This window comes from Acyrthosiphon pisum, chromosome A2, assembly GCF_005508785.2.
Source record: "Acyrthosiphon pisum isolate AL4f chromosome A2, pea_aphid_22Mar2018_4r6ur, whole genome shotgun sequence".
In the NCBI taxonomy this organism is placed as follows: domain Eukaryota; kingdom Metazoa; phylum Arthropoda; class Insecta; order Hemiptera; family Aphididae; genus Acyrthosiphon; species Acyrthosiphon pisum.
The window spans coordinates 11,855,273-11,927,361 of record NC_042495.1 but is presented as its reverse complement, the minus strand read 5'-3'; the positions used below and the strand labels follow the sequence as shown (position 1 = coordinate 11,927,361).

Below are 72,089 nucleotides of genomic sequence, written 5' to 3'. Positions count from 1 at the left end.
TATCAACATCAGCTGTTAATAACTGATCAGGATTTGATATACGGTTGTCCAAATTATTTATCTTGTAGTAAGTATATCCTCTAAAAATGATAAACATAACATTTTGTTTTTTTTTTGTAAAATGTTTGTATAAAACTACCTTAAATATTCATCATATAGGTGAAGTGACAACCTAGTTCGAAGTCTAAGCTTCAATTCGCCAATACTCCACTGTAAATTGTAAAATTATGAATATTATATTCTCAGACCGTTAGTCGGTTCATATATATTTATATTTACCTTTAACACATTATTGACTAAAGAAATCTGCAAAATAACCAATTATTAAATACTATTATGAATTCACTTTAACAGTTTTAGAAAAAAAGTCTACTTACAACTGGCATTCCGGCAAAAAAGTATAACAGTTGTTTTTTAAATAATGTTGTATCCATACTTATAATTGCTGTTTCAACAACCGTTCCCGTCTGTATCATCCATATATCACTATAAGATCTGGCTATTAGTGATGCAGCAACAAGTATGAGGAACCCAAATTCTGGAGATGTAAAGCCAGGAATAATGATTTTCAAAATATGAAAGAGTTGTTTAAGAAAGCGGCCATTGACGTGTGCTCGATTTGCATTCTTTGTTTCTGCTGATTTCTGCGCAAGTAATAATATTTTTAGAGGAATTATATGTATGAAATCCTGTTTGTCTATTATTTAAAATATTTTTAAAATTAAATACAGTATACACATTATTATTATTTTTTTTTAACACAAATAATCCTTACATAAAATGACACATTAAACCATTGAAACAAAGTAAGGGTTCTAATTGTCGAGCTGTAATAACTTATTGTTGAAAGCTAAACAAAAAAATCTAAAATTTGAATCCTATAGAGATGGCTCTTTCAACGGGTAACAAAGTACACAGGATCAGTATAAAATAAATATTAGTTATTTATTATATACATTTAATTAAAATAAAAAAATATTAATAACATGTTTTTTTTATGAATAATAAATAAGTACTTGGTGGAAAAAATATTTCTTAAAACCCATATGGATAACTTAAATAATCCAAGGTTAGTAGGTAGTTACAGATTTCAAAATATGGGTAAGGATCTACATTTCATATATTTTGAAATAATACATTTTAAAACAGGTTAAGCCTGTTACACAAATGTTGATTGTCATTTATTCAATAGATATAATTATACCAAAATACATAATCTTTTAATATTATCTTAATGATTCTTCAATAAATAAATAGCTATATTATATTATGATATTATTAAATTAACTAAATTATTTCATTAGGATAAATAAAAACAGAACCTAAAAAGTGTAAAATAAAATAAGTATTGACATCTCAGTTTCCAACAAATAACTGTTGATAAAAAAAATATTCACTAAAAAAAAACTAAACAAACTACAATATTAAATTTAATACAAAATATTTTGTTTTATATGGTATGAAGTTTAAGCATATTATTTACATATATAATGCTCCCCCTACACTAAAATATGGTCAGAGCTTAAACATTGTTATTGGGAGTTTCCACCCAAGGATCATTTTAGAAGATGAGAATAAAAGCATTACCTAGACAAAATAAGTTGATATTGCAACAATATTAAGGCTCACACACAGTGGCGTATCCAGGGATGGGTAAGCCCCCGAAAATTGTTAAATGATAACCATGTTATCATTAATACATTTTTTTCAGATAAAATTTGTCAAAAATGTATTATATCCCCTACCAAAAAAAAATTCTGGATACGCAGTGGCTCACACACCTGTCTAGTGAGTAGTATCTATCATCCTATTATTATGAAAACAACAGATATCATGAATGGAATTAATGAGGGTATTAATTGGGAATAATACATTTAATAATAATTTAACTAATTGTCTAATGTTTCCTTTATTCTTAATTTTAATTTAACGACTAAGTATATATCCTTAATCCATAAGATATTGGTTATTGAGTATCTACCTAATTGGTATTTCAATATTAATATTAATATAGAACAGTAGCAAATTGAGTTTGTTTTACTTAAATAAAATAAAATATATATAATATACGGATGATTTCGCATCATGCTCTCCCCTGAGTCACTTAATTTTTCTTCATTAATGCAGTTATTCAAAATTTTATTTTTGGAATTTAACAATGTACTTAAAAACCATATTTTCAAATTCTTGAGATTTTATGTACTACTTAAAGAGATACAAACTTCTATTTTTCAAATGAGGCTCCCATTCATACTGTTAATTATTATTTAGCATATAATTTTGCTAAAAATGTTGACATAATATCAAAATAAAAATTCAAGATATTACTAAGAATACTGAATGAAGGCTTTTAAAAGGTATTTATAAGTAGTTTAAATTACTATTCATTCTAAATTGTTGGGGTATTTATTTTAAAAGCTACCTATATTTATAGTTTAAAATTCTAAAGCAAGATATTTTTCTTAAAATATCTATACAGAATGTATAATTCAATAGTTAATGTTTATTATCATGTCCATTTAAAGTAACCCAATGCAATTTTAGATTGCTCTTATTTTCTTCATCCTAATATTTATTTATAAAACCATGTTAAATTTTAATTTATAAATGGTAACTTATTTTTTTGATTAGATAATCTGAAGTAGAATGTTTCACTAAGAATATTGAATTTGAATAATAGTTCTTTGTTAATAATTATTATTTTACATTTATGATAAGAGGAGTAGTAGCAAGGGTTACCCCACAAAATGTCTGATGCACCGCTCCATCTAAACTTAAAAATTTAAATGCCATACAATGACCTCAATGTATTCTTTGCTAATGAATTCAATATATTTGTAAATTCAATGAAACGTGAATAAATTAACATTTGAAACAACACTTCAACAAATATTTATAACTTGATACTGCTAAAGTGTTATTACTACTAGTCTATTACTAGGAATGCAAATTTCTAAGAAAGGTTATGTTAATCCTATAGATTTTGAATGAATTAAGTGAGTTAAAAAAACAGTTATAGGAAATGAATTAACTTATTTTTAACTAGGTATATTATATGGTTTAAAACATTTTGAATATTTCATTATTTTATTCAGAATTGTATTTATTTTATAAATTATATTATTATATTATGTATTATTCTAAACGTATGTATATTTAGGTAGTACAAAAAGTAATAATAAAAATAATATTAAGGAATAAATAATTTTTTTTTTGTAATGTAGGGGCCTATTATAAATTATTTAACTAAGTTTAAGAATAATCCAAGTAGTTCTAACTTCTAGCAGTCGATAATATTATGTATGTTTAAATTGCAAACTATTGCAATTTATAGGTACTTTAATTGTTATTATAAATAATAATTGAACTTACATCAACTATGAGGTACTTTATGTCATTCTCTGGAGCTCTCCTATTAAAACATTTAAAAAATGTAGTTACCAAATACATAGGTATAATATGTACATTGATGTTAAACAAATTATATTAGAAACTAAGATATGTACCTCTTAACCGGCTTCTTGCTCTGGAGAGCATATTTCTTTAACAGAAAAATCAACAAAGGCACTCCGGCAACGGCACTTCCGATTATTGCATTTTTTTGAGACACGTATTTGCTCAAAACTGGAGCCATGATTCACACAAACGAGCTATTAGTATATTCTTGGATATAACGTCATGAAAAATTTAAAAATTTAAAAATATTATTGTTTGGTAATTAAATTAATTTAAAAAAGTCAACTAAAATTTAAACTACAAGAAAACTACCTGTGGTTGGTACTCACTGCATACTGAACGTCCATACGTAATACGCAAAAATAATAATAATAATAATAATAATAATAATAATTTATTACGGACGAGGGAGATTGGAGATTGTTGTGTGGCTAATATGAAATTACACTATGGTAACAGTGGTGGTGGTGACCCATAACTCTAACGAGTTCGGAGTCAAAGACTAACGGTCTGCATTATTTCAGCTGTAGCGTTTTGTCCAATCGTGAAAACTGAAAATGAATGCAATACAAGTTTGTCAGGTTCCACCACTACTAAAAATTGAAAAATGTTAACGTAAAAAACAACTACAACATTCACAAACCTATACATTGATAAAAACTCGTACTACGCTACTGCCTAATAGGTAGGTGGTAGAGGTACTCGGAACTACCGACAACAAAGGCACGAAGCAGAAAACAGAAAAAAAAATACAAAAATAATTTACCGTTTAAATGTCGCTTATCTCCTTTACTCGCCGTGATAAAAAAAAATCTGTAAAATATTAAATTTTTATCATGTTAATAATAATTATAATTATTAATAGAAAGATTCTATCTTAGTCCGTGGTAATAACAACTATTATTGGTAGGTATGTTTATGTTTTTATTCGACTGACTGATAGGAGATAACGAACGACCGGCATGAAACAGTCAGGGGCAAAGCAATCCCACACACACGGTCGTCTACAGGTGGCCCTGCCTTCTCACTGTTTTAGTTCGATACTAAATTTTTTATTAAAATGTACCTATATTAAATTATATAAAATATTAAAATTTTAGACCATGTATTGATATGTTTTGTTTGCCCTCCCTGAAATATTTTCAGCAGACGACCTTTATGTTTATCCTAACCATAAACATAACACATTTTTTAAACTAGGTATATACATACCTAGTTTTAAGCACTCTTTAATGATTAAAATTTAATCTCTATTTTTAGGCTAAACATCTTGGATTGCTATTATTTCTAAGTTTTCTGCAGATTTTAATTTTTTTTTCTTAATAAGTATTCTAACGAGTAATTTCTGAGTTATTAATAAGTATAATATACCTACTAAGAATAGTAAGGATATAGTATGGTTCTTAAAAATACCTAGTCTTACAAAAATATAAAACAGTAATGTTGGATCTATAGTATTTATTATAATTTATGGCCTGTAGGTACTCTTACAATTTTTACAAAACTTTAAATGTTGATGACTATTGTCTATTTGACTATAAATTTTAAATATATGTGGCCCCAAAAGTCCAAACCTAACCAAGGATGTCAGAGCACTATATATGTTTTCTCTCTTTGGCCCACGCGCAACATAGTAAATTGTATATGTTCACAATAATGATTATAATTACAATAATTTCTAAGATTAGAGTGAAATTATCTCTTATCAAATCGAAATGTAAGATTATTATATAGGGAATCTTATAGGCATTTTTTATATTTTAAATTTTAAATGAGTTATGAGTATTTTAAAATATATTGTAAATTGTTTGTACATAATAAAATACTTATAACTCTCTCTAAAATAAAAATTTAATAAAAATCCTATGATATGCCCAAGATAATACCTAATCTTACCTTTACAGTTTACATTCTATAAGAGATCATTTCACTCTAATATAAGAAATGTGTATGATTATAATTTATAATTATTATTGTGAAAATGTGAACATCAAATATGCAGGTGAGTCAGAACTCAGAGAGAGAAAACAAATCGTCCCCTGACATCCTGTTAATGCACGAAAAAATAACTAGGTACTAAAAATCTACTCGTTTGATCTTTGATTTGGATACATCACAAAAACGTCATCTACTCAATAAATTATTTACAACAAAAATGGTGATTATTCTCATTAAAAAAAAATAAGTTTGTATAAATTGTTCCTAAAAAAAATAGGGGTACCTATAATTGAAAATATTATAAATAACTAATAAGTTCATTAAGAGGTCGCCACACATTTGTTGTCTCCGTCCCACAAGTGCGTAACATAGAAAATTTACGCTCAACAAATAACATTTAGCCTCATTTGTGGAAATGTAGAATTTTACTATTTTCTTTATGCCAAAAATACCCTACCAAATTGTACAGATTTCAAGGGAAACCATGTAGATATTGAATATCTGATATTCCTTATGAGTTATGATAAACATTCAACTCTGGTTTCTAATTTCACAAAGTACCTATACCTATTTAGTATTTATTCAACTAAAATTTAAATATTGTTTTAATAATTGTGAAATAATTTATATTATATTACTTACTTATTAGGCATAATTTTATTATAAATACAATTGTAAGTACTAAGTAATAATAACAAGTTGTAAGAGTTTCCTACAATTGACATATAAACTGATGATTTTATAAACACTTAAGTTAAACCACTCAACCTCATTCGACCTACCTAATAGGTATCAAAATGTAAAATATTAATTATGAAAACTATATTTGTAAAATTACAGTGAAACATGACGTAGGTAGGTAATGAAATAACCGATAAAAGAATTGTTGATGTATTGAATAAATACAAAATAATATACATGAAGGTGTAATTTTATTGACATGTATTTTGTATCAGAAGATCAGTTTAAGTGTAGATGTGCAATATATAAAAAAAAAAGGTGGACAAGTGGGTACCGCTCTGCTGTATAGTAGTTGTAATGGATGTGTAAATGTGTTATATTTGAATCAGAGACTGGAACCTTTATGATTTTATCGGTTTGGGTTCTCAAAAACCCCAAATTTCGGTTTTGGTTCTGGTTTCGGTTTTTAAAAATATCAAATTTCGGTTTCGGTTTCGGTTAATACCGGTTTCAACCCTTATTATTTGACTTTTTTTTATCAATTAAGTAAGTACTATAATATAAAAAAAGAACATAATATTAATAACCTCTTTTTAGTGTTAGGTATTTGTAATTAGGTGTAACTATTTCAGAATTTAGGTAATATTATAAAAAAATGAGTTATTATAAAATAATAAATTAAAATAAATAAAAAATTATTATTAAAAAAAAAAATAAGAATACATTTTTAACACACTTGGACGACCCATGTTTCAGTTTGATATAATAATTTATAACTTATATATAAAAATATAAATTTAAACAATATATACCGCGCTGATGAAGATGGAAGAACAGTTCAGTAGTAGGTACAGTAGAATTGTCGTACAGAGCATAGTATAAGGAATAAAAAGTATGCTCATTGCTCAATGATAAGACTGCGCATATTTTCTTAAGGGGCAATGTATAATTTATATAGGCAACCAACAATAAACACTAGGCGACGTCATGAGTATACATTTAATCTTATGCAATGCAGTATGCACAAAAACACAAGGCGATGATGCACAAGCGCGAACTAGGACGAAAACACGGTTCGCGTTGATCATATTTCTTATTTCTTATACTATGGTACAGAGCATAGTATAAAGAGTTAACGATACCCGCATTAGGTTTAGGTATTTATTATCAATGCAAGCATATTAGTAAAGTAACAATTATAATTTATAATTTATATGACAACTTACTCTGAATTCTGAATCACTTATAGGTATAAACGTCCAAATTGCTATTATTTTCAGAAATTCTACATCGGCTATTGTGAATTGCGATTCAATAATAATATTGATATCGATTACATGCAAATTAGAATTTTGATTTTTGGTATTTCTTTTATGACAATTTTGTTGTACTTGTACACATAATAATATTCTTATTTCTTAGCATTGATACACTTTTATAGGTCTACAATCCTATAATTATTTATTATTACTAATAATTAGTTATTAGTTTATTACCTACTTACACCATAGATAAAATGTCTATTGGATTTTGGAACCGAAAAAAACCGAAAAAACCGTAAAAACTTCTACATCAAAATATAGGTTTCGGTTTCGATTTCGGCTCCTAAAAAAATGTATTTAAGGGTTCCGTCCGGTTTCGGTCCCAAGATTTTCAAAAGATTTCGGTCCAAAACCGGTCAATTTCGGTACGGTTCCAGTCCCTGATTTGTATACACGTCATCCGAACGCATGTTTGTCACTGTTACCGCGGTTGGCACATTATTACGACGAGCAAACAATATAATTATAATGACGGTGGCGATACGTCAGGCACCCAAATCGTGATGGTCGTCGCCACGGCAATAATGCCCCCCACGTTTTATGTGATTTTATTTTGTTGTTTGTATTCTTTCAATTCATTCACGATGTCCAACCAGTGGGATAAATACTCGCTCAAAAAATCACATTTTTGGTGATTCACCTAATATAGCACTCGACACTCGTTCGACGAAAACTGTTGCTTATAAGTTATAAATATTCACTTTGGTATTACAAATTGATATAACGAGACCTAACCCATGGGCACGCGAGACTTTAAAGATGAATAATTCCGTTTTGAACGGATAGTACGGTCATTGGTCACCCTATATTACGTCCTGAGACTGTGGTAGCGGTCCAGCTGCTCGTCAATCTCTGGGGGGTGACATGCTGCAGCACGCCAAAATGCTGCCCAGAGTCCCCCTTAGAACAGCAATCGAAGTTCCAATATTTTGCAGTGTTCTACAGCTGGTCGTCTCACACGCCGGTGTCCTTTTTCTGCAGCTCCAGAATAGATTTGACAATTTTATAAGAATATCTTGTTGGTTCAACATCAGTAAACCGTTTATCAGTTTTACATAATATATTATTGTCAATATGATCGTGCCGGTTCTCTTTTCAGTACCTACCTATATAAAGACCAGCCACGTACGAACTTTGTGTCCATCAGCCCCAGACGCCATCCGATGGCGTTCTATAACCATTAACCATTAGTGCCGGACGACAACCTTGCGAAACATTTCCATACAGTCGGTCGAATATATTATTATCATTGTTATATTTGTTATTATATTTTATATTATAAAACTGTCAAATATAGCATAATACGAGTATATTATTTATATCTACCATCTACAATCTACATAATAATTACGCGTATCCGATATCCAAGGTCCACATATTTTATATATTATTTAGTAAACAGAAAAAATATTGTTATGAAATCCATGCAATTTAATATATTATAATTTTACACAATATGTATGTTATATTATATTATAAAATTTATAAAATGGTTACACTACTATTTAACTGACAAATAATCATTGACAACATTCTAGTAATAATATTATTTCATTGTATTATGTAATATGTTGGTAGGTAAACTAAAACTAATCATTTTCATTTAAGTTTAGGTATATACTATAACATAATATATTATATAGGCTGGTAGTTGGTAGTAAACCAATAGTATAAAACACGTATATGTCTATAAAAAACACTGAAAAAATTACAGTAACCAAAATTTGTATTAAATATCGTAGATTTATAAAACATTATTCATTTATAACTTTATAAGTCCATTAATATAAATAGTAATAATATAATGTTATATAATATCGTTCGTACTTATAGATATTAGGTGTACTATATAAAATGATGATTTCGACTGGTAAAAGGCAAAAACAGCAGTTTTACAACTTGTCTTTTCAAATTTCATTAGTAGGTAAGTAAAATATGCATGGCAATTAAAAATTAAACATTTCATTATCTAGGTATTAATGGTAGTAAAAAAATAATCAGAGGGACACTATGGAGCTTATAATTTTGAAGACTTATCCAGTAACCAGTCGGTCAAGTTAAAGTCAACCCTTAGTGTAGACCATGTAGTTAAGCCACTTTTGCCTTTTACCACTAGAATTATATCCTTATAAAATGTTAAATTATAACAACATTTATGATTATGATTAATATATTTATTATTATTTATTCACAACATTGTTGTTATATTGAATAGTACAGGTTACATGTAAAAAGTTAGTATGACTAGGTAGGTACTGATTTTATAGTCATTGCAACTATTCAGAGCTCTAAAATATCCTTGAACATAAAAATAAAATAAATATAAATTTTTTTAAATATATAATCTTAATTCAATCATAAAAATTAACCATAATCGCAATGATGCATTGTGTGACACTGTCATTGTTAACATTTAAACGTTAAGGCAATATACACGCATGATTCCAAAATACTCTTATTTCTAATTATAAATATTCTTAAAATAATAAAATATAATAATATAGTACTATTATTTTAAACAGTGTATCTATTTAACAATGTATATAGTATAGCCATATAGGTATGTATATAAAATTCTTATGGGGATTTAATTAATTAGAACAATATTGTTCTAAATTATTCGTATAAAATATTGTCTGTTGGTGATAGTGTGATACATATAAAAGTGAAGTTGGAAAATGTTTATTATATATTTAAAAATTGTAGCTAAAAAAAGTTTACATTTTATTAATATACATTGAATAATTATTATATGATAGGTATCAAACAAATTATTATATTATAATGAGACTTATGTGTATTGTACATTATTTTATAGGTACATACAAATTTGCAATCTACACTCATTGTAATTAACGCATATGTAGGTATAGATAAACCATTTACATAAAAATTAAACTCTATCTACATAAAGTGCCTATATATTTATAAATTTATTTTATTAAATAAAAAATGTATTTGAATTTTCAATAATAGGACTTAAAAAATAATCATTTCTGTCGAATTCGTGTTTAAATATTTAACTAGGTAGGTAATCTATAAAGTCTATTGAGGAACGTGTTAAATGGCTATTAATTAATACTGCAGATAAATATGGCTAACGTCTATTATACGCAGTATAAAATAGTGAACTAGTGAAGTATGTAAGTAGGTAATTACCTACTTATTTAATTTTGATAACATTTGCTAAAATAAGCAATAAAAATATAATATAAATAAGCAATGAAATAACATTTAATCACTAATAATTTCCAATCTATCATTAAGTAAAACCGAAGTAATTTTTCATCAAAGCTAAATAATTTTGTTAGACTTTTATCTTAAATAAACCAATAGTATTTTTTCACCATAGACAAAATCACTGATTTTATAACTTTTAAATTAGTAGCGTACCTAACGTTATTATGAGGCATCTATAGTTTTTCTTTCGTTTAAATATACCTACCATAAAACATGAATTGTTCGTGTTTATACTTATAGTTAGATTATGTGGCATAATAACATTATGCATCTGTTATCATACTTAAAAATGCAAAATTAAAAATATAACATTAATTGTATCAATGGGCGATTCATGGTTAGGTTAGGTTTGGTTTTATTACTAGTGCTGAGGCTTGAGTATTGTCATATTTTGTCTAGAAAGGTCGTAGAACAATAGGTATAAATATGTTACATAACACTAGTGGAAGCTATAATTAAAATTTAAAATTGTATTTGACATATTTTTGCATATTTTGTCATAACTATTAACTGCATATAAATATTAATATACATATTTGAGTAGGTAGGTTTATTATATTCGTGAATATATTTTTAAATTTTTTGATACAGCAAAGTTGTAAGTTAGTGTCTAATAAGTTTGGACAAATGAAAAAAAATAATATAGAAAATATTCGGTATAAAAACAATAATTTCAGTATTGCGTGCACGGATCCAGGCTATACCAGGCCTAGATGATTATACCAGCGTATTAACACTGGGCCACGTATATTACACGTGAGTTCGCAAAGTGAAATTAACTTAAGTTGTCTGTCATAATTTGTCAGAAGATTTCGCCTATCGTACAGCGTAGGTACCTGCGAAATATATTCATCAAGTGTGTTACGATAAGTAGACGACGAATTAATTTTTGAAATTTTTATTTTAGTAACTATATGAAAACACGTGTAATTTTTTTTAAATGTTTATTTTATATATAAATACAATTTATATATTTTTTAAATAATTTTATTCCAAATAATAACGTAAAATACATTTTTTAGAGCATAATATTTTAAGTACATATAGGTGTATATTTTAAGATTTTTAAGTAGGTAGGTACTATAAAAGCCCAAGTAATTTCTCATTACTAACCATATTTATAAATGGTTGCATAAAGAATAAAAAATTACCAATGCCAATAAAATCTTAGTCCAAGGGATAAGTAATAATGATTGACAATTGACTAAGTATGGAGGTAACTAGGCAAGTTTAAAAAATGTTATCACTAATATTATTATTACTATTTCATAACCACTTAATTTAATTGTGTTTTATTAGAATCTAATATTTAAATAAATGTTTTGTAGACTTATTTGTTTCAATAAGAAAATAAAAATGAATATATAATTATTAATATTATTTATATTATTATTAATTATTTATAATAATATATAGTACCTATAATAGATATAATAAGTTAGATAAAAAAGATTGAACATGTAAACTGTAAAGATTGAACCTTTAATAAATTCATAGAACATGGTTTATAACTAATGCTAAACTAAAAATGAATTTGTAAGTAGGTACTCATATCACAATATTATTGGTCGAGCATTGTAAATATACCGATATCTGATAGTAATAAATAATAATTATAGTGATCCGTAAATAGTCGCCTGACAACAACTAATCTTCACAGACTTCAATATAAAATATAATATTAAAAAGTAATAATTATATCTATGACTTCATTTTTGTATAATATTTTTATAATATAGTATGCATAAACGATAATATTAGTGTTAATATTATATTGTGTATTATCGGTACTTATATTAAGTACTTAATACAGTTTCCCTCTCATATTTTAGCCGTTCATTCCGATTCACATTATTTATTTGAAATTGTGCTGTACACATATTTTATTGTAAAAGTTTCCAAAGTTTGCACGTATAGTGGTCTCACATGTATATGTATATTTTTTTTCGTATCGTTAGTCAATGAAATGTATTGTTTGTATGCGTTTAATAATACTGTATCTTGGTAATGGACTGGGATCGTGCCAACTTGGTTTCATAATGTTATTAATTATTATAAACTTAATTTTATTTCAATAGTTAGATATTAAATATAATAAATAGGTGTTATACACCGTTAACACACTTAGCATTGTTTGTTTTAAGCAAAAATAATAATAAAATATGATTTTTAAGTTGTTTGAATGTAACAATCGGCAACTTATTGTATTATAATGTCGTATTTTAATATAGCACATTAAACTATTATACATTTATAACCAATCACATTATATAGCCATTGTATAAAAATCATTTATACAATAATGTAAAGCTAGAACTTCTTAAAGCTGATTTTACGCAACATTTTTATAATATTATGTCATGTTATTATGTCTCAAAACATTTTTGGACCTTGTGTCCAATTTGATATTATGCAAATCATTTATAAGAACAAAATAAAATATTTTACTTTTTTCTTGTTCATACCAGCGTCTAAAATAATCGAAATAAGATTATTATTATTATTTTTTAATTGTGTATTCATTCGCAGGTCTTCCGAATTAGGCCACCGTGCAAGAATTTCTTTTGAGCATGTAACGTCCTTTGGTCGATCCTGAACGGTTATCCACGTAATTTGGTAGAGACATACGTCTGCGCCTTACAGCTGGACTCAAATTATATTGAACCTAAAAATACATCAAAGGCTTAATTTCAAGCAACTGAAATGTGAATGGTTTATCCCGTTTTATCTATTATTTGGTTCTATACGATTAAAGGAATAAACGCATAATAATATGTATTTATATTAATAATCGTTAATTATTATTTTATAATGTTGTAATTGAAAAAAAATGTTTATAGAGATTAAAATATTGAATTTTTTCTTTCCAATAAACAGAATGGTAGGTACCTACTTATTTATTGATCAAACGATTTGTAACACGATTTGTCTGGCAAATAAGTGAAAAAAAAATAATAATCAAACGATATTAACGAACACTATTTCGTTGCTGTTTAGTAGTATTATTATGCCATACAATAACTTATGTGAGGCTTCTGGCTTATATTATAGCTACTGTACGAACGTTCGTATTATCATAAGACAGATGATTATAATAAACAAGTATAATATGAAAATGATTAAGCTTCAATTAATAATTATTTAATTTTGTGTATGTTATCGGCAGTATAATTAGTTCAGGAATTATTATGCATACTTATAAATGCATAATGTATTAATGTTGTGTGATTTTAGGAAATATTCATAGCCCATAGGTAATTACAATTCATTATTCATTCATTTTTAAAATTTTTTTTAATGTTTTAGACGTTATATTTAAAATAAGAAGGTATTTTATTTGAATACATAGTTCGTATAATTACGAAATATTTAATTTACAACAATCTATTATTTGCCTATTGAAATATGTTGATGGGTAATGGCTATTAGAATCATTTAATATTCTAGTTTAGCATATTTTTTGACGGATACATTTTAAAAGTTTTGTCCTATAGCGGCCCATAGGTATTTGTTGATTATTCACCTCCTTATTCACCTCCCACAAAAATTGAAAAACTTTTAGATTTTTTTTTAATACTTTCACTTTTAAAGTACATTACTATATTATAATGTAATTTCTGTGTTCCTCTATTTTACCTAAATCTTACTATAATACTTTGGTGCTCTTCGTCGATAAGCACCAGAGATACTGTATATTGGGGCGCTTGTAAATTGCGCCAACATTGAACCGGTAGTAAAAAAAAATACTTTAGTAGATTGCACCCGGGATTTTTTGGTTTCTAAAACTGGTGTAGTAAATTGCTCCTTGGATTTTTCGGTTTCTAAAATGGGTACTTATAGTAAATTACGCCCGTAGTAACTAAGTGACCTTGAATTCATCAATAACTATAATTAACATAAATACTGTTCAATTATTGGTGAAAATAAATACCTATGTCTCATTAGTAATTATTAGCCAAGTAATGTGATAAACGTGCGGCTCCCATGTAGTGGCTCAAATCAAAAAAAAAGTCATTACTACTAGCTGATAAATAACATATTTTTTTTTTTACTGTAAAATATAAATATAGTTGACAACTAGGCTATTGAGTTTACAATTAACTTATAATAATTGTATTACTAATTACTATTATTTCTATATTATATAATTAACCTGATTTTGTATTATTATTTATTACATAAATTAACTTAACAAAAAAATATATAAAACAACTTATTAATTCCGAATTATTTTTAAAAAAAAAATTAATTTTTCATTTTTGTTGACTAATTTATTTATTTCAAGAAAACCAAAAAATCATTTTGGAGGATAGTGATAGTCACCTCCTTGTGGTGTCCTCTGTATAATGCTAAATGACCATCATAATAATACAATTTTTATTAGGTGCAATTTACTACATAGAAATTTGTACCTGAAAAATATCGGGCGCAATTTACAATTTTTTCACTTCGATGGGCGAAATTTACGTTTGCCCGTATGTTGTTGTACTTAATTGTCCGGCATATTTTTACCTATCTCTGATGTTTGGGTCACTGGCCTAAATAATAATGTGGTAGACATCAATGAGAAGGGGGTGTAATTATAATTATGATTATTATTTTTTAGATATTATTGCGTGACACTAACATACTATTAAGCTTCATCACATTACTAAACCTATCTATGTATAATATCCAATAGATACTAATGTACTATAGCCTTTATATAATAGTCTACCATAAATAATCGTTAGGTCAATTGAAATCAATATTTGTACTGCTTATTGCGTATACGTGATGTAGGGTAATTAAGCATACTAGCTTAAAATAATAAAAAAAGGTCATTAGAATTTATATCGGAAACGAAATTAGTTTTAAACATTTACAATAAAACCGTAAATCTGAACTTATTTATTTATTTACCTTTGCCTGAGCTAAGAGTTCCTTAAACACCTGTACTATGTTTCTATTTTCTTTGGCTGAGCATTCCATGTAGCCACATTCCCAGTCGTATTTAGATATCGCTTCGGTGATTTCCACAGGTAAAAATCGTTCAGTGAGTTCACACTTGTTGCCTACAATGACTATTGGAATTTTTGGTCCTCTCCTTTCAATTATCTAATGAAAATTATCAATGCAATTAATAAAAAACCTACCAAATCGTGTTATATTTTAAAAAAGCTGTTTTCAAATGTACTTGTTCTTTAAAGTGCTTAACTTGATCCCATGTGTCTTCCCTGTCCACACAGAAGACTAAAAGAAATGCATCAGCAGTTGATATAGATAACTCTCGCATAGCTGGAAACTGATAAGCTCCTGATGTGTCCAAAATGTCTAATGTCAATCGTGCTCCATCTGGTAATTCATAATCCCCTGTAAAACATTATAATAGCATTTATTGTTATTATGTGAAGTACCTATAAAATAAATCAACAAAAGTTATTATTCGCATTATTATGTACACCTTACAAGTACCAATATTAGCCTGCTAGTATAATATTTTTACCAGCTATTGTTATATATTTATTTTATTGCTTTGTTATATATATAACAAAAATGTACCTAATCTAACTATATAAATGTGAAATTGAAATCTCTGTACAGACTAAACTCTGGAACTACTTATCAGATCTTCTTGATTTTTTTTTTTAAACAAAAGAGTATTTCGCGGAGAAGGTTTATACGAAAGAAAATTTTAGGAAAATCCACTGGTGTATAATTTATTGGTTGCTGTTGGTTAATCGGAGATGTTTGTTGATTTGTATCATTATCTTTTGTAAATATATATATAAATTAATGTTTGTGGGTAGATTGTCCTCTGGGAAGAAGTTAGGCTGATTTCAAAAGGGTTAAATTTGTTTTTTTTATTCATTAGATTTTAGTACGGTTAGCTTAGGATAGGATTTTGTAAGTAAAAAAAACAAACTTGCTATAACTTTGATACTTTAGAGTTAAATCGTACTCTTATGTACAAACAGCACGGGGTCCGCGATTTACCGTAGGTAGATTGCCTACCTGATAATGCACTGCTTCGAATCAGAATTTTTATCCCGGGAAACAGAAAAGTTATGATAAATTTTGAACACCATACACTGAATATTAAATAACCAACTGAACAAAGTTTGAGTCATATAGAGATGGTACATTTAATGGGTTACGAAGTGCACGAGATCAGCTACTATAATATATAAAGTCTTTTCTTCGAACAATTATATAATATAAGATCTTTTCTACGAACAATTACGAATGCTGTGATAAATTATGATGTTCCCAAAAATCTATTCTAAATGGCGTTTATTTTTTTTTTATAGTGTTTATGGACATTTAAAAATGTTAAATTACTCATAAAAAAATAAATTATTAAATATCTAAAATTAATTACATAGAATTTCACTCAGAATTTAAAATATAATATCCATGTACCTACTTATATTATATAAAATATATAATATTAACAAACCATAGTTGCACAAAGACGTTTACAGAATTTTTTCTCGATGCTAAATCCCCCCCCCCCCACCAAACACCTTTATAAATGTTAATTGCAAAGACCGTATAAATAATATTATAATTAAGGTAATTACACAGAAAAAACAAATTCGACAAGGAAAAATAAACAGTAATTTACTAAATTTAAATAAAGCACTATAGGTGGATATCAAAAATGTTCTTTACCGAGATAGCTTAAAAAAAAAAAATAATGAAAAATACATTAACTCAGCGTTCAGTAGGCATGTAGAAGAAATTTGATTCGAATGATTCCAGTTATCGGATCATAATCAAGGTTAATTAATAACAATATTTAATTATATTCTATTTGTAAATACAATATTATACTAACGAAAAAATGACCATAAATTAAGTGTATTCTTGGGTGGGGGGGGGGGGGAGAGGCGTCAGCTCTAAGTACACACCACTAAGAATACATTTTTGCGTGTTTACAGGCATTAGGCAACCTATGTGAAAATAAGGCCCTGCGTGTCACTGATAAATATTACGGCTACCTGCATGCTATATTGTGAGATACTTAAAAGGTGCAGGTAACTTAAAATATAAAATTGTTCTGGAAATAGTGTTAAGCTTCAAATGTAATGTATTCTTTTGCTATGAATAATATCTAATGAATCAAATCTAGAAATTTACAAAGTTATTCTGCGTTAAGTCTTGAATTATGGTTTTTATTTTAAGTAAATTAGCTAAACCTAACGTGAACCAAAATAACGATATTGTAAGCAAACTATGGTTGGGAACCAAAATGTTCTATAGTTATAAGTTATAACCTTAATATGTTGATAGTATATTAATTGTTTCACCTAGTTTCAACTTTTATGCTCTGAATTAAATATAGGTAATATTATATTTTCTGAGAAATAAATTTAGGTTAAAACAAAATATAACGTGTCTGTGATGTTAAAACCAAAATAATATGAAGGAAGGTTCTAATAATGTTTAAATTTATATAATTTATATAAATAATAATAATATATAATTAATTATTTATTTTGTTGATATATGTACAATAATTGATAATATTGTACTATTTTTGTATTATTGTATGGTTCAATAGCTGACACAATGAACATGAAATATGTTGTACTTTTAGATTTAATTTATTTATATTAATTTATTAATTTTATGATATTAATTAAACCTATTTATTTTAACACAATAGTTAAGAACTGAAAGATTCTTTAATTAAGATTATTAAATAAGTTCTTAATAACTCTTTGAATAATGCTCCTAAATGGTGGTTTGTTGTTAATTTATTATATCCATGAATAAAATAATTATCACTGAAATAGTAGTTGCGTAGTTTACTGTTAATATTAAGAGCAGAGACGGAGAAAAAATCCAATTGGTGTTGGGATGCAAAGGAATAAGAACGGACAAATTGAATGTGATTTGTACCAGTTGTAGCCTTGTAGGACGTAGGTACTTATCTACATTCTACAAGTTATAGTTTTTAACCATAATCGGTATTGAGAAAACGGGCTTTGGGAAGAATTATTGAGTCATGAATTTATGATATAACAATTATTATATAGTATATTGAGGATACCATAGTACGTGAACAGTGCAGCACCAGTTTCCTGTAATATTATGTTACATTGTGTATATACAATATCTTTAAGGACATTAAGTGTAAGAATGTAATGCACGCGTTTCATTAATCATTGTAAATTATTAAAATGTATAATATATTAATTATTAAAGGCTAAGTTAGTTTGGTATGGTTTGAATCCATAACTTTCATATTATATGCGAGTTTGGTAAATTGAAGCCAGTAAATTTACATAATCGTTGGTAAACCGACGCGCAGCACAAAATTAAGTGTTACTAAAATACTAAGTATTATAGACGGCGTCATTCGTGGGAATTATTGTTTGGCCGGATGGTTATCTAAAATTAAATTATGTGCCCAGGCAATATAGTGACATATTATAATAAGAGCTTATTTGTGCTTAGATTAGTAGTAAGTTATGTTAGTTTTATATTCCACACGACCACACGTATTTCTATAATAACCAATAGTTACCATATATTGCTCTATATTATAAATAGGTAGGTAAACATTCGAGTCGCTTTGAGCATTGACACAAGACAAGTTGGCTTCGCAGAGCAAATCGTTAAGATAGGTCGGTAGGTAGCATATAGGTACTGATAATTTAATAGATTTAATTTATCACCAAAACTTAGGTTAAATTTCGATTACATCACCGTTTTTTTTTTTAATTAACAAAACATATTTTGTATTAATGTTATTAATGATTGTTTAATTTTTATTTTAAACTCATAAATTATACATAGACTAGAAAATTTAGTTTATCATATTTTTTCTCGGGTATACTATGTGTGTTTGGAGAAATCGGAAAAAATTATGAAAAAATATATATTAAGTGAAAAGAATGAGCCCACTACACAGTTGTGCGTATCAATACTTGTGAAAATTAAATCGTATGTACAACAAAAATGGATTTTTTCCTTTCACTTTTTAACAGGATGTCATCGCGATATTTGTTTTCTCGCTCAGACCCATGTGCAACAAAGATAAAACGCACTCACATAAAATCATTTTTGTACAACTTTTGAGTAATTGTAGAATAAATTCACTTATCTCAAAAGCTATAGAGGATAATATTTTTGAGGGTTTGACATATCGGATTTATATTTAATTATTATTTGAATTTATACTTCACTTTAAAAATAAAAATTTATTTTTGTAAATTAAATAAATATTAAATTGTTTTGAAATAGTATTTAGATAAACTGATTTTTCTACCCATAAAAATATGATTCTCTATAATTTTCATAATCAGTGATTTTACCCTGATAACTTAAATACATAAAAAAATGATTTTGCGTAAATGCATTTTATCTATGTTGTAGACCAGAGAGAAAAAATAAATGCGTGCGCTGACATTCACTTAACTTTTGTTTTATAAATATATTGTTGAGACATATCAATATAGAGGTTGACTTTATATGTCAATTGGGCATCAATCATTTTACCTAACCTATAATCAGCATAGTTTTCAATCAAAAGTGTACGTTACAATATTTACCATGATTTTCCTGGTATATACAATTTTATATCAAGTTTTTAAAAAAAATTCTGTTGACATTTATTTTTGGAACGAAGTTCTTTATTATTTTTTGGAAAGATAGCATATTATTATAGTGCTATTAAAACACTATTTAGGACCTCTGAGAAAGAATACGTCTTCCATGAAAAAAAAGGAGGAACTTCAAAATGTTGTTTTTCAATTTTCCATACAGTTAATGAGAGACGGAGAATATATTTTAACTTCCTAGAACAGGAGAACAATTATCGGTAAGTGATACATTTTTAATTTAATATCAAAAAATAATAATTTACGATGTACAGTGTAAACGCTTTACAATATACTACTATATTAATAGCATTGATTAAATATACAATAATATATTGTAATCAGGGCCCCACATCAAATTTTGGGCCCAATACAAAACTTTAGGCACTTCCAATAAAATACAATATTTTACAAGCGATACGACTTTCCCATATACAATTTCTACTTAATATACTTATTATGATATTATACATTTATATCAAAAAATATTATTCAATATAAAATAAGTATTACTGTTAAAATTTCAAAAATTACAAACTAATTTCAACGGGCCCCTAAAATAGCCAGGCCTCTGTACTCCAGGTCCAAATGCTCATTGCCCTTTTGTGGGGGCCCTGTATGTAATAATATGTTTATTTTATCAAATAATATTTGCTAATGCCTTATGTTAATAGTATATGGATTGTGAATCCCACAATGCAGATGCATATATTCGGGTATTCCAAAATAAACCTCACTATAGGCACGGTAAAAATACTTAATAAGAGCATCTAATTTATACCAAGAGAATTTTCACTTTACACGTCTGACAAAACCAAGAAATTTTAGTGCCTTGCACACGGTACTTCTACATGCTTTGAAAAATGTATTATAGAATTTAATTTCTACGACTAGACAAATGAATAATTTGTGTAACCGAGTTTCCAGTAATAATATCGTAGATAGGTGTATGTTACATAATAAAGGTAACCTTATACATTTCATTTGTCCCTTCAATAACTTCGTTAGTGTTATACTAGCGAACTTCTTTTATTGTTTATAAAATTCAGCTTAGATAGTATTATACGTTATTTTGTGTGTGTTACTTAATTATAAATAATAATTTGTCGTTTATGATAAAAAAAAATCATACAATTAACGAGGGAGCTTCCGGGATTCTGAAAAAAAAAAAATAATAAATCAAAAATAACAAGCTTAAAAATAATGGACGGGACAGTGAACGAATATCAAGATTCTTCTCATATCTCATTTAGCTAAAACTATGACGCAATACGCGCTGCTACCTATTATTTTTAATAACAATATAAACTTGAGAGCGCGACATTAATTTGGGAAAACTATTTTAAGTGGTGTACCTTTACAGCGTACCAACATTTTCACGTTTTACGAATTTAAAACGATTTATAGTTTTCGTTAAAAAATAATAAATGTAATTTGATAATACTCTGATATTTAACAAACAGTTGGAATATTATAATATAATATCGTTACTTTGAATAAATAGAGATTTTTAAGTTAAACACAAACGTCACGAACGATATAATTAATTTGTTCACTGGCCTCTGTGCAATTCCTCGATGGTCTCCTTGTACCGGTCTGGGAACTGGTCGTACAGGAACTGCTTGATGATGGACGTCTTACCCACCCTAGCTGCACCCATCATGACCACCCGTCTCCGAATTTTCATCGTCGTACTGCCGCTGCCACTGCCCCCGCTGCTGCTGTTGCTGCAAGTCGACTCCCCACCCATGGACGACAGCCTGATGCGTTCCTGTTGTTGGCCAGGCATTGCAGTTTTCCTCTCTCTGGAAAAAAAACATCCATACATATAGTACGCTTTTTAGTCGAAAGTGAACGATAACAAATATGGTTCAGCGGTACGTCGCGATGTTCCTATTATAGTTGTAGAGACGTTTTTTTTTATTTTATTCAAGTCTCACCTTTCACGTCTCATAATATAACAGCACCAAAGAGTATTATACGATAACAACAGACTGCGCAAGTTCATTGTATTATATTATTATACATTGCTCTGACTTCACTATATCATACGTAGTCATCCCTCAATATTCGAGCATACGTGTTTTTCGCACACGATGGATTTATTTGTTTAGTTCGGTTAAATGAAAAACATGGCTCGTGCAATTATTGATTTTAAATTGCTTTACTCGGAATATTATCTTTGAGTGTATATATTATATTATAGTCTATGATCTCGGGGATTTCATTCCAAACCGTTTATAAAGTTTTCTAGATTCGTAGGAAAAGTTTTTTGATTATTATTATGTCTTTACTGGAGATATCGGCTACCGCCATCGACAGCGGCTGTAATAAAATAGTCTAAATTATAATGAATAAACGATAAACTTTTACACAACAATTATTTAGGGACCTCCTCTGCCCCTCCTTTAGACGTTTGCTATATGATTATCTGAAACAGTGAGACGCATAATTGATTCATTCCGCAGAAGTCATAGAATAATAGTTTTCAGTCAAAGGTATATTTTTCAAGAAACTGTATATTTATGTCTATATTATATTACTATAATATTTCTTTATGATTTTATTATAGACCGTAAAATAATCATATTACTTGAAAGGTTTTAAGTAAGAAATAATTTAAGACCCAAGTACCTACTATGCTTTTTTTATTCTATATGTAAATATTCTAACAGCAGGTGTATTATACATATACTTATATATTATATATATGTGTGGTTTGGTGCAAGGAAGACCAATTTCAAAAAAGGACATTGTTAGGAAATTTAATTTTAAAATAAGGGAAATTTAAAAAAAACAAATATACAACCATTATCGATTTTACTTTAAAGTTTTGGAATTTCGATGACTACATTTCTTTTCCATTCTTCATTTAATGAAACATATTTTGTATTTTGCGAATTCAGACAATGAACACATTTTATTTTCACATTGGCCTTATTGATGTATAATTAATATGATTAATATCTGTCATTGGCCAAAAATTAAATTATGAAATAAACACTTTTCAATTAAATTGTATTATTAAACCCTAATAATAATATTAAATTGCACAATATAATATTTAATGTTATCAACTTATATATTTATAAGCTTTATTGATTGATTTTGGAATGGCTAATTTCGCAGCTATAGATTTGACGTGACCAATGTCGAGATAGGCCCATTATATGAATATATAATATTATCTATATTTTACTTTTATCAATTAATTTTAAAATGGCCAATACGTATATGTACATGTACACGTATTATTTTGGCCATACAGCGTCAGAGATATTGGCCGTTTTAACACTATTAACATAATCAAATATTTATGAGTTTATGACATAGGTCAAATTATCTCAAATTCGTCCCAGTATGACATTGGGCATTGGCCCTTCTTGAATTTATATATAAGTATTATATTATAAGTATAATATATTTTTATAAAGCAGACATATTTCGATTATTTATTATGTATCGGTTTCAAAAGTATATTTTTTTTTTGCTAATACATAAAACATATTGTAGGACTGATATATTTCAATATTAATTTAAACCAAATCTACACGGTGATTTATTTACTCTGGAACCGGGATGATTGATTTTTGATTTCAGGTATTAACCGTTTATTTAGATTATAAAAAGATACGTACATCACGCAATCAGTGGCGTAGTAACGGGGAGGGGGGGTGTAAGGGGTTCCCCCCCCAAACAAAAAATCTTTTTTATATTGGTATTTTGTTTTGGGAAAATTATCGTCGATGACAATTTTATCATAGGTAGGCCTCGATAACTATTACTGAAATTATAACCAATTATAAAATCGACAAAAACAGCGATAACAACGTTGAGTGGATTTTATTTTATGAATTATTATAACAGTCTAAATATTGTCTAATATAAAACTATTGCAACTATTTATAACTAATACCAATTTGAAACAAAATAAAAATGACGTTTAGTTTAACTATAATAACTTGTAATTTGTATCATAAATATATTTTAACTCCCCCCCCCCCCCCCCCCCAGAAAAAAAATCGTATCTACGCCACTGCACGCAATAAATAAAACTGAAAACTAATAAATTGTAATAAAATAATTTCTGATTTATTATTTTTTAAATTATACAAAAATTAAATTTTATTCAGACAACCCTCGATACATGTTATGCATTAAAACAATATGAGACACAAATACAAAAATCCTCAGATTTAAAAACATTTTTAAAAAATTTAATTTTTTTCTACTACATTGAACTTAGATTAGCTTTTACAATATACTATTTTCGATACTTATATAATATACTAATTCAAACTTTATGCAATAATTTTATGGTGTTTGAGAATAATTAACGATTTTACTAATGTTTATGTTACGAAACAATACCGAGCGATGAGTGGAAGACATTTCGAATTGTCACGTGCTGGCGACTGGTTTGCCCAATATATTTTTACTTAAGATTACAATTTCAGTAAACCTAAATGCATTGTTTTTATTCAATCACCACAAGGTTTTAAAGGGACTGATCATTTAATTCGAATTGTCGAGAGTTTTGAATTATCAAAGGTTTGAAATGTCGAGACTTCGAGAGTCGATTGTACCTATATGCTTCATACATTTTATAATAAATTATTGAATTCAATGTTAAACTGTAAAAATATTGGCTTCATACATTTTATAATAAATTATTGAATTCAATGTTAAACTGTAAAAATATTGTTTTGTATTTGTTTTGTGCACAGATTTTGTTCTTTTACGCATGTATAATAATATGAAGATAAGTGATAACGGCCAACGGGATTTCGAAATCGGTTGAACAAGAGGATACGATGCTCAAAAACGGGACGATCCCTTTTCAAACGGAGCATAATATGGTCATTCTATCCTAAAACCCATACCTATCTATTATAACCTATCATCTTAACTACATTAAGTTTAATTATATTCAGAAACTAATCAATACTGAACTTAATTAAATTTCAATTAATATACACAAAATAAAAAAAAATACCATTTGATATTCAATGTAGATATTATCGTTTTTTGAAAAAAAAAAAGGTGGTTCTTATTTGAAAAGTTAAGTATTTATATTGTCACGGGACACTATATTATATATTAGGTTAAATCGCTAAGTTAAAAAAAAAAGTGGGCAAGTAAGTAACTACTCTGATGTACAAGAGGAGTCAAGTGTACCTCGTCACAGAGTACCTATGTCAGTATAATGGATGTGTTATATTTGAACTCAATGATAAATCATTGAATACGAAAAGCGATTCCAAAAGGACGTGGCTTACTGGCTTGTCACCTTGTCAGCCTATATTACAAAGTACCTATCTTTTATCGTACTTTAAATTGCTGTTATAGTACTTTATTTTACTATTAGAATTACGGTATGAATAGGAAATAGCCTAAAATTAATCTAAATATTTTGAAAATGTCATTGCGCATAGTAAAATGTAATGATGCCTATACGTAAAAAAATAAGGTCCACACGAATATTTTTGAAATACAACAACAATTTTAGTCGTTTATATTATTTGTTTAAACATCAAATGTTGTCAAAATTAGAACTTCAAATGTCTATAAAAAGTAATTGTTACAATATTATGTTTTTTAGATTTTGAGTTTTATATAATTTTTAAGCCTAAGCTATAAAAATAGAAATAGTTTGTACATTTCAACTAAAAAATTAATCACAATTGTTAATGATTTTGATGAATTTGTCAGAATTTAGACTTAAAACGCCCATGGAAAAAAAAGATATCATGGTATTTTTATTATGATTAAATGGCTAATAAAAAAAAAAAACTAAAATCGCGTATAATGAGAAATCGTGATTTTCCACGTGAATATCCAAGTTTGTCGAAATTTAAATTTCAAACGTTCATGGAAAATATTTATGGAACTATACTGAACTTTTTTCTTTTTTTATAGAATTACTATAGTAAGCAATACTTTTATGGAACATTGTATTACGTTTTCAAACTGTAGTGTAAACATTAAAGACTAAGTAAACTTAGGACTTAGGTGTTTAATTTAGATAAATAACAGGACTTTATGATTATGTAAATATTGTAATATAACTAAAGTGGAAATCGGAGACGGTCTGTCAGCATACTATATAGTTCTAAGGATTTAATTACCTCTAAATTAAATATATAGTAAAATATACAAATTTACAATTTATGTTGCTATTATTAATTTATTCTTCTATTATAGTGATAGAATAAATTAATTTTTAATTTTTAAAAAAACAAATCGCATATATGATACAATAATAATTAGAGTAATACTAACTATTGGTAATTTATAAGTCAACGCACACGTATCGTTTTCCGTTAAAAATAGATTCATGTGAATATGTTCGTGGTATAAATAACTTAAAAATAATTTAAATAATTTGAAAATTGTGTATAGTAAATAATAATATATGTTTAGGTTGTAACGAAAAGTTTCAAGTCCCTATAAATAATATTTTTAGAATTACAACAATATAAACTAAAACATTTTAAATTTTCATTTGAATATCCAATCTCGACAAAAGATAAATTTAAAATGGCTATAAACAAGAGTTGTGCATTTATATTTTTGAGATTTTTCGGTTTTCGTAAGAACAATATTTATGAGGAGTCTTGTACCAAATTTAAACTTGAGGTGTTAAAATTAAAATTTTTGTAAATTATTAACTATTTCATAATTTGTAATATAATTTATAATATTTGTAATATTGTATTTTTATATTCATTTTATTAAAGATACAATTCACAATCTGTGTACATAAACAAAACAATACATATTACTTATTAGCAAATATGATAAATATGATAATATTATATTAACATGATGTGATAATCTGAATGAAAAGGACGCATCCATTGACACTGTATAAACCTATAAGGAAACTTATAGTACTTGGTCTATTTATCATCGCTAGAGAGCATATTATATTTTATGAGAATAGATGGTAGGTATAGATAAAAGGATTAATAGTAACTAAGAAATTGTTAAGAAAGAGTGCCATTTGCTGGTCTATTGTGTCGGCCGTCAGGGTTTGGGGAGATGGTAGAAAGGTTGGCTTGATGTGGGAATCGTTTAATGTTGCTTGGGCATATGACCTTTTTGGTGGAGAGTTCGTATTGGAAGTAGTGTTTACATTTGTATCTACCTAATGATTAAAGGTATTGTGGTTTGAGTTTAACTTCTTCAGTAGAAAAAAGGGAAGCTTGGAATTTTTTAAGGCAGGGCAACCCCTTGTAATTGGTTGGGTCGATTCCACTACAAAGCGCGCATTTGGCAGGTAGATCATAAAGTTTATGACAGCAATCAGAGGTCTGGGAATATCCTCAGCGAACACATCTATAGGCGGATGATTACAGTAAGATTTTGAAACTTTTGCACAAACATGGTTCTCGTATCGTTAGCTCCTTAATATTGTCACAGAAAAGACTTGTAGTAATTTACAGTTCAAATGATAGGGAGTGGAGGTTTGATTTGGAAAGAGGGAAGTTCGCTGGATATTGGTATTTTTGGTCAATTTTAACAGTCTCCTCAACTAAAGGGTCCGAGAATAGGTAAAAGTTATTTTATGAAAAAAAATGTATTATTTTTCTTAATATTTGTTGGGATAAGGGCGAAGTGAGGTGAATTTATGTGGTTAGATTTTATGGGAGTGTCTCAACATCTGGTTGAATAGATTGGTTTTAATGTTTAATTAACGATATTGTCATATGCACACTTTGATCTGTACACGATCTTTGGAAAAAATTATAGCAGAAACGACGGATTTAGAATTTGTAAACGCATGGTAGATGCAGATTATGATGATTGTGTTTATCACGGTCCGATTTAGCCACCGTAGTAGATAAAGATTTTTTGTAATTAGTAGATCAATTAAAATTAAGTTTTTATTTAAGGTTTGTATGAGCACAATTGTTTTGTTTATTAAACAATATGTTTTAAATAGAAAAAAATCGGGGAGGTTTTTTATGAATACACATTATAAAAATATGTAACAAGATAGTAGAACACGATATTTCATGGTTGACGGTCACCACGAGAGTTTTTGTAATATTAATGAATTTTGCATACAATTTTTAACTAAAAAGTAAAAACGTTTATAAAAAAAAAAATTGTATATATTTTCGATATTTATGATTGTGGTAAAAACAAATTTTAAGGAGCCTTAAATTAAAACTGTTTTTATAACATAGTACATACGTACTTGTTTATAGATATTTGAAATTTTCGACTTCTTCGCGCTTTCTTACTCGAAAACAAAAATGTTTATCGTACATAAATTGAAAAAAAAAATAGTCGATCTATCTATGGTCGTTTGTTACTTAATTACAAAAAAAGCAGGTAAGTGGATGTCGTTCTGCTGTACTGTAGATTACAAGTGGGTCATTGTATAATGGTTGTATTAAATTTGAATTGAATGATATAATATCATTGTATAAGAAAAACGATTCTGAGCGGAGACGGTTTGTCAGTCTGGATATTTTAAATTGTTATTATTTATTTTATCATGTAGGTAATTAAGTTGAACTAATATTAAAATATTACAATTTTTTATTCGTTTTTAAGGTGATAAACAAAGCGTTAGAAATTAAAATCCCATTTTTAGCGTTTTTTCGTAATTTTTCGGCGGTTTTTCCAGTGGCATTAAATAACTATTGAGAAAATCGAAAAATGACCTCTCTAAATACCATCTTGATCCAATTTGCTAAAAGATAAGGTAACTATATGTTGAAATCGAAACACTCCTTCTGGAAGAAATTTTGTATACAGGATATAAAAAGAAAAAGAAAAAAAAAAAAATAATAAACACCATTGTAAAAACAATAGCTCCGTCGCTCCGCTCAGAATCTAAAATAACAAACTCGAATCTGTTAAACAATGGTATTGCGTAAGAACTCACGTTTTTCCGTAACTAATTTTAGTTCCTCCCGATCATTAACATACCACTAACACATAATATTATTTTAAACCTATACACATTCATCGCATTTCGCTCATGATCTAACACCAATGATGTCGTAATGACGTATGTCTCGTTTGAACGAAATAAAATAAAATATATTTTTATTTTATTGACGATAAATAAAATTGTAGCCATAAAAACAGAAATAAATGCAATAGGTACTAAAAAAAAAGAAGTTATTATAAGAAAATAATAGTTATTAGAAACACTGTCATGTCTCTGATTTCCCAATAATTTACTCTCTTGTCGTACATAAAAAATACAATGAAAATTCGTACCGAAGGTTATATTCTTTCACAAGTTTCAATTTTATTTCCTTGAAACCTTAGATGTTGGATCTGATTTGGCATAGGCCATATGGCATTTTATAGCCCTATACTTTAGGGCGTTAAATTATACAAATCGTAGATAAAACAATGTATCCGTATTTTTTTGCCCTCCAAAGTAATATTATGAGTAAAAACAGGTTATAAATTAAATTTAAGAACATTTCCAAGATTATAATAACATATAGATATATTTTATAGTGATCTTCTTTTGGGAAGTAATTATTTAATCCAAACATCAATTCTCCTTATTTTATCGATCAAAGAAAATATATTCAAGATAATTGTATTGTATTTTCACAAAAAAAGAATGAAACAGGGTGCTAAATCTTAAATTGGTCTATGGATAGCGTATCTATTATTTATATCTATACCATTTATACGTACCTATGTAAATATTTCCAATATCTATTTTACTCTGCCCCCATTTCGCCAAGCGTGTTATTTGACCTTTCGAATATGCAGCTATTTTTCATTTTTCGATACTCCTATTACGTTTTTATGACTGAAATAAGAAGGGTGTATTTTCATACAAAACCGATACACTTGTAATGTCTAATTTCTAATACCCACATATACATATATATATATATAATATTGTAGCATCTAGACTCCCTCCCTTGTTGCACTCCCGTAAAAAATTACCAAAATACTTATTGATTTTATGAATTTAAAATTTAATTTTTCAAATCATTTGTGTTCTTACCCTCCCATACATATGCTGGCAGTGTTTATATTTTAAAGAATAATGGACAAAAAACAGAGTTATTTAAAAATAAGAAATATTTAATTATCCATGAAGTTATACTGTACCTAAAACTTAAAAGTAATATAAAATCAAAGCTTTATTTGTTGTACATTGTACGGTACCTAAGTACAAATTACAAATCACTAATTGATATATATTACATAATACAATGTGTTATATTATATATAAAAAGTCTTAACAAACCGTACATTGTGAAGAGCAACGTTTCGAACGTCCAATTATTGTAGACAAGACGTAGGATGAGTATTTTATATGAAAAGTAGTTCGATTCAATACTAGCTATTATGCTTCAAAAAATATAAAAATACCTAATGTATCAAGTGTATATAATATAATGATTAATGTTTCATTAGGTTTATCAATCAGATAATGAAATCGGTTTTATCTAGAACTAGCTAATTATAGTATTTCTTTTACGCGTATATGATTACAAGTTTCAAAAAGTATGTCGTTATGAAGTTAAATATAAAAATGATATTAAGTGCGTAGTGTGAGGACGCATTATTTTATAGTTTTATGTATACCGATGTTTAGACTCTATATTATAAAATATATAGCCAATATTATGAAGGTTAAACGAATTACATGTGAGAGTGTATTTTTCAACTTTAACAAGAAATATACAATATTATATAATATAATGGGTACCTAAAGGCGCATCATTTGTGACATAATGATTAAATAGTATACCTATATTGTGTGGCAGGGGCGCAGGAAAGTGAGCTATTTTCTGAAATTGCCTTCCCGAACGAGCCAACGAACCACAAATATATATATATATATATTTTTTTTTTGTCAAGCCTCTGCCACCTCCGTAAACGCCTCTATCGGTATTAGGTATAATAATAGTAGGTAATCCATAATGGACAGCTGATCTCGACGTTCCCGGCACCTATCTATATAGATTCGCCTTACTGTTACATCAGCAGCACGCAGGCAACCCGCCTACTAGCTAGTATTTGATATATGTTAGATTAACCGTATGCCATCGATACGCTCGTGTATATTAATCTGATTCGGAACTTTTCCGGCGGAGGATTTCCACTTTTCCGCCAACTGCGTAGAGGGATTTCCACTTACAGCACCAGCTATTTACAACTACTACTGCAGCGTTCGGAAAAAAAAAAAAAACATTTACTGTCCACTGGACGGGAAAAGATTAGTTTTTCTGACGTTCCGAGCTCGACTGCCATCGAAAGTCAAAAGTTTGGTGTGGGCATGACAAAAATATATTACGTATTTTTATTTTAGTTATCTATTATTAGCTATAGTTATTTTACTGTAATTTTGTTGTTTTTTTTTTTTTTATATTCTTATGTTTTTTATTTCGTTTTTTGTTCAATCATGTTATATCAATGTTATACGTCAATATTCATTACATACTACGTCTGTTTTATTGTTATTATATTATTACAGTAAGGATAACACTGCAGTCATCAAGTAACTCAACGTGAATTCGCGTAACTGTTATATATCTACCTAAGTTATTTTGTTTGTGACGTCTCCTTATCCGTGGCTGTCCTGGGCGGTCTTGATAATATTATTACCCACTGCTACTAAGCCCATTCTCATATCAATAAAAAAAAAACATTAAATTTGATCTGAATATTCACTAAAATAAACCGTCCATGTTTAAGCAATGAAATGCAATAAATAAAAATGAAACTATCTCGTTCCTCCTTGAAATTTGTTTAATAATAGTAATTTAAACGCGTTGAATAAAAGAAATCTGTCAAGTTCGTCATCAACGTCAACTTCTGGGCATCAACTTAGCTCACAAAAAAAAATAAAAAAATAAAAAAAATAAAGGTAAAAAATAATTTAAATCTACAAATCGTTTTGAATTCCTAATTCAAAATAAAAATCCTGTTGAAAGCACAATGGATCAAGATTCTGCAAATAACAGTTCGAATGACGCATTGAAATCCACCCTCCTATTTATGTTAGAGGTGTGGTAGACTTTACTGAAGTATGCTAAAAATTTATTATCCTAATAGGTAGGTGTAGATAATTTTTTTTGTAAGTCCACTACATACCTACATATCTTTGAAATCAGACGTGTCACAAACATTAAAATATAATAAAAAAAAAAATTTAATTTGTAAAATAGCATTAGTGCATTGTTATTATAAAACACTGTAAGGAATTGGTATTTTATAAACAAAAACTCTGATGTGGTGTTATGACGATAACAAGTAAGTATATATAATACCTAGCCATAACGATTAGGTTAGACAATGCACGTATCGCCATAAACAGAACGTTATTAATACTTAAATCAGAGGAATTAAAATATATATATAATGATTACCTATAATTTTTGAAGAATTTATACTAAAAAATAAAAATGTGCCTGCTCTTTATATAATTCTAACGTTCCACAGTTCAGGTTTTATAATAATTATATCATAGTACTCCCGCGGGATAAACAAGCTTTTATGTTTAGACTACCTATACATTTTATGATTTATGCGAGTAAAATGTTCATCATATTATTCACATTTATTATTTATTTGAAATTTTTAACGTCACATTTTCACGGTGATAAAGTATTCTGTTTGAGAAAATGCTTTGTCAACTTTTCTAGGAGTTTTTAATTTTAAATATTCAAATAGATCATGAAAATTGTATAAATCGGCCAACAAAAAATATTTTCACTCAAACTTTATTGCAATAGGTACATCCAGTTTTTAAATAAAATATATTATAGATAATTACTTGGTGTACGTCCAATTGTTTAAGTAGTGGTTTATTATATATTTAAATATAATATATTTTTTATTTTTTTCAAAAGCGTTTTAGATTATTATTATTACAGCAGGTACCGCTATACCAGCATATACCCAAAGCTACCTATACTGCTATACCAATGTGCAAAAAATATCTATTTTAACAGAATTTTTTCATATTTTAATTCACGTTAATGTGGCTATAATAATTGATAAGTCATACACTCATACAAGTACCTATATTTTTATATTATTAAAATAACTACTACCTAGGTGTAGCTATTATTCCGACCATATTATTAATTATCTACTAGCTATAATAGTACTCCTCTCCTCTCCTCTCCGGTCAACAGACAGCCAAATGTATCTGTGCGTGTTTCATGCAATATTACAATTAATTGAGCAAGTTGAAAAATCGTAGTGTATACTGTATACAGTTTGAATACTTTGCGTTTGTGATGCGCATGATAAATGATAACAAAAAATTAATTAAAATATGATCGTAAATAATTACAAAAAAGTAAATTTTCCAAAGCTGTGCGGTAAATTATGTTTTTGGTCATATTGTTAGTAGAATATTCGTACAAATTTTTAGGCATGCCTTTCCTAAAACAGGCGACATATTTTAATTTACCGTAAAAAAACAATGTTTTTCCAGATAAATCCCCACCGTCACATTCATATCAAGTTTGCTCGGGAAAAAATATAACCAAATAAATCCCTGCTGACTAGGTATACATATATTAAATATTTAGATGTATCGGCTGGTTTTAATGAGAAAAATAATTATTTCCGACCATAATACTTTTTTATTTTCTGTAACCAATTGCAACTCTATATATTATAATACAAACAAAATAATATTCAAATTTCGTGTGAAAAAATGACATTTATATGTGAGCCATCTTATACAGCAACCTATAATAGGTATATGGGTTGAAAAAAGAAACTAAGAACGCCCTCCGAGTCTCAAGAAATCTATTGATATAACTTTTATTGAAATCGATACAGAATAGTTCCTAAGCTTAACCTCTATCAGAAATTCATTTAAGTACAGATTTTACATTAGAATAGATTTTCCTAAGGATAAAAAAATATGTGGAACTTACAAAGTTATAAAACACTTTTTATTAATTCTCCAAAAAGTATTTATATAAAAAAAAAAAATACATTATCGTAAGACTATATAGCATCTGGCTTGATCGGCTGAATCTAAAAAAATATTTTACTTATAAATTATTCTAAAAGCTTTTTAATATTGTTTATTTATAAAACAGTTCAAACATGGTCACAATAACTACGAATTGTTATGAAAAAAATTAAAAACATGGGAATTTGAACATTATAGTAATGTAGAATATTTTAAATTGCTCAAATGTTTTAAGAAAGAGTACTGTAGGTCTGTAACTTAACATTTATACTTGTACTACTAGTCAAGTATGGCACTCGTATGGAAAAATATTTTACTTATTTTATAGCTGGTGTTATGCAAATACGGTACGCATGCCGATTCTAAAACTTTCGAAGAAAATATTACAAAATACAATTACACTTCATAGCTTATACTATATTTGACGTAAATAACATTTTAGTATTTTTTAATAGTTCTTATCCCAAATTACAACTTGATAATACTTCGAATTACAATTCATTTTGTAACATGATATTATGGTGTTTAACTTCCTTACGGTTGTGTGTTTTTCTTGTTATATTCAAGGATTGCTATTTTTTTATTATCAACTACGTCTTTTTTGTAAAATTACATTTACTAATGACATTTATATTGGTATACCTAATGATGATATACTACGTCTTATGCACGAATCATATTATTACAAATTTGTTCAAATACATCAAACACGTAGATATGAAACACAATTAAAAATTCCAATTAAAACTAAAGAACATAAATATAATGTGTATTTTATATTTTCAATTAATATTTTTAATATAAGGAAAATTGCAGTTTGGTATGGCCTCAGCGACCAGGTGGCCGTCGTTATAGCTACATAATTTGTGTTGTATCACATCTCTTGTTTGACTTATTTCATTACAAGATAGTGGAAAAGTGATCTCATTAAAGTTCAATCATAGGCAATTTTTAAGCGATAAAATGAAACATAAAAATCGTTTAAGGCTGCTACATGAAAAATATTTTTAATAAAATACACTTTAAAACCATTAGACTCCATATGGTTTGACAGCTACCTGATAGTTTATTATTTTTGATGAATTAATTTAGGAGGGAGGGGGAATTCACTTTTATTTTCATTGTATGAAACAATATTCAGAGAAACATACCCCTATTTGCTTAGTTTGTAATTAATACTGCTTAAATAAACGATTTTAAATCAGTTAAATTATTTCCAGCTAAAAAACTGACTTATCCCTTCTCATTTTTTGCATTAAATAATTCAATAAAAAAGTTGAATAGGTACTTAGTCCTTTATAATCTCATGTGAGGTATATTATTATTATTGGTACATAAATTGTGGATTTGTGGATTATAATATATTTTAGTTTTAATTGGTTTTGATTTTTTAAACTCATTACATATATAATGAAACGTCAATTTCGTCATTACGATTTTTTAGGGGAGGGGGGAAACAATTTTCCACTATAGGAACCTACATGTTGTATAGGTATAGGTACAATTTAAATATTATGATTCCCCAGATAGATGTATATTATTTAACTAAAGAAAACAACTAAGATTATTTTAAATTCACTAGGCTCTTTTATTACTCAACTAGGTATACGCCAACACGTTGCCAAATAACGCCATCAGTTTTCACGCCATATGTAATCTTGCATGATTTTACCAAGCTTTCAAACGAAAATAAATATTCATAAATTTAATACTGACTTGGTTTTTATAGTTATGTCATAAATCTTAATATTGTACTACATTATGACCACTTACCTAAGAACCCAAAAATGGAAAACTGTAAAGGAAAAAAGATCGAGGGGTAGGAGAATACTGTCCCTAGTCCCTACTTACACCCCCTTTTTGACGCCCTTGTAAGATGCGCATCTTAGACATGTCTAATCTAATATTTGCCATAGAATTTAAGTCGATATACAATCGTATTTGTTTAAATTTTAAAAACAACTATACAGTAATATGTACATACATATTTAAATATTTTCTTTTTAATTTGAGATTAACGTTTTCTAAAACTTTAATTCAATATTTAACAGATAATAAAATGCGATACAAAGTATAGTATAATAGTAAATTGTAAGCACAATATTGTGATCTATGTTAATCGCCGTATACAAATTATCTTTATCAAATGTTTACTAGGTATCTTAAACTTCCAAATGTTTAACCAAATCATGTTCGAATTAAATAAATAAAGTGTTACCATTATATTTTGATACACTGTTATTTGTTATTGTTCCTATAAAAATTAAATATACAAATATTTATTAGATGGAGTACTCGAAAACAAAATCAATTAAAAATAGATAAATGTATTCCCTCAGTCTATGCGCATACATTTATAACAATAAGCAAAGAACAAAATACCATAGGTTAAAGTTTCTATGTTATCCTTATTACTTATTGTTTTTATTTTGTAAATAGATTGAATATATTTAAATAAATAAAAAAAATTTTTAAAGTTTAAGTAAAAAAAGTAAACTAATGAATTTATATTTTAATAATAATCAAAAATATATCTTGCTTCCTTAATCCTTTGGCGGAAAACATGTTTATATCATCGTACTGGGGATATCATCGTTTATACCTAATCATACAGTTCCCAGGACAACTCTATTTGCTGACCTATTTTATTTGAAATATTTGTATAGACTGTAAAGGTAGACATTGCATGAGGTGTTACGATTGGTCCCGTGTTGCAATCGTATTATACAGTATCCCATATACTAATGGCGTTTTATATAATATGAATCATCTATAGTTCAATGCATCATACCGCATCCGCACTGGACGAAGAAACAACATTTATACTCGTATATTGTGTAAGTTATGTCTGATATATGAAAATATGAAATTTTATATTACCTACCTATATATTATATATATATATATATATATATTATATATACACTAAAATTACAAAAATTAGAATTTTAATAAATGCATAACTAAACAATAAAATAGTGAGTGATGCTCACTGCTCGAGCATGATTTCAGTATTACCTTGAATACAACTGCTTTTTTGTGTAGTTACCGTAGTGGCATCGCTATACTGAACAATGAAAAAGAAAACGTGAGTTTGACGGAAGAATATATTGTGAAGTAAGAAACAAACGATAAAATTAAATATTCTGGAGACCAGACACACTTAACTATAATAAAAAGGCGATTGTTCTTTAGTGTCTTATCCTACCGTATAGGGCATAGGTAAAGTATATTTCGTCGTCGTCGTCTTCGATGAAAGCCACCATAAATTTGGTATTGAATTCGAACACTCGAAATAATGAAATATCTCAATGTGAAAGGACTGTGACGACCGCGATGATATCACCCGTGATAATATAGTCGTCTGAAAGTGAGAGTTGAGAAAACAAATGTTGGCTCCCACTGTATGCGTTAGGTGCCTTCTGAGTTCTAACAGCGACCTTCTTTAAAATGTCTAAATAAATATAAAAGTGACTACTTGTTCAGTTATATGCAATGAAGCGTCGAAAATCAATTAAAGGTACCTATTGCATATGTCCTCGAGTCATTAAAATAAGGAAAATAATTATAATACACAACAATGATAGAGAAAATTCGTACCAAGAAAACATATTTCAAATATTATATCACCAAATTAACTGACTTGTTGTTTTTGCTTTATAACTAGAATTCAATATTTGAAAGCGAGCGCAGCCTCATAAAAAAAAAAATTGTAAAACCAGGGACTTTGGGGGCTTTGAATTTATAGCCGACTCCATAGTGTCTTCTACAATGAACTATATCATAGTACACAATTATTCTAATAAGATCATTTCAATTTTATTAAAAACAATATAATGTAATTAAAACATGGAAACAATTTTTTTATCAAAAATAATATTAAAGTTTTCGGAAACGTTGTTTGAAATTGCTGACAACTATTATATCATTGTGATACATCCCAGTTAATCCCCCACGAACCACTCGGAATTAGTCGTTTGCTCATCATTATTCCCCCAGGTAAAAAATTTGGTTCGTCGTTTGCGCATCGCACGTTCTAACAGTATAACTGGTAGGACCACCATACTATCGGATGATACACCTATAACATAATACCAGTATAAATATCAGATTAAAAAATTATTATTTTAAAAAAAAATTATATATTTTAAATCATTTTAATTTAATATTTGAATCATTTTTTCATTTTTTCATGAATGCGAATAATGACCAATTTACGAATCTACTCAAGCTAAAACAAATATATTTTATTTTAATAATTGTTTAATATATTTTTTTGTTGACAAAAGTGATGTGCAAATGGATTATTAAAAATTGTATTTGTTACAGTTAAATAGCGTTGTGAAAACGTCCTACGCTCGTGGCACTCAGCTTTTCATGAATAAAATAAAATAAATTATCCATATCAATTTAAATTTAAAAAAGGTATATTATCAAAGAATTTTAATAAAAATTAATGTGATAACATTTCCTGTTTTATTGTTAAAATAATTAATTACATGAATTATTATGATGAAATATTAAGTTTTGCCGCTCTAGTCACTCCCGTTAATTGAAGCTATTAATACGATATAGATAGGTATATTACGTCATAACTATAAAAAAATTTCCTTCCTCTAATACCTCTCATCAGTGAAATTTCAACGCATATTATTGAATTAAAATGTCAATATAATATTATATAATATGCTTTATCGATGACTTACAGCAGGAGTTGTACCAATACACGGGGTTAATAGAGATGATACAAGAGTGGTAATAGGTACACACATTTCAGTAGCGGGAGCTGAAACTATTATTATTTAAAATGTTGAACTTAATCAAAACTATTAGTTGTATATTAGTCATAAATATTTAAACGAGGTGGAAGTGTGGAACTACCTACGTGTGATGATACAGAAAAAAATTAAGATTACACGATTAGTGTCTATTATAATTTATTAGGTAAATTATAATATATATTATGTATCCTGATAAAGTATAATAATTGTTGGTTGATATTCCGTTATACAGGCGTTATATACTATACCATGTACCTACGCGGTTTACGCGGTCGTTCAAATATAATATATTCTAAGGGGGCGTAGTACACTATAGCACGGGAACTATGCGCGACACAGCAAAGTGTTCACATTATAATCATATCATGTACACGTAATGCATGTCCATCAGCTGATTTCGATCGTGGACCGAAAATTATAATATTGTGGTGCGTAAAAACCGCCATAGCCATTTTCTATTACGGCCGAAAGTCTAAGCGAATAATTCAATTTTTGAGACACACTGCAAATTATTATAGTTTGACATGTAAAAATTGATCATATAAAATCATCTTTATACTCGGGATTTCTGCAGAGGACTACACCCGCCCGTCCTTCTTTGATTTTTTTCTAAGACCGTCCATGCCCAGCTCTGACCTGCGTCCTGCAGATTAATTATACCTACTATATGCTTATTATACCTGTTCCTTATCAAGCAAAACACTGCAAGTTTGAATATCATTCAACACATTGAAATAAGCAAATATTAACGCGTAGGTAGGTACACAGTACGTCGTACGAATCAGTATGACTATAGCCTAAAGGTGTATTATGCGGTATAAACACATCAATATATACTTACATTACAGCTATTCAATCAATATTTAGATAGTTGGATGTTATTATATTGTACGCATACACCTATAAAGTTTAATAGGTTTAACACATCAATAGTTTATGTAATCAGATGCACGCATAATCCAAAACTGTATAATATATTGTCTACTACACATAGTCATAGTGGTGTATTTACTATAAATGACTACTAAAAATATAATATTTGAGTACTTATATGCGTACATAAACGAATCAATATTTTTTCATAGGTTCACACTAAGCGTAATATTATATTTTTATCACAAATAGTATGAACGAGTAGTACATCATATTATTATCTTAATGCGTACCTATATGAAATAATGAAGAGGTACTGAAACAAGTGAGTTGCGAAACCAATAAAATATCATACCGACCAGAACCTACATAATACTATAAATTTTAATTCGAGTTCGTAATACTTACGTACATATTTAATTCGTTACTTGTAACTCAAATTCTGTAATTTAAAATGTTCGTTTATTTAAAAATTAATTTATATTTTATTAATTATTCTAAGTAATTAACTGCAGATTCATATAGGATTACCGTGGCACGCCGTGTTCTGTAGTCATACCAATAGTGTACTAATATGCATCGTTTTATAATAGAAACAATGCTTTGATCTTCAAGCTTAAAAATATTAATTCATAAATATAAAATGATTGTAAAATAATATTTAAGATTCATTTTCAGCTATTTATACCGTAAACCTACTCAAAACGTTCCAGGGTATTGAGTTACGAGTTAATAACATCTTGGAATATTATTATTATATTGTAATATATGCGATCTGCTTCAAGGCACGGTATTTAGGCGGGTATAAGGGCCAAGACCCGCACTAGATATTATAAACTACCTATAAATAATGATTTATTTTTGGTCTTTTAAATATAATTTTTGGACCAAAAGGATATTACCCCCCCCCCCTTCCTAACCTAACCTACGAATCGAATCCGCCAATGTCTGCTTTAGGCAAAAATGAGTTAACCTACTGTATTGGTGCAGTATTACTAATAAAAAATTACATTACTAATAACGATATAAATTCACAAAATATCTTTAGAAATATATGCTGACAGACAGTTTCAGCTCAGAATCGTTTTTCGTAGGTATTCAATGATTTATCATTGAATTCATATTGATCACATCCATACAGTGACCTATCCTGCAGTGAAAAGTTACGCTCGACGCCTATAATACAGTAGAACGAGCTCCCTTATTTTTTTTTGTGTAGGTATTGAAATTCTAAGAAAAATATACTATTGTAATATTCCATTGTCAAACATAGTTTGACATTTAAGTATAATGGTCAAACATTTAATCCTACAGGAAATAACTGATGTACGTTATGCGTCAGTGTTTTCAAATCGAAATAAAAGTAAAATTCGAAATACAGTCTGCCTCTGTGCCATTGTAATATGATATATTATTAATGAAACGAATTTATATAAAGTTCGTCATACTAAATAATTTAATTAAAATATATATTAGATAATTATTGTAAAATAATGGTGTAGCTTAGGTATATGAATTAAATTTACTACTGGTATTTATCACGTACTCTGCAGAGTAGTAAACTATGTTGTATTAAATAGATACTTTTCAGTCAATTGAATATATTAATTAAAAAATATTTTTATTTTTTTTTCTAAGAAACCATATTAGTGTCTATTGTTGCCATAATAATTGATATTCATATTGTATGAATTCAATTTAATTTTAAAATGTCTATCCTGTAAAACTGTTATTGAAGATAGATACAAAGTTTGATTTTTTTCTCTTACCAAATTAATAAATAATACGTGACGATAATTGATAGGTTCTATTATTAAAAAAATTTTGAAGTCATATGATATTATCAAGTAAATCAGTTGTGTATGATATGTTAGGTATGTAATATTATGAAGATATTATCAATAGTGGTAATAAAAAATGATAGTTTTCGATTTGAATGTTAATTTAATAAAATGAAGACACAAAATCTACTGTCAATAAACATGTAAGAAGAAGAAAATCAATATATTCAAATATTTTTCTTGTAATCTTTTATTAACATTTGTGTTATACCATTCCATTCAAATCTATATAGTCAATTTTCGGTGCTGCACAATGGCGTCCTTTATCCTTTTTTGGCCCGAAAAATCATGGCACGACTGCGCGCACCAAACCATTAACATAATAAATTGTGCACCGATCCATTTTTACCTGATAAGATCACAAGTCATAACACGATTAGGTACACATCAATTGATATATTATGTACATACAACATTACATATACTATATATACGCATCATACAATTGTTATATGTACCTACATGATAATACGGCATGTATAGCAATTTTGTCGTAATCATAATAATATTTGTCATACAATATTCACTCGAGAACAAACCATTACTCAACCATTTTCATTCCTGAAATTACAGACATAGGGTTAGGATTGACGGTAAAATATTATCATAGTTGGCCTTGATTAAACATTTTTTGTAAACCTAATTATTTTATTCGAAATGAACAATATAATATTGTTTTTTTTTTTTTTTTACAAGTTGTAGAGGACAACGGAAGATTTTATTAATGCTGCTATTAGGTGTAGGTATACCGAAATACCTAAGTACTATATTTAATAGGTACATACTATAAAGATAAATTATGATGATATTTATAAAAGAATAAAATATATAAATATACAATTTTTTTCCAAACCAACAACGATCATATTATTTTGTTTTCGGCCCTAAACCTGTTATTATAAAAGAGATTAGAGAATAATAAAGTCGTTATCTAATAATTAGTTCTTCGGTAGAATTTGGTATAACAAATATTATGAATACCTACGACCAATTCATAAATTTTTAAATTGTATAATATTCGGTACACATAATTTACCTACACCTACATAATATTCTAGTAATTTATGATTTTATCAGGTTAAAAACGAAAAGTGCACAATCGAGCTGTTACCCTACATTTTTCTGGTTTGAAAATCAAAATGGGTTTAGCTCTTCTATTCGTTTATTATTCTTATTTATTTTTCACATTTCACTTCAAGGAAAATTTGAATAATAATATTAGGTACAATCATACATACACATGTTAGGTACCTGTGATAAAACTCATGATTCTTACTTTATGTGATTTATGTCTGTTGTATATCTGTTGGTTATTTTATTTTATTATTTTGGTGTTTTATATGATTCAGTATTCCAATATATAAAGTCAATCATATTTTCAAGACACATTCCGTGCGTGTTCTGAACGATTTAAGATAGTGAATATTGAATATCGGTTATTGTAACCTACCCATATAACTATATATATTCTATATTCAATTTCAAGAATACACAAAATGAACGAGTTAGACTGAAAAATACGTGTAGAAAAGTGTACTAAGCCGTACTACATATTTGTTTGACGATCAGTTACATATTTAGCATATAGGTATATTCCCATTTATTAGCTCACAGCTTGGGATTCCACCTTGACCGTATTATTTTTTTTTTAATACCTACATTTAACTGACACTGTACAATTGTCACTTCTACTTTATTTTAATCAACAAATAAGTTAAATTTGCTTTCGACATTGGTCTGTCAAGAACAACGAGGTGACAATTAGTTACATAGGCATTAATTACAATTCTTGACAGTAATAGAAATTTATTATCAAGCGCTTGTAAAATAAACTTTAATATGAATTAGTACCTAATTAAATTGCACGATTTAAATCAAGAGTTATATAGTTAATAATTCCTGATGAGATTTTGTATTATTGGTGTAAACTAAAAACTAAAAAAAATGGGTGATTATCATAACGTAGTTTTACAAACATTTTTTGTTCGTTTAAATGAATTAATATAACCATTGGTCTCTCACTCGTGTATTTTACATTTTTGCTAGAAAAATCTACATAATCGTAAATTAAGAGCAAACATATAAACACTTCAGACTGTACATTTTTTATAAAACGAGCACTGTGGTAGTGTGGTATATTATACCGTATATCACAGTATATTATCTAATAAAACATAAGTACATCAATATTATAAAGTGTATGAAAAGAATATATATTTTGAATGCTAGATATCTTATGAATATGTATATGTGAGATGTATCTGTTTGATATAGGTATCTATTAGAAGACTATTATAATAGAATTTTTACGATACTGTATGAAAATTATTATTATTCGACTTGTGAAACTTTTCGATGGTGATCGTTATAATGGTAATGATTTGTTTTCACCATAAGTTTGTTTTGGAAAATACTTTTAAGACAAAATTGCTTAAAAGTTTCATACAGTTTAACTTTTTTCATCGATTGAAAAGTAGCACAGATGGTATTATTTAGAACGATATTTTTATTTTGAAATTACTAGTAGTTTTCTAAAAAAATTATAAATAACTTTTTTTATATAGATATTTATTTATACAGTCTGTATACATTTATAATACAATATCTAGAAACTGTAAGTTGTGATGACATAAATAACGAAAAGCAAAACATGCAAAATATTTTGATTTGTTAAAGAAAGTTTCAAAAGAAAAGTTCAGTGACAACACTTCAAAATTTCGGAGAAAAATTAAAAATATATGTATTTTATGTGCACTACCAGAAGAAGTTCCATACAACCGTTAGTAATCTAGGTTGTAAACTATATTATATACTGTGTAAATTATACATATCAAGTACATTATATATTTTTTTATAAGTATTATATAAGTACATAGTAAAACTTGATGGGTAAATTACCTTATAGCCAATAATATAGACTGGTCACTGGAGTGTTGTTGATGGTTCCACTGTGTAACTGACATATTCGGTTATTTACTCGAATGAGTTGATGGCTGTTAATAATAATAAAAAAAAATAATTTTAAATCATCAATTTCAAATGTATACTTCTATACGCGTAATGTGTATGTTTTATAAAACCTAATTTCATTATAATACATTATATTTTATTTCATCTGTATTTGTAAACTATATTATATTTAACGTACTCATATTTATGAAAAAAGAACTTTTTTTTCCTGGTTTTAACCAACGACGCCGCGGGAATTGCTTTCGCATTACTGCCGCGGCGCAAAAAAGTACCTATACCTATACCTATATAACCTTTGGTTAAAATAAGAACTTAAATATTTCTTAAATATTTTCTATGAAATTATAAGTCGGATTATTAAACGTGTTTAATTAGGTATTTTGTTGTGATTCAAGAAATATTAATGGTTGAGACTTGATACTTGAAACATTTCAAGATGAAGTAAATTATTTCTATGCTCAATGTAATTCTCAAAATATTCAAAATAATTTTCAACTATTTATACCGTTAACCTATTTACACTAGTATAATACGGTACGTCGGTATTGACATAAAAGTTATAAGTTAATTACAATATTTTTTGATACTTATCGTCTATATTGATATACTATAATAATAATTAATGTTGTCAAAAATAAGTTCAATCTATCGTATTAGGTACCTTTACTTATAGATAAATAAATTATGTATAGTTTATTTATCTATATACATTATATGATATAATAATGGAAATCGCATGTTCTTTGGAATCACTCATCCGATAGTCATGCGTTTTTTTTAATGATAGATTATTTTTCGGAGCAAATTTAAAGCATAGTTTTAAGGACCTAACTTCTGTCCACGAAATATTGTCTATTGAAATGTAAAACAGGAATAAACTGCAGGTGGTAATCGGGTGGCATTTATTACGGGAAACAGAGTGCACGAGGACAGTTAGTAAATTATAAATGTATATGGAATATCATTACTAAAAGAAGATGACTCGATGATGACAATGTCTCTGAACAGAATCGTTGTTTCATACATTTCAGTGATCTACCTATACTCAATGACGAGATACACTCGAAATCGACTATACAGCAAAGCGACTTCCTCTTTTTTTTTTTTTAACTTGAAAGTCTTCTGTATAGGAGTTACATAATATTATACTGAAATATGTGTGTTTAATATTTCATTCAATTTAAGTAAATAACTTAGTAACGTAGATAAAATATAAATTATTATTTCCTTTGATCGATTAAGGTATTTATAAATCAGATTACAATCAACTGGTTTATTCCACTGTAATCCACTTGAGCTAGGTAGTTTTAATTTTAATTTCATTAGCGTGGAAAGTTTTTAGAAATAAAAAGTGAATTGCGTTAAAATATTGGTAAGTACTAAATATTTATCTGTAACCTTTTCCATAATGTGTTAAAAAAAACTCTCTGAAGAAGATATTGATTTTACACATTTTTATTAAGTCTTATCAAGAAGTCATCAAGACTTGTAAATCGATGTACAAAAGGTTAATATCTGTACACTGCATTTGTACGCTAAGTGTCAATTTGAATGTTTTAAGCAGCTTAAAAGCGTTTGTATTTTAATCGAACCGTAACGGTAGGCAATGGCCCGTTAAGTATTACATTGTACCTACTAATGTACTGTCAACATAACAAATGGCACGCAGTGTAAAGCTTATTAAATGTATAATAGTAAAAAATATAATATAAAAGAATAAACACGTTTTAACCACATTGCTATGTATATTGGCATGTATTAATAATTCCCGCACTAATTCTGAAGTTAATGAATATTTCGGAAAGCAAAATTTTATTTGATGATCTATAAATCATATCATTATATAAACTAATTAATAATTATACTATTTGTATTCTAATTTCTAGTTGGTGATTCTAACTAAAACCGACTCTAAAACTGTCTACCTTTAAATCTTCATTAGAGTTTATTTACTTGAAGTTTACTCGGAGAAACTAATGTGGGGGCGAACGTGTAAAAAGAAGGTGATAAAAAATCAAGTATCTTCCTAATCGAGCCTTTTATGATGGTGTTCAGTATCTATACTCAAGTAAACTTCCAGGTCTATGAAGTCAAAATGCCCATTTTATTAGTTGTATTCTAAGACACGTCATTATTCTCGTAAAAACAGTTATTTGGTCGAGTTTCAAACAACAAACCCTTAGTTATGAGTAGGTTTATTTGATTCTCTCGAGTTTAGGAGTACTTAAAAAACACCCTAAAATATAGAGCTATTGTATCTATAAATGAATACAACTGTATAATATATCTAATATCTATAAATATAATATATATACTTATATAAAGGTTCCTATATTACATTATACCATTATAATTTATTCGACCTTCTTGACCTTATGGCTTATATATAGTATCATAGTTTCTACGGTAATATACTTAAATAAGTAAAAAATTGTAGTTTATTCTCTTTTATTTATTATTATTATATTTCCAATTTTGATTAAATAAATAATAATTTATTATTTTATTAGGTCAATATTATGTGTTATTTTGAATTATAGATGTCAAGTCAAAATTGAACAACTATTGACCAATCAATTTATGTAAAATGTACATACCTATTACCTACTACCTAATGTGTATTATTATTTTAGTAAAATTAAACTTATAAATAGATTTAATATTTGTTTTCATGGTTATATTATATCATTATACATAATTCATAATATTTTTTGATTAATTTTTTTAGAGCCATCCAATTATGGTAAAATATTTAAATATTTGTAATAAAAATGGGCACATAAATAAATTGAATGAATTGTCTTTATTTAAAACATTTAATTCGGCTGTTAATTAAATTATGAGTTTTGCATACTAGAAATAAAATTGTATTAGAACACTTCATTTTGTGGGACATTTTAATTAAACAAAATAAAAAACGAATTAAGCTCGAGTAGCATAATATAATGTGGTGAGAACTTAACAATTATTTATAACTGACTGAATAAATACACTGAAATATTTTATAATTTATTAACTACCTATATCAGTATTGAAGTGATTTCACAATTAATTATATATATATATATAGTTTTATTATAAATGTTAATAACATATTTGTGTACATTTTGTAATATACATAAAATCATCTTTTATTATATTAAATTAACAGAGTCAATATAAAACCCAATAATATTTACTTTTTAGTACCTAAACGTTTTCCTTAAATGGCTTAAATATTGTCTTTATATTAGTACCTACCTAGCACTATATTAAATAACTTTACATCTTTAATACTCCGGAAATTAATAGTTCAGTAAAATTTTACTTTATAATAGAATATATTATTATATTCATCTTTCAATTAATAAAATTACACGTTATAATACTATAATACATAATATTAATATGATACAATGTAGGCAGGTATAGCATGTCAGGGTAATTCCTTAAACATACTCACAATGTAATTAATAATAAACTGTAATATATCGCTCCTTCATAAATAATGAACAAATTTAGTGGATCACCCACCTTGTATAATTAAAATATACTGCAGTACATTAATTATTATAACATAGAATTTTTCATTTAATATGCCAACATTTATGTCAAATAAAATAACTTAATGATTTTTTAAAGATGATTAATGCCAGTACAAATCTGAATGAATATATACCTAATAATATTAAAACTCTAATACATATATATTTTAAACTTTAATTATTTATAAAATTACTTAAACTGCGAGAGATTAATTTAAGTTTTAAAAAAGACGAACTTTTTTGTTTCATTTTGTCTACGCTCTAATAATACTAATGGGAATTATCTATACTTAGGTAATATAATATAGATTATTATTTATAATTAATTATTTATATTTCAAACTTTCAAACTTTAATTATTTATAAAATTATTTTAATTACAAGAGATTAATTAAAGTTTTAAAAAAGACGAACTTTTTTGTTTAATTTTGTCTACATTCTAATAATACATAATTATCCATACCTAGGTAATAAATATAGATTATCTTTTATATTATCGATGAAATTATTGGTTCTATAGTTAGGCATTTTCAACTAGACAACGGTGAAAATTGCCGTCTGTCTTTAATAGAATGGAATTAGTTTATATTGTTTAATGTACATTTAGGTACAAACTTTTTTTTTTATTGATTTTTGTTTCACTTTGACAGCTTGCCCATTATCACTAACAAATTTACATAATATACACTTTTTATAGCATATACGACCAATTCACAATTTACAACGTTTTAGTAATTTTTGTAAAGATATCTGTTGTATTTTAATATATTTAAGAATTTATTTTTAAAATAAACACTGAATCTATGCATTAAAAATATTACATATTATATGAAACTAATTTATGTCTTGAGAGCTGTGATGATATTCAATAGGTAATTTTAATAATTACTAATAATTATAAAAATATTCTCATCAATATACTTCAAAATAATTTAACCAAAATCTGAGTTCGTTATTTTAAAGTGACTAATGTCAGTGGACACCTTCTTTTTTATTATATCATCAGTCATCAGCCTTTATACATTATTCAAAGGTCTTGCATTACTATTATAGGTATTGTATTTCATAGAGTATACAGATTGTAAGATTTACGCTATAAAAAAAAATCAACCAACCATCGCGTCTAAAACTATGTCATAATATTATTACTCTTCTTATAAAATACAATTTGTGTATCCGAAGTCGTAAAGTAATTTAGAAGACTGAACGTTAAAATGCTAAAAGCATAGGCAGCTGTAAATTAAATAATTTTGCGTTTAAATTATTTATCATTGGTAGGCCATCTATTTTGATATTAAAAACAAAACATAGTAAACTGCAGATTAGAGCTTTTTCAGAAAGTACATTATTTTATATTTAATATTTAAAATATTTATACCACAGAATAATGTTTTACTTTAAATTTTAATAAGACTTAACGGAAAACTTACATTAAAAAAAAACTACGAATGTAAAGTAAAATGACTACTTTTTAATTTTGGTCACGTGAATATTTTTGATTTAGTAAAAAGTAAAAGTTCCGTATACAGTATAGTTATTTTGTTATATAAAATATTTTAACTTTAAACCTTTTGAACTTTTCACGTTCTTTTTCTTTGAATAATATGATGAAAAAAAATGGTATATAATAATACATATAAAAACACCACTATAAATAATTATTTAGTCTATAGAAATGTAATATAGCTTGAATAATCTTAAGTTCTATGTGAATATCTTGATGGTATGTAATATCTAAACGATGAATTGGTTTGTGGAAGATACTTTTTTATTTTTACAACAATACGATACAGCCTGACTTAAGAGATATGATAACTGCACCACCCTAATAGATAATATTTAGATGCCTATATAATATAATATATGGTATTCTTTGTGTTAAAGCTACAGCAGAATGAAAAAAAAATGCGCTTTAAAATACTAAAGGCATTTTCTATCTTATAAGATAAAACTATACAGACATACAGTCATAACGAATTCTAAGTTGTAAGCAATAAGCATACATTATTTTTTTTTATATTTCTCTTTGTTCCTTAAATGCATTGCTTGAATACAGAGTACCGATCTCATAATCTAGGAAATACAAATTAATGTTTGTTTGTTTGTTCGTCCTCCGTGGACTCAATGACTACTCGACCGTTTTCAATAAAATGTATACCAATATTCAATAGATTCCTTATAGATACTCCGGCCTAGGGTAGAGTTTATAGTTTCGTTTTCCAACACATAAAGGTCACTATGGCTCACATATGCATTTTGTTTCCGCTTACGAAAATCGAATATTTTTTTATTTATACCTATATGTACCTTACCATTGGTTACAAAGAATTGAATGATTATTAGCAGGGCTAAGATTTATATACAACAGCATGTTTTTTTTGCTACTTCTAATTATTGATTTTGTCAGTAATGTCCACGAATCACCTCATGATGAGATAAATGGTGGTATTTTTATTTTGCATGTTTTTGCATATTTTGGATAAAATGCATATTATATTGAATAAAATTAATATTATTGCATATTTCGATTATAAGAATGTAAAAAATTCATGTTTTATAGTATATTTCGTAAAACTTGGTTTTTTTGTCAAATATAAATTTTATTTCATGTAACACGCACGTAGTTAATGTGAATTATATATTTTATTTCTAAATTATTTTATTTTATTTTATTTCTAAATTATATTATTTTAGGACACAGCCTATCATTGATATATTTTAATAAATAAATATTTTTTTTGTAACTTTATTTTAGTATTAATCTTATAAAAAATTAAATGCATATTTTTGCATATTTAGTTATATAAAATGCATATGTTACAATTTTTTATTGCATATAAATCCAAGCCCTGATTGTTAGTTATACACTTATACATTATGATTGGATATAATATTTTCTGTACCTACTATTATATTAAATTTTGTCATTTAGGCTAATAAAGCTATTTCATGTACAATTTTAAATCAACTAACAGCTATTATATTTAAAACGAGGCAAAATGTATGGTTGAGGTACATTATATGCTATAAAAAATACTCGACCGATTTTGACAAAAAAACGATTGAGAATATTTCAACTGAAGCAAAACAGTAATGATACATATAGACCTATTAAAATAGATAGTCGGGTAATATAGATATTATTCGTCGGGTTATATCCAAATTTCACATATGCGATTCCACAGATTTGAGTAATTTTGACTAACTGGTACCAAATTTTGCACAAATATTACTTGGGATCCCGGACGACCCGTAAGAGTATTATAATAGCTATTATATTTAACGTAAAAAGCAAAGTATTGCTGAGGGTTATCATTTCTATGCCAAAAATATATGAAATACTACCTAAAAAAACTAAAAATATGATACTTATATTCTCTTAAAAATATGCAAAAATATTCAATGGACATCAAAATATCAAACATGCAAACTTGAAAAAAATTGTCTTTAATAAAATGATACATGAGAAAAATGGCACTGAAAATTTATAGTACTATGCGTGTTTCAAAATTATTAAATGCACAATTTAAAACAATTTTTTGAACGAAAATACAATTATTATAATATAATCACAATTGGTGAATGATTAAAACAAAATATCGTGTTTGTACCTTAATATAAATAAATTTAAAAAATAATAATACATAATTTAAAATCTAAATAAGTTAGTACTTTTTTCCTCACAGTTTCAGAAATATCCCAAGGTATACTGAAACTAAATAGGTATTGAACCCTATCCCTGAAATATTTTCAAATACCTGTGCCAATAAAGACTTTTTTTTGTAAACTCAGCAGTTTTAAATGAATCGTCTTCGTTTTTTTAATCATGCATCAAACCCAATAAAGATATTAGATAGGTAGATAATACGTCCTATTATATACGCAAAAAAATAAAATTCCGGACTTCACATATTTTCACTATCCGCCGCAGGTATGAATTGCCCATTTTGGATCGTGACCCTTATCTAACCTTTATTTATCCCCAGGCAAAGCAGGTTAATACAGATATTATATTATAATACAAGAACGTTAAATAATCTATTGCAATATCGGCAATGGGTGGCCCGCGGACCCAATCCAGCCCGTGGAGGGGAAATAACTAATTTTTTTTAAATTCTGATTTTCTGCACACAATAGATATATTTTGATCTATTTTTATGTTGTATTTGAAAGTATTTTGGCTCCACATACATATGGGAAATTTTGTTATCCAAAATGACATTTTTAAAGAATATATATTGCTCAAGATTAACTGATCACCACCTTCAAAACACTGCGCATTAGTTGTTCTCCAAGAGTATATACAATTTTTTAAAAAACTGCAGGCTAATATTATACTATATTAAATAATTTGCTTTAAATACCTTAAACTGTATTTTTAACACAAATATAAACACATTATAATATTAACTATACTATTTAAGTGTTTTCTGGTCCTCAACATTTTTTTTCAAATTATCTGGACCGCCATAAAATTTAATTGCCGTCCCTGATCTATGGTGATTGGTAAATGGTAACACTGAAGTGTGAAATATTGAAATAATACTGAGCGATAAAAAAAGAGTAAGTACTAATACCTAAAGATTATATGGTAGTCGTTACCTGTTAAACTCGTGTTATATCTTTTGTTTCTTACAAACAACAAAACAATACATACAAGGAAATCTTTAATGTACCTAAGACGTAATATAGTATTAAATACACTTAAAATGGTATAGGTTAATATATAGTGCCATCATTAGTGTTTATAAATTATAATATTACTGAATATTTATTGAATGTATTAGGCACCAATCGTGATTATTCTTTATGGGTTCATTACAGTTGAAACATGTGTACGTGTAATGTGTAATAAAGTATGGCAAAAAGTTAAAAAAAAATCGTGGAATAACTGCTACACACTTGCGTAGGTTATAATTAAGTCGGATGCATCGACCAAATATAGAGTAGGTAAAAAAAGAGTTTAAAAAAATATTGATTTTTATTTTCCACCGTGATATACGCCACGCTAACAATAGTTATACATTTTTAAGTTATGTTTGCACTCTGCTTTTCTATAATAGGTACATATAATATATTGTATACTATTATGATGCGTATAATATAACTTATATATAAACGGAAAACTACGGCGTTGAAGCGTCAACATTTTAATTGGAACTGCTATACTTACCCATCCAACGTATACGAGTTGCAGATCGCGGACCGTGGCCTATAAATAAAGTTTATATAAATATTTTGCGTACGATATGTCGGTGGTCATACGACGCAGTAAAAGTCGTACTGAAAACCTCCCCCCCTCGACCCTATTATAGGGTACACCGACGACCATTCGATCGACTTTTACGGCTTTGAATTTTCTGCAGTTCTCCTCGCACGCCTTCGGGCCGGATAAAACTCAAACTACGACGTTTAATGGCGAAGCTAACGGTTTGTTTGTTTGGATTTGGCAAGTATATTATAATATTGGAGTGTAATATTATTATTAAATGACAGCCAACTCTGCAGATTTGTTATGGTTCTGCGCGTCTATAATAATAATAATAATAATACTAGTACAAGATAATAATAATATATTGTAGTGTGCACAACTGAGAAACTGAAGTCTTATAATTGCTGCTACGCTTATTAAAATATATTATTGTGTTATTGTTTATTTTGTATAATATAAAAGCGGCAGGGAAAGTGAAGAAGATGCGATATTAGATATATTTCCTGGAAAACTCGGAAAATTGTTTCGATATTATTCACATAGTTAAAATTATCACCACTGTGCTCAGTATGAAATTATATATGTATAATATACTACACTATATGACTATACAGCTATATATAGTAATGCTGCAAGGTGGTTCATTTAATATTCAGTTTTATCAAAAAGATTTTCCAAAATCGTCAAAATACTTTTCCAGAAAATAACCGTTTACTGTTTACCTTTAATATAAATTCACCTTGCAGTATATTATTATTTACTTAAAACAATTAAATTATCAGTCAATTTATAAGTCTAACTGGATTTTATTAAAAATATGTACGATATAAATTATTTTTTTAAAAATGACTTACACGAAATATAATGTACGTCATGTTTAAATATATTATATATATTTTTAATGAAAAACCAGACTAAAATTGGCTATCTCATGTTTTTAAGTTACAGACAAAACTAAATAATACAGGATAATGTTGAATATTTTAAATAAAATTAGTTTGAAAATAAATTATTAGCTGGAATAATAATATTTTAGCCTGTGGTATTTTAAAATTTCTATTATTAATAAATTAAATTTGCTATTTAGCTCGCATAAACTAACGAAAATTCTAGATTCTGGTAATTTAATCGCTATTCGAAATTTCGTGATTTTATGAACTCATTCGAGGTTAAAGTTTTAATTAAATTTATGTTAATTATGGAAGCTGTGTAAAAATTAAATAGAAAAGAGGCTAGAATATTTTCAATTCGTACATAATTTCATTACCAATACATTTACGTATCTGATATTAGGTTTAAAATTTGAATAGTAAATATTGAGCTTTGTTAAGTATTCGAATACCTATAAGTACTTGTATTACATTACTTTTTTGATATTTCAAATACTTTTTGACACAAGTGTATTTTAAATACTTTTAGAATATTAAATACTTTTTTTCCTTTTACTGTTGTATTTCAAAGACCAATAATTTGGTTCTGTTTATAAATTGCTCTTAAAATAATATTTTATAATGCTTCTAAGAATTTTTAAGATTTCATCAAATATGCAGATGATACAATAACTAGGTACATTCAATTAATTATACCTACTTAGTTTAAGTTTTTAACCTGACAATATAATATGTATGTGTCATCTAAAATTCTTGAACCAATTATTAAAGTATGTACATATTTATTAATAATGTTATGTATACATTTATGGATTTATGATAAACGTATAAATATTTTAACATAAAAAAATGCTTGTAAAGTATTTTGAATCTTTTAAAATGTATTAGTATTTATATATTATTTTTGAACGATAGTATTTATAATCAAAAATTACACCAAATATTTAAATATATATTCTGAATACATTTAAAAATTTTTGTAACAAGTCTGTTAAAATATAATAACTTAATTTAATCATTTAAAACTATTATTTTTTTGTGAAAATTGAAATGATAAAGCAATATACAAATATTAGCTGGTAACTGTAATGTAATTGTACATACTTTAAATGTTAGAACATATTGAATATTCGTTTTTCAGTGTTGTCACTTATTACTTATAGACCAATAAATAATTTGTTAAGTATATTGATTTTTGATTGTTTTGTTTTTTAACAATATTATTTAATAGTATTGAAGTATATAGTTGAGTAAGCATAATTTATGGCTGCCAAGAAGAAAATTGTAATTTGTAAAGATATTAAAACATCATAAATATTAAATAGTCAAGCTATCATTCAAAATTGTACAGTGAATATCTGAATGTTTGCAAATCATATATTATATTATGTTACATAATTTATGGTTAATGACGACATGATGTAGTGCTCCAAGTTTTAGTGTCTTAAACTATACCTACCTATACCTAACGGCCAAATCACCTTCAGTACCTAATCAGTAATATGTGACGTGACTACGTGAGTTAAATTAATTTGTTTATTTGATCGCTATAAATACATAATTATACATCACAATTTACCAGATTATGGCGCCCGATGCTAAAGTTATTTTATCTTCAAAAATACACTCTACGGAATAATGATCCCTTTTTGTAGAATCGACCAAATGTGCTTATATTTTTTTTAATTATCAGATTGAAATGTTCTAGAGCCCACAATGAACTCAGTTTTTTAATATTTAAATCTCAAACTTTATAATAGTTAAACTCTATAAAAAAGACAATGTTAAGCTTTTTTTACAAATTACTTTATATCATTATTTGAAATTAAATAAAAATCGGTGTTCAATGCGAGCTGTAAAAAGTTTTCTTTTTGAATAAAAAAATGCAGTTATCAAAATCCGACAATTTTACGTGGCCTGAGAGTTTTTCCATTGAAGTACAACAAAAATGGGTATTACCTACTTGGGTGGTTACTAAAATATAAAATACAATTTTCAAACTATATTGAATTGTGGAAGGCTGTTGTATAGATACTTGAAGTATATTGACATTTTCTAAACATATTTTTATTGTTTTAAAAATATTTTGGCACTATTAATGGATATTTATGGATATTTTAAATGTTCTACTTTTTTATTATTATTTATTTGTATAAATGTCGATTAAAATATTTATGCATGGTCAAATTGCTTGATAAATTAATACAAGGTTCCCCAAAAGAAGTTCATACTACACTTTAAAAAAAAGTCGATCTAACGTAGCTACTATATTCATTTTTTATGAGCGTTTGAAGTAAGAGTTATGACGAAATTAGACTATTTTCACACGTAAAATAACAACTTCTCTTAAACGATTTTTGTTATTTTTTGTTACACAAATATAAAATTCATAGGAACTTGAAATTTTTTGCCATTACAAATATTTATATTTACTATATACGATTTTCAAAATATTTAAATTAATTTTGACCTATTTATACCTCGAACCTATTCAGTATTCACACTCTTCTACATCACGTCGGTATTGACTTATAAGTTCAGACAACAAATAGTAATATTTTATGATATAATATTATAATATGGTAAACACGATATATTTGTGGAAGAAATTAATTCTAGTAGTTCAATCAATACAATTAGTATCGTATAACTAATAGCAATAAAAATATGATATAAAAATAAAATATGATATAATGTTCTTAAAAATAAAGACTGAAACATCGCGGTCTACGTCTTTATGATTTATCATAGAATTCAAATTGTACACATACATTACATGTGACCTACTAAATGACGAAGTACACTCGACACGTCAAACTATAGCAGCAAGAAATTTCCCAGGCTTTTTATTATTATTATTATTATTATTATTATTATTGTTGGTATTTATTAGTTATTACGTAAACGTTGACAACTTGGATTAGCACCGCTGTAAGTACCTACACGTCGAGTTAAAATACAAAAGATCGCATTTTTGTATTGAGCATGTTTGTTAAAACAATTTCATCTTCATATACACGTGACGCGTCTTCATTATGAGTATGTATTGTTTGTAGTTTGCGGTTCGTGCACCTATATATATTATGTTACACGTGTACGTTTCATTGTTTCAAAAGGTATGATCCTAGACTGCGGCTTAAAGCTACCGAATCAAAAAATAATGGAGTTCGTACCTTATGCGCGAATGGGCGAATATTATTTCAAACGTCTTTGGTTTGATTCTTATGGTTTATAAGACTTATACCTACGCAGTATCAACTATCAATAGTATCATAATTCATCGCTGTTCAGTTTTACTGTAAGACCGTAACAATATGCATAATAGCTTATAAAATTATAACAAATTAGATCAATAATATCTGCATAATATTCATTAAGATAATTTCTGTCGAGAAACTAATGCCATTATTGTATGCGGGCATTGTAAATAATGCATATACAGTTATAATATTAGTGAATATCCATTTAAATTTTAAATCAATAATAACAGTACCCCTACTGTGTTATCCTGGTTTTATTGGTCACACTCGTACATTTGTCTTTTACACACGAAATAATAGTACACAATAGGGTACAATATATTTATACATAATATATTGCAAAAGACGTTTGTTGGATTTTGGAAGAATAAAACGTATGAAGTGAAGTCTGGGGAAACTCTGACTTTGAAAAGTCAAACTTTGAAGGACTGCTAACTGCTATATCCTTGAGTAAATTCAGCTTGAGAGTATGGCGACCATTGCAATTTTTAAAAATAATAGAAATTTCAAACTTTTAGTCAACATATTGTGTTTGGATAGTTATTGAAATACAAATTTTTTTGTTTTTTTTTCTTGTTTTACTCGTTTTACTTGCCCCATGGCATAATAGTTAATAATTTACAATGGAATATTATTTTATACATGGCTATTTCTTAGCGGAGTAATAAGTCACTAATAATAGAAAACTTAAATATTATATAACTTAGAGAGTAAAAATATTTCTAATAGTTAACCTCCTGAACCTAAAATGTCAGTGCTTATACGTCTTGCTTACTCAGTATTTTGCACTTTTAATTCAACTATAAATGGCTCGATAAGTAAAGTTATACAGAACTAAAAACCATATAATATATTCAATATTTGAAACGATAGTATATTGAAGTATTAAACAATTGCAACACACCTCGGCCTTACCTCCCTCATTATTTCAAACCAAGCTAGTGGCTGTAAATGTTTAAACCTAATCGAAAAGTAGTTGATTGTCTATAATTGCCATTACTAATTATAATGTTTTCAAAGTTAAATTTTACATTTTTACAGGTCCTATATTCTTATGACATATGTTCAAACTAACACAGTCGAACACGATATAGCAACGTATAGGTACATAGATTTGTTCTAAAATAGTTACACAAATATACAATAATACAGTAAATACACTATCAACGGGGTAACCCTGTTTTCGAGGGTGGTATTGTCAATCACTGCAGGAGTAGCGGAGTACGAGTTGAACAATTAAATTTATTAATATAATATATATTATTATGATGGCGAAATGTACGATTATTTGATTAGATTACCTCGATTTAAAATGATTAGTTAAATTGTTGAGTGTTGTCTACTTCACTATCCCAACCCGACTACCGTATACGCTCGTTACTACAAAGTTCCTGCTGTTGTCAGCTGAGTTCTGTAGATTGACCATACTACCATAGAAAATTAACTGGGATTTGAGAGTGACATAAACGACGAGTCTGTTATCTGTAAACCGTTACAGTAATAATTATTGTACTAAACACAATAATTTATTTTACTCTACATTTCATTGTAGTTTTTCTGCTCATCGCATCATTCTGATATTTTTAAGAAAATCAGTTTAATCAGTCTATCGTCTATGTGTTGGGTATTAGGTAACGATAATTATAAGCAGAAAAAACACTAGTATATTGTTGACTAATCAGTTATATTATTGGCTATTTGTATGAAATTATTGCACTTTATAATCCAAATATTATTATTATTATTACCATCGGTATACAGCGTAATAATAGTTTATTAAAACTCGTCTTTAAATAAATGTAATATGACGTATACTAGTGAGTAAGTAATCAAATTATACCTGTAAACATTAAAAAAAGCTCCCTTCGAGAAATTCAATTAAAATGAAAACTCAGTTAGTCGGGTCGCATTAAAATAAGTAAGTGGAACCACGTGACCGAACACTCTTTCTTTAATATGATATTTAAAAACAAATTATATTTCATCAAGTATAATATTTTTGTAACTATAACTTTACAATAATGCTTGATTTATTAATACACGATAATTATACATTTAAATTTATTAAGATAATTATTCATTATGTGGATGGACATACACTAATATATTATGCAGATTTAAAATCTCTATCGATCAAATAAATAGTCAGGCACTTAGGTAGATAGGATTCAATTAGTTTTACAGATTTAAACATCTGGAACAATATTCCGAATTATTCCGATGCATACAGAGTGCCTCCCAAATCTATATAGTTAGGTTGGTAACTAAATTTTGAATGGAAAAATTAGAAAAGAAACATAAAAAAAAAAAAATTAAATTTCGCTTTATAAATTTAATCAATGACTTAATTTTCTTTAGACAAATTAAAAAAAATAATATTATTACTATTTTATTTTTTAGATAACAAAATATAAAATAGTTTTTAATTAATACCTACTAAAAACAAAAAATAATTTTAATTATAATTTCTATACATCGTATACTATTTCTTTTTCTTTTTTTCTTTTCTCTTTTATTGATCTTGAAATTATAAATTTCTGCTTCGATTACTAAGTCCATTAGTATTACATTTGTATGAACATTTACATTTTAATAATAACTTTTCAATTAAAAATCGAGAGAAGAATAAAAATAGAAAAAATAAATAAATACAGTTTTAAAATGAAACTTAGATACTTGTGTACATTACAATTGTTGGTTATATCTTATATTAGGTTTAATATTTGTATTGTTTTAAACAATTTTAGTGTGCTGATTTCGATGTCTGGATTCGGACCTAGCCTGTATAATATTTCGTCATGTTATTTCCAAGTGCAATCGAATACCGTAAGTATTTGTTTTAAGTTTAAACATATTAGTTTTAACCATTTGTTATAAATATAAAATTGCAAATACTAAGGTGTTTAAATTAAATAATTATATTTAAATATATTATTTTATATACAAGTGGATATGTGGGTTTTAAATATTATCTTAAATCGTGGTACCTACCCAGATATAAACTTATCAAACTTTACATAATATGACAACGATATCATTTTGAAGATACCTTTTTATGAGGGGGGGCACTAATATTATTAATTATTATACACAAGCTTATATTCTACCCTATTGAATTTACCACGAAGTTTACCAAGTTTGTGTCTGATGAGTGATGATTCTTTTCTTGTAGAAATAATGCTAAATATTCAATTTCAAAGGAGATTTCTGGTTAGACAATAGACAACTTACTATAAATTAAAATAATATTTATAATATAGGATAATATCTTTAATATGGTGATAAATGCATAAATGCAATCCCAGATTAAGACCTTCAGGGGCCCAGGGGCCAATACATGATTTCGGGCCCCAACCAATGAAACGTGATATGTAATATGGTAGGTGGGTGACGGGCCCCAAACCTGTTTGTTCAAACAAGAAAAAAAATATTCTTGTAGGCACTATAAATAGTACAAATTACCACTCAATGAGAAGACTATGGGCCCTTTACATACGTGGGCCACGGGGACGTGGCACATCTACTTAGCCCCCCCCCCCTCTTATCCGGTCTTAGTGATAATGTAAATCCTTATGCGAGTATGTGACTGTTTATGTGATAAGATTACTGATCTGACTATACTACGAAGTAAATGTCCATCCCCAAAACGTACCAACAAATGTATTAGAAACTCCAGTCAGCTATAACATAATGTTTTCATATTATAATATGAAAGCATGTACAATATAAAAAAAAATCGTTTTGGCTTAACATCATAGTTTGTACCTATTACAACTATAAAAAAATAAACTATTCTTCAAGTCATGTTGGGGGGATCTACTACCCCCCTCAAATACGCCACTGAATAGATGGATAAAATATTTAATTAAATCTGATTATACGCAGGTCAATGTGATAATTATCATAGTATAAGAACAAAGAACATATTATATATAGTTCCATTTAAAAAAAAAACTTGAGAAATAAGAAAATATTGCAGAAATGTTTTATTTGAAAAAAAATTGAAATGCATAAATTTATAAATTCTAATTGAAATACTTAATTGTTATAGTTACCTATAGCACTTAATACCTGTCTAAATTATACTTATACAGAATAAATGTATACAGTTCCAAAATTTAATTTAATTTTTATTTTAGATATAGGGTGAACAATTTATAATGTAGTTGAGTATTGAATTGTTCAAATATTAACATATGAGATAAATATAAAATGCTAAAAATAATATTGGCATAAAATAAATAACTGAACCAGTATTTTAACAAAATTTAAACTTTGAAACAACATTTGTTGATATTTAATATAATTAATATACATTTGTACATCATGAAGTCTGTAATTATTTGAATTCATATATAAAAGATAACTAGGTAGGTATGTACATATTTTGAGCATATAGGTATTATTCCGTAATATCCAAAAATAATTTCGAGTTTAGTTTAATTATTCAAGATTTAAGACAGCTACTTTTGTAATTTAGTGTAATTGTGTGTATAGACTATCGATTTAATCAAAGTTAATATTTAACAAAAGTTTCACCACTATAACAGTATAACTTCGCTTATTAATATTAGCATCCGTCTTAATATATGATTATCGAGACAAATTAATATTAACGTTACTAATTAGTAAGATAAAATAATATACCTAATAAGTAATAAGTAAACAATAACAGTAAACCTACAAATGACTATATATGTATATGTTGTAAAGGAAAATTGACTATCGTATCTTACTTCGTTGCTATAACTATTGCATGTTACAAACTTGGAGCATATTGCACATTTTTTTTAAAAAAATAATATAATTCTACATGTTGAGTAAGACATTATGTAGATTCATAATTAAAATAAAGATATTTAACATTTAAAACTATTCCCGAATCATGATTAAAAAAAGAGTTCATTTTTGTTCTGATTTAATATTGTATAGGAAACTACAGAGTAGGTACAAGTACCAAAAAAAGAGATCAAACAAATTTGTTACTGATTGGATATTTTGAAGGTTTTTACTACAGAAAAGAAGAGCTTTGGGAGACATGTATGTATACCTCTTTTAAATGCACAGTTTAAAGAATCCTATATAAAGAAAAGATAAGTGGAAAAATGGAAGACATAGAATTACAAATTTAATAGAAATTTGTGTATATAAGTTAAACATAAATTAAATCTATTTATAGTATCAAATCTATTTTTAGTATTAAAATGAAAGTAGGTATTCATAAAAGTGAGAAGAAAAGTATTATACCATGATTCATCTTATTATATACTTACCTAAAACTGAAAACACCACAAACAAATTACACCAGATTAAGACACGCTGTCCAACCTAACCTATACAACAAAGTGTACCTAGATAGGTAACTATTAGGAGATATAAATATTATTTATCTACTTTAACATTAGCCCATTATTAATAATAAAATCATATTACTATTTATTTACTATCTACTAAAGTCTAAAACTACATTCAATTTATTTCAAAGGATATACTTATGAAGAGAATACTTGGAACTTTTAAAGCATTTCATAAACAACCAGAAAAAAAAAGTTAACACAAAAAGAAACATCATTGTAAAACCAATACACTTAATGATTCTCTTAAAAACCAATAAGTAGGTATATAAATAAATAAAACGATATCTTGAATAGTAAATGTTAAATCGAAAAGCATCGAATTTAATAATAGGTATATAGTGTAGCTGAGATTTGTAATTTGTTGGTACATAGTAGTTTAGACAGTTAAGTACACAATTATATCGTTTTATAGACATTTTGAATTATAGAATTCTAATTAAAAAATAATCTACGATTAAAGAAACATTACAAATAATTAATGTTGACGTTTAATTTCAAGAAATAAACAAAAAAAAAAAAAAATTATATTTGTCAGCTGTCATTAGTAGTTTTAGAAACTAAGTACTTAGCTATATCAAAGTTAAATAATAAAATAATAATATATAATTTAAAATTATTATATATGTGTGGCTTAAATATAAATAAAAATGGTTAGTTATCATATTTTGTTCTGAATGTTAAAATACAACAATTTATTATTAATAGCATATTATATAAACTAAACTAAAATTGATTTTTTTTATTAATATGAATTGTAATCAGTTATTGAATTTTTATAAAGCTGTTAAAGCTGTTAAATAATAATCTTTTGATGTGTGCTTTTTTCCTGAAAGCACAAGGCTGAAACTATAGTAGTTTTAATTAAATTTATAATACTTTTGGTATTTGTGAATTTTTATTAGCTATTTTATATAATATAAATATAAATAGCTTATTTTATTATAAGCTATTTATGGGTACTTATATTATTTTTTAATACACTCAATTATTGTATTAAATTTAAATACATTTAAAATACTGTCAAAATACATTGATCATGAATTAATGCCCACTAGCGTTTTTTGATTATTTTTAAAGTTTCTAGCTATAAACTACCTATTTAAGATAGTATGTCTTTGTTATATCTTGAAAATGCATCTTGCTGTTCTAAGACTACTATTATTTCTTGAGAATTTGTATGAAGTTGATATTCTGAGAAATTGTACCTACTTTATAGATAATTGGATTATGTTACGTTAATACTTAATGTCGTTTTTGTGGTATGACACATATTTAAATATTAATATAAGTTATCATCAATTCAAGATTTATAAGATACTAAAAAAAATGTTTGAACTTAATGGAGGTTAGCTAAACAAAGAATAATTTATTATGTATCATGTATTCATGTAAAATGTAAAACTTTTACGTGGATTATTTTAAACATGTTTTTTTTCTGAATAATCATACGAGTTAGTCATTTATAAGGCATCTACCTAACGAATAGAAATAAAAATTATTTCTAAACTTATTTAAATTATAATTTGATTTCTCTGGAGTTTTTTGGGGGGAAGTTCTATATTACAAACAATGAATATTGACAGTAAGTCATATCAAAATAATTAATCTAAACAAATAAATGTTAAGAATATATCAAACTATTAAAGTGTTAAACAATAAATGCAAGTCCGTTCATTGTGTATTATTATTTTCCAAATATTATAGATATTATATACAATACATTATTTCTTCAAAATTTCCGGTTTTTTAAATTGAGTATCTGTGAGATTGTGCAAGATAAATTGCTTTTTATTTTTTTGACAAAGCCATTGGCTTTATAATAGCATTATTTTATCCTATAATGGAATAAAAAACTGACATTGTAATTTATAAAGAATTTAATGTTTAGTAAATGAATACAAAACTCAATTAAATGTGTAATATACATATTTAAGCAACTTTGGTTAACAAAATTAGTAATTATAATATTATTCTCACTTATATGTTTTTAGTTTATTTATTGTTATTAGCAGTCACTTTTCTCTTATATGAAATAAACGATGCGCCTCAATATAATTTGTTTTATTGCTGCTTGTGAGTTACGTAAATTATGCATCAGTACTACTATTATTATGATTCTTTGCTTTTTTATAATAATAATTACTTTTTCGTTAATTTAATAGTATAAGTACCTAAAAGTTTTATACCCTAGCAAAAACATGTTTAATCAAGTTAATTTTCTGTATATCACTTAGATAATACGTTTTAACATTATATTAAAGTTGATAGGTAATACTATAAACATAATATGTTAAACAAAAATTATAGTGTTGCTTATTTTAAATGGGGTTAACATTTCTAGAAGACCAAAGAAATCAAATATTATATGCCATAGCCGTATATAATAGAAACTGAATTGACATAAAACTATATTTATGCAATATATACCAGGTTTGTAACAGAAAGGCCTGATAAATTAAATAACTTTGATTATAATTAATATTCGATATTTTTTTTTATTTAGCTATATAATTTAAAGACGCTTGCTCAGTACTGAAAATAAAAAAATTTAAATTGTATTACATTTTTTTGGAAATATTACAAATAGAAAATGTTTAAATCTAATGTTTAGAATTTTAGATACATTTTGTCTTATTTAATGTTAAAAACGTTTATTTAAGTCAAATATCTTATTTTTACAATTTTTTTAAAGATCAATATATTTTTGGAGTAAATAATTTGAAACGTAATAAATTACTTTGTTCAAAATATACTTTTAGGAATTTCCTGACTTAAGTATATTTTTGAACTGTTTATTATCTGTATAGTTTCCATAATTTTGTCATACGTTTATAGCCTATTATCAATTTTTTATTTTTATTTGTCAGGGCTTTCTGTAACATCCTGTACCTATGTCCTACATAGATTATAAGTATAAAATATTATGCAGATTCCATACGATCTATTATATATTTATATTAATATATATCTATATTATATTCACCCCCTTCCAATAAAATTAAAGACTCACAACCGTCATTGCAGCGAACACATCACGTATAGGCAATATTTTAATTTATTATAATTAACTATTGCAAAAGAGGTAGGCGCATTTACTTTAAAGATAAAAACAGGTTAGGTTATTATTTTACTTTGAATGAACAAATTGTATAAGATCACAATATATAACGTGTACAATTTTCAATATTGTTTAAGTCATACGGTTCGAGGGAGTCGTTGCAATAAGTACGCGTTTCCGTGGCCATCATTGCATTCTTACAGAGCTTTCCGAATTTATATTTATTAATTCGTCGGCAATACCTATATAAATGTGAGAGTGTGCAACGATTTTATAGTTTGCTTTCGATTAGCACCCGCAAATGGAAGTGAGGAAAACTGGTCGTAGCTCAATATATTGGCCCTATTGCAGACCGTTTGCGTAGGTACATTAGTCATTAATTACATGATATTAAAGATATCTAATGCGCGGGAAACTAAGCACATTTTTCGTTCGAATTATTTTGTATTGTTCTTTGGTACAAACTATATACAATTCGAGTTATATTAAGATAATATATATTATTATACATAGTAATAGTATTTAGACATGAACAAATGTTAACAAATAACAATTATCGGACAATGTCGTCGATATGGACCATTGAGTATTCGCTAATGTTCGTTTTTAAAATGTCTACTGCAATTTTCGTCTATTGATATAGAATTGAAAATACATTTTTTGATTTTTTTGAAAAAATTGATAGTAAGAAAAAGTCTTAACTAATAAGTACAATAATGTTTCAAATTTTTAAGTCAAGTTTTAGCATTAAATATCAAATTTGATATAAAATATATCAATTTATTATAATATTATTAGTATAGCATATGATTTAATAAAATATATTATATATTATTTGTTTTATAAAAGTAAGCCTTGACATCAAGGGCGATGACATGTTAAACTAATTTAATACCCGTTGTATTGTTGTATATTTTACAGGTACCTATCTAATTATATAAATATTTTTAAAAATGTATTGATCAATTAAATTGTTATTAATCCACTGGAATCATTATTTTCGTGTATTAATTAATATTAATATTTTAAGTTCCACGATCAAAATAATTATTATTTTATAAAAAACAAAAAAAAATTGTGCACAAGTTTATCCTATGCCCGATATGTAAATATGATATCAAATAATTATTATCTGCTGATACCATGGTATTATAGTGCATCGATATCGTCTAAATGTACGATTATATAGGTACGGCCTATCTATATATTTATAAAAGTCAATGGTTTTGTTTGTGTGTGTGTGTGTGTGTGTGTGTGTGTGTGTGTGTGAGAGAGAGAGAGAGAGCTATTCATAGCTGCGAGCCGTGTCTATTGCACTCGTATGTGCCGGTTTTGAAATTAGGTACGTATATGTAGGTAATCCTATACCCGAGGATACCTTGAAGCCAATTTTCCGAAATTCTCATTTTAAAGAGAGGCTCACACGGATTTGTTGGCGAAACAAGGAATATTTTTTTGTTTGCAGAGGGTCTCCATTGGCTACAAAATTAAAATAGCTTTCAGAATCGGATACGATTTCAGACGAGTATTTGGTCGAAACCACCCGAGAGACTGTGTTAACAATATCACCGGTAATTATTATTACATTTAACGGAGTTATCAAGACATTTGGTTATAAATCCACTGGCATTATTTAATTAGTCACGATAGCAGCAGCCAGTATTATAATATATTATAATATTATATTTATACACCTAATACATTGCAATAAATTGCATGCGGATCAAGTCAGTACTCCATTACGGTTTACAACTGCAGTTTACTTATTGTTTTTATTTTGTAAACAGATTGACTATATATTTAAATTTATAAAAAAAAACTGCATTTTAAGCTGAGTTTTAGTTTAAGCGTACCTATAATAATATTATTGAAAGTGTATTACATATACGAAAAACAACAGCAGCTGCGTGCGTTATTTCTATATAGCATAAGGTAGGTATACATACTCACTCCCGGTGACGAGGAGACAGCGGTGCGAGTAACGTAGTAGTAGTAGTAGTACTACCAAGTTGTAGTATTCTGCGAGCTCGTGGGGGGGGGAGTGGTGTTTGTGGTCGGTGGTGGAGGGGTGAACGTGACGCGCGGTGGTAATGTGTGTAATATAGTTCAAATACGGACGAACGCACGAGCGAGCGACGGAACGCACGCGAAACAAATGCGATACGGGGGGCGGCGAGCGCGCGAACGGCTGCGGCCAATTTACTGGAAATCCGAGGGGAGCAGCAGCGGCGGCAAAAAGCTCCACCGCCACCGCCGCCGCCATTCGTCGCCACAGCTGGCTCAACAACCGTTACGTTGTGCCGGCGCCGACGAGGTGGCGACGACGATCGCCGAGTATTCCTTTTCGCCGTATATGTATATAGCTGGTATACGTATACCTAGGTATAACGGGGTGATCCGTTTAGCTCGAGACAAGAGCAATTGTTGTTGTACATAAAACACCGACGTTTTTAAATATTATGTTTCTCACGCGCAGTGTCGCATGTAGACATTTTGCGCCCCAGTGCAAATAAAAATTGGCGCCCCCTAAGCTCCGGTGAAAAAAAAAATTGCTTCCCCCTGAGGGGCCTACCCACGGAAAATATGGGAAATAGATCCTCAATAAACTTTTAGATTTTGAGCGCAGAAAAGAATATTTGTTTTACAATGTGTGCTTTTTCAAAAAATATTGTTTAGTAATTGCTTGATCCTCTCGCCGCAAAGATACATTTGAATTTATGTCACCTAAACCTTGCTTATAATTCATCATATAAATTGTTTTTTTTAACATATTTAAGTATGTTGTAGGTATTTCATGAATAAATAAAATAAAATTATATAAAACTATGCAAATTAATATTAATTAAAAAAACGTCAAACAACATAATACTAATATACACTATATATTATAATAGGTACTGTTATTAAAATAATTAAAATTATACAATTTTAATAATTCACAAGTAAACATATTTTTGGCCACAACATTTTGGCACCCCTAAAATACTGGTGCCCGGGGAAGTTGTACCCAGCCCCCCCCCCTAAATGCGGCCCTGCTCACGCGCGTGATTTAAATTCAATAGAAAACGCCGAAACTACATTTTTGGAAAATAAAATGTCTTTAGTATTTTTTTTTAAAAAAGTTGTTCACTCTGTTGAACGGCAGCGTATATTTTAAATTTCACATTCTGCAGAAGAATGTTCTTCGGATTATTCCGGTGTATAGAAATAAAATCTGGAACAACTGAACAAGTACTAAGTAGTTTGTCATACATATAATACTTTAGTTAAGTATAGGTATTTAAAGCTTGGATGTATGTACAGATTATTTCGTGGGGTACCCCTGTGTCCCCAACATCGCACACTCGGCTCATCGAAACTTTAAATACTTATAAATCATGAACAACTAGTCCAAAATTTGATTTTTATACACAGGTACAGCAAAAAGAATATTCTTCTTTGGAACAAGGGATTAAAAATGCATAATATTGTCATTGAAAACTTATAAAACGATAAAAAAAAAAAAATAATAAAAATATAATTTTTTAGAAAATTTATGTGAAAAAAATATTTTCAAAAATGCGAGATTTTTTTGATACAATGACGATAGTGTCTTGCGACAAATGGATCACCCGGTACATGCCGCCGTGCAGTCTGTGTTATTTTACGCACTCAACGTAATCGTATATTATACAACGTAAGCGACTCGTAGTTTTGTAGTATGCACCTCACCATGGTTCAGGGTCGAGGTACCTATATACCGCGACCGAGAGGTGGTGTGGTTTGGTAAACAGAGGTGGCGGTCAGCGACTGCGCTCGACGAAACGGCTTGATGCAGCGGTCGGCGGCGGGGTGGTTGTAACCGCGTATACGTCGTCGCAGTCTGGCATACCTATATATTATTATTGTATATATATTACAGCTATTTACACTGCAGGTACATTCGGTGGCGGTGACGTTACTGTGAATTTTTTTTTGGTATAGGATAGCCACGGAAATGTGTACAACTACGGTTATTTTTTCATACATATTTCGTTACGAGCGGCAAGTGTATATACATAAGTAATAATATGGTAGTACCTATATTATATTATAGAGATATAAAGAATATAATTTTGAAAATAATCGTTTAAAGTTCGTTTAAACCTGTAAAAAATTTAATCAAAAATTTCTGAATTAGTTTATTATTGCCGTGGCAGTCAGCACATAGGTGTTATTTAATCGAAAAACGCACACACATTTTATAATTATAAACAAAAACATAGAATATTAGAATTTATAGCAAACGTCATATTATAGGCGCATGACAGTGTGATCATGATATGTGTGATAAACACTTTGGTTTTCATTGTAGTGTAACTCGTGATTTAGGTACTGATTAGAATGAAATTAACTTGTCATTTTTGAATATATCATACGTATTTTAAATAACTAAATAATTTTAAATGCACCGAATGCCAATATTATTTATAATTTTTCTAAGCTGTACAAAAAATCAATTGAAATGCACTATTTGTTCTTATGTTATAAATCTTTTTTAAATTTATTCAAATACATCAAATGGTTGAAAATACGTGAAAAGGGTATTGTCAGTTCGGAGTGATTGATATGTTTTGTACATCTAATTCGTATAATACCTATCTAATTTGTTTGTATATTCACGTCTCACATGTGTACTATGTGATCTGAATCCCATTCTTGCCTGTTTCAAATTTTCTAACAGTTTTATTAAATATTTCCTCTGAAAACTATAAATCGTTATTTAAATAATTAAATGTTATCATTGTATATTATAAATATGCGTTAAATGTTAATAACGATTTATTTTTAAAATAATAATCATGTCTAATCACTTTTAAAATATATTTATTTGATATTTCTATCCTAATATTGTGCATAAGTCATGGTCAAAAGATTAAAAGTTATGTTACATAATATCGTGTTTTATCCAAAAAACAAGGATATGGATTTTAAATAATATCCTGCAGTAGACCGCGAGTATATTGATTGTATGCTGATCAATATATTATAATATAATATCAGTATTGGAATTGCGAGTGATCTAATAAACTTATAGTAATCACTAATCAATTTATTATAATGTCATGGAATAATGTATATAATCAAGAATTAATTGGTATTTAATCTGTGTACATTGGAAATATGCATAATTATACTATGGTAAATAATGGTGACCTATTTCATGGGTACAATGGTAAAAATTGAGCCCACATAATGGCTTAATGTGTATCCAATAACCTATATCCAATAACCTATATCATAGCTCCTAATAGTGTAAGTTGTGTAGGTACTTAATCTTACTCTCAACTAGAATTGATACAATTGATTCAATACATTTTTGTTAAGCTTGCGACGAGTTGAGGATTTAATTTTTTTAAGGTTGCATTGCAAAACAACAAAAACATAAACGGCGGCATTTTCCATCATTGTTGTTAAACTATGTATTTATCCTCAAACACCATCTGTCACCCATATCCACTGCGATACATCGTTGCGGTCTTGTAAAACGCATTTCAGATGCATACGATTATAATTGTTTGTGTTTTTTATAGATGGTAAAATTTCAGTTACCTACAACATACTTTTATTTATACGGTCAATATACTCTTTTTGGAACAGGAAAAGTAAATGGGATGCGTATACTTTAGAAGATCGAGTCGTTAAGGGAATATAACTCAATAACTATTGTTCATAATTCATAATGGTTTTACTTTTAATCAATTTAGTACCTATTGATTAACTTTTGATCGATTTAGTATTGAAGAACACACCAGACACATCGCACATGGAACGATGACACGATGTACATACTGTGAAATGTTTAAAAACAATGGCTAAAACAACGTGGCTAAATCAAGGAAGCCGGGTTGGTCACAGTTCTTTAAAAATTGTTCGTAATATTTTAATTATTAAAATGCATTAAAAAAATATTATGAAATACGGATACTGGAAAAATGATATCACGTCAGTAATGTACCCAAATAGCCTACCCAATACGCCGTGTAAAAAAAGGTACAATTTATTATAAGTGGTACTTATCAACATATTATTATATTATTTTTGTTTATTAAGCTATTATATGAATTATTATTTCTTATTTGTCTTTTCTATTTTTAAGGGGGGAGGGGGCAGGTAGCATACGAGCTTTGCATATTAT

At 27.4% G+C, this 72,089-nt stretch overlaps 2 protein-coding genes across 3 annotated transcripts in view; both read right to left on the bottom strand.

The window, feature by feature from the left end:
- The window catches only part of LOC100165090 (ATP-binding cassette sub-family D member 3), a 9,116-nt gene extending 4,881 nt beyond the window's left edge, over window positions 1-4,235 (bottom strand). Inside the window, exons 1-8 of the mRNA XM_008188012.3 lie at window positions 4,100-4,235; window positions 3,769-4,007; window positions 3,507-3,663; window positions 3,373-3,412; window positions 378-644; window positions 280-306; window positions 140-210; window positions 1-80 (exon numbers count right to left, since the gene is read on the bottom strand). The exon at window positions 1-80 is cut by the window's left edge and continues 101 nt beyond it. Coding sequence (XP_008186234.1) covers window positions 1-80; window positions 140-210; window positions 280-306; window positions 378-644; window positions 3,373-3,412; window positions 3,507-3,634 — 613 coding nt within the window. The 5' untranslated portion in view covers window positions 3,635-3,663; window positions 3,769-4,007; window positions 4,100-4,235. The remainder of the gene's footprint in view (window positions 81-139; window positions 211-279; window positions 307-377; window positions 645-3,372; window positions 3,413-3,506; window positions 3,664-3,768; window positions 4,008-4,099) is intronic.
- Window positions 4,236-12,058: 7,823 nt separating this feature from the next.
- Window positions 12,059-68,118, bottom strand: LOC100158929 (GTP-binding protein Di-Ras1-like). Of its 2 annotated transcripts, none has more exons than XM_016807052.2 (6): window positions 67,879-68,118; window positions 44,560-44,654; window positions 21,788-22,032; window positions 15,814-15,989; window positions 15,540-15,734; window positions 12,059-13,302 (listed from the first exon to the last, which is right to left on the bottom strand). In XM_016807052.2, the coding sequence occupies exons 2-6, from the start codon at window positions 44,622-44,624 to the stop codon at window positions 13,177-13,179; spliced, it is 807 nt and encodes a 268-aa protein (XP_016662541.1). In that variant the 5' UTR covers window positions 44,625-44,654; window positions 67,879-68,118; the 3' UTR covers window positions 12,059-13,176. The 2 variants fall into 2 exon arrangements, with proteins under 2 accessions (XP_016662541.1, XP_001944566.2); XM_001944531.5 differs by having other exon boundaries at window positions 67,883-68,117.
- Window positions 68,119-72,089: the final 3,971 nt, after the last annotated feature.

Excerpts from the sequence above, each read along its gene's own strand:
- LOC100158929 (XM_016807052.2), bottom strand. The coding sequence starts at position 44,624 with ATGTCAGTTACACAGTGGAACCATCAACAACACTCCAGTGACCAGTCT. Across the intron at positions 22,033-44,559 it reads TCTATATTATTGGCTATAAG|AGAGAGGAAAACTGCAATGC; the intron begins GTAATTTACCCA and ends TTTTTTTTCCAG. Across the intron at positions 15,735-15,813 it reads TTAAGCACTTTAAAGAACAA|ATAATTGAAAGGAGAGGACC; the intron begins GTACATTTGAAA and ends AATTTTCATTAG.